Source organism: Mytilus californianus, unplaced genomic scaffold (genome assembly GCF_021869535.1).
Source record: "Mytilus californianus isolate M0D057914Y unplaced genomic scaffold, xbMytCali1.0.p SCAF_11, whole genome shotgun sequence".
Taxonomy (NCBI): domain Eukaryota; kingdom Metazoa; phylum Mollusca; class Bivalvia; order Mytilida; family Mytilidae; genus Mytilus; species Mytilus californianus.
The window spans coordinates 30,448,692-30,509,639 of record NW_026262593.1 but is presented as its reverse complement, the minus strand read 5'-3'; the positions used below and the strand labels follow the sequence as shown (position 1 = coordinate 30,509,639).

The following is a 60,948-nucleotide window of genomic DNA, read 5'->3' as shown; positions in this document are numbered from 1 at the left end:
CAACGGACTCTTAACCTTTGATGCAGAAATCTAATACCACAAACAGTGAATTTAAAAAACGAAGACGTCGCCCATCTTCTCAACCATCCCCCCCCCCCCCAAAAAAAAAAACAAAATTTACAAACAGATAAAAAACAAAAAACGTTTCATACAGAATCTGCGGCTATATTCCATACATTATCACACTCTTCTTCTGATGAAAATTTATTTGATACAAGCATGAGTAATCCCACAATTTCTTATTGGTGACTTACATAATCTTATTGATGAAAAACAAAAACCTGTTCTACGCGAGTTAAAAGAGTTTAAAATCAAATATGCCGACCTTGAACAAAAAATGGAAAGTTCTGAAGTCAGTAACAATTAAAAGGCAGAAATAAAATTTCTGAAAAACAAATGCGATGACATAGAGCAGCATAGCAGGAAACAAATGGTCCGTGTAACAGGAGTCCCTTTGTCTTATGGAGTAAACACTGACTATAAAATACTAAAAATCGCAAGCCAAATGAATATCCAAATGTCGCTGAGTGACATAGTAATAAGTCACCGCACTGGAAAGCAACAATATGATCATCCGCGCCCAATCATCATACGTTTAGCCAGTCACGGGGTTAAGGAATCTTTACTTCGCATGAGCAAATACAACAAAAATAAACCGTAACTTGCTAATATTTCCATCAATCAAGAATTAACAAGGCTGAGAAGTAAACTGGCATACTATGCAAGATTTCTTGTACGAAACAAGAAGCTTAAATCAACATTGGTGGTCGACGGCAAAATATACATTATAGACACCAAAGATGACAAACGCATAATTCGAAATAATGATGATTTCAGTGAAATGTTAAATGAGCTTGGAATTGAACCCCAACTGAATGGTCCGAACAGCCAGATGAAGCCACAGGTGACACTAGAGAACGCATAGCAACAAACGATGATGGTGCCTTGTCTGTCATTAACGGGGATGTTGGAAGCGATGGACGCTAATAAAATTAACCATGTTCAGCTTGACTTTGTTTCATTTTCTTTGTTTTTTGTTTTTTTTGCTAATTATGTTTTTGCTACATTATAATTTTGTATTAATCATTGTATATTTACCTTATTGAATTTAGAATTTATGTGTATATACAATGTGTGTGGATGTGTGGGTGAGCAGTCCTGTGTAAAATGGCGAATGGGGATACATACAAACAATTTCAAAATCAAATCAATTTTTTCCCATTTTATACTAAGTGGTGCCGTGATTCTTTGAGAACGAGTTGTGTGTGCATGTAGAGGTGAATGGGTGTTTTTTTTTATTTGTTTTTTTTTCTTCTTTTTTTGGGGTGTATATTTGTTTGAGATGGTCTTTTCTAAATGATAATTACTTAATAAATTCAGTCATAATAATGAACAAAGGGTTACTCTTCCATTTGATACTTCCAATTGAAATTAAAATGTGCACTAATATTTCTTTATCGTGCATTATGATTTGTGTGCAATTTCTTTTCCTGTCCTGGGTAAAACTCCCAAAGAAAATGCTAAAACTTGTATATTATATAATTACATTTTTGTTACTTACTATTTATTTAATTGTTTCCTTTTTGTTGTCCCGGTGTCGAAGGTGCATTCTTTATAATATTAACATAAACAGAATCATATAAGAATTTTATAACAAGATCAAGTATTTAGTTTTTCATCTTTATTACAAAATTAATATACAAATGATAATCCCGATCTATACAATATCGAAAATTAATTAATTCTTACAACTATAATACTAGTAGTATAATGATTTCAACTGAATGATTATTTGTCAAATGAATCGACATTTATATACAAAACACTATTGCAGCAACCGTATGTATATCCATTTTGATTGATATGACAACAAATGATTGAAGGCTGTTCATAAAAAGAGATCAACTAGAGAAAAGAAATAATTATATTCCTCGCCCATATTTACCTAATCAACAAACAAAATGTATGCATGCATCAATTTGAAAATAGTAAATGGTTTCAACTGTTAATAGAATCATGGTGATACTTTTACGACGAAAAGACGAAAAAATCACAATGCAAATCATTAAGTCTTTTCAATCGTAGACATTCCCAAAATAGTAAAATATTTACACCATTAATGCAGCATCTGATGGATAAAAAATACATGTATGCTAAATGAACACAAACAAGGGATTTAAGAAAATAGAGAGTGCAGCAATTGCGTGTTTCTCATCGTTATATATATCTAAAATTACTTAGCGAAAAGTGTGTTATATTAGGTAGAATGAAATTGTAGGAGGCTTATTCCATTGGAACTGTCGGTAATTCTATTATGTTTGCACTACTGAGACTGTATATTTCCCTTCTTAATTCTAAATCGTTTTGATTTTTTCGTTTTCTTATACTAGTATACAAAATTGCACTATTGAGTTCATAGACATTTCAGCTTTTCATACAATTTACTTGGATTTTTCAGATCAAATATGTGTGTGTCTCTATTTGTTTTATAAAACGACCACACTATTACTCCATTGAATATATTTTAATGATTGAGTAAACAATTTTTTCTACTGCATATCTTCATAAGTACAATAAATATAAATATTACCTGATTGTTAAAAAATGTTTTATATACACTGTAGCACTTATATAAAAAATTCAAAACTATCTATTTTGAAAGACAAAACAATTGAAATGTAGTTCTTCATGCCATACTAATAGTAACTATAGAAAGAGTAGACTAAGTCCCACTGCAAGACCAATTGATAAAATCCAGGAGCTCGGACTACTTGCTCCACCGTATGAACTTCTTAAAGCTTGAAGAAAAGCCTGACGTCTACAAACATTATTGTGTAGTATGTCATCGATTTCTGTGATGTTATGACATATCCCTGGCAACATGGCGCACTGAAATTCATTCTTCAGCCCTACGGTAACTTCATGGCAACTCTCCTTCCATGCAGTAGTGTCGCACTCCATATGCTGAACACGAATTCTATAAAAAAAAATTAAAAATAAATCAATAGAGAAAAATGTAGATTACATGATGGTTTTTTTCTAAATGTCAGCCATTAGTCATAGCAGATAGTGGTTTTCCGCTTTCAATATGGCAAATGACGAGCTCTGAAAGTTAACGTTAGTGCAGACTGGTTGACCTACCATCTATAAGAGCAAAAGCTCGTGCAAGCTATAGTAACAAAATTGTTGCTCCATTTTCTTCTATAGATAGATCAGCTTTTGAAAAGGTTAGTTTATCATTCTGTAAATACACATTTGGTGTTAGAAAATGCACAGCAAATTTGGTAATTCGTTTTGAAGTTACCAATAGCTAACTTTATTATTAAAGTCCAGTCTATATTATATTTGGCTAGGCTACATACTAAAGATATTAATCCTCTATTAAAGGAATCGTTTGAAATCTGTAAGATGTTAGATGCACAAAATGTATATTCCTGGTATACACATGCCAAATGTATTATCCCTAAAGAGATAGATGACCCCAAAAATTTGCCTTCATGCAAAACTATAAAGGAAGTCAAATCTCTAAAACATGTTATCAAAGTAGGAATTTCTATAATAAATATAAAAACCTCTATAAAACAAATATTGAAAACCTATGTGAACAAAATAAACTTTTTCTCTACAAAGATCTCAAAACAGATACTGTGACAGAATTTTACTTGTCACATTCAAACTTTGAATTTCGTAAACTTATTACTAAATTTAGAATATGTGATCATAATCTGGAACTTGAATTGGGTAGATATAAAAAAAAATACCACGAAATCTTAGATCATGTGATGTTTGCTCTATTAAAGATATAGATGATGAATTTCATTTCTTTTTTCATTGCAAAATAAATAAAAATCTAAGAAACAATTACTTCTCTGAAATTGTTTCTCAAAATATTGACTTTATGAGTTGCACCAACACAAAAAACTACAAATATACTAAACCCAACAAATTTTCAACTAGGTTCCTTTTTAAAGCAGTCAGTGGAACTAAGGTAGCAATACACAGTTAGGAGTTTGGTTTCGCATTTTGGCCCCGGTGGATTTTTCAAATATGAAAGTTATTGTGTAATAAAATTTATTTTTAGACAGCTGAGTACTAATTTAGCCTTCAAAGGTGGTTTATAAGAACATCAAGATTATTTTTTACATGTTTTATGGGCTATTTTCTGTTTGACTCTCCGTATTTTCATAGCTAGACCGGTCATCGGTCCAGAAATTAATGTAATGTTTACAAACACTTTTTTTCTACACGAAGTTTTTGACGCAATTTTACAAAAAAATGAGATGAAAGACATATAATTTTCATTGGATTTATTGAAAGATATATGTAAACAGTTTCAGAAAAGGTATTACTTGAAGTGATTGAAATTCGACTTTTGGTCAAATTTTGGGGAAATATGTGACATCTTTTCCCCCTTTTTTGTTATATTTTATAACAAAAAAATGCAGATTGTTGCCATGGATACACCAAAAAGAAATTATATTTTACCATTTTATATACTGGATTTGAAATCTATGGAAGATTCTGATTACATACATATGCACATATATGACACAAACAGTAAGCTTAATATTGCAAGAAGGCAATGAAAAGGGGATGGTAAAATTTATGAGGGAAAATTTTAATATTTTTTCCTAACTGTTTATTGCTACCTTATGGCATACTTACCAAGCTCAGAATTGTATAATTTAAGACTTTTCATACCACAAATCTATTGATATTTAGATTCTAAATCAACTTCTGAAGGGATTAAGTGTTTAAGAATGACAATACATGTCAATTTTATTGTTTACAGTCCTTAGCAACCAAAATTAGACATTTTGGGACAAGGCTTATAATTGTACTCTATTTGCTTAACCCTTGCTTCTGGAGGATTGCGCAGTATGTAGTAGCCTAAGTATTGAATGTTTTGTATTTTTTCTTGCGAATATATCAAATTATTATTTTTATCAAGATTTCATGTTACATTTTGACATATATTAAATGTATAGTTGATTCAGCTGTAAGAAATTGATTCCCCATTACCAAGTACTTTAATCAAGTCTTTGGTATACATTAAACATAAAGATTAACATTTTCATGCTTGAAATTGTTAAATTTTGTACAATTTTGCATCATCAGAGGTCTTATAAAGATTTTCAACATTAAAAAACTGACAAAAGAGGTATAGTTTTTAAGATTTTGCCAAAAATTGAGGTAGAAACAAGATTTTACTCTTTGACTTGGCACCTTTCTTTAAATCAGTTTTTGTCGCGTTTCAGTGTCAACTGCTAACCTTCATAAAATATTCATTACTGAACCAATTTTCAAAAATAAAAGGCCATTTTACTCCTTTTAGCTAGCAGAACACAGAAAATTAGTTAAAAGGGAGAATTGGAAAAAAATATTTACTATTAAGGTAGCAATACACAGTTAGGAGTTTGGTTTCGCATTTTGGCCCCGGTGGATTTTTCAAATATGAAAGTTATTGTGTAATAAAATTTATTTTTAGACAGCTGAGTACTAATTTAGCCTTCAAAGGTGGTTTATAAGAACATCAAGATTATTTTTTACATGTTTTATGGGCTATTTTCTGTTTGACTCTCCGTATTTTCATAGCTAGACCGGTCATCGGTCCAGAAATTAATGTAATGTTTACAAACACTTTTTTTCTACACGAAGTTTTTGACGCAATTTTACAAAAAAATGAGATGAAAGACATATAATTTTCATTGGATTTATTGAAAGATATATGTAAACAGTTTCAGAAAAGGTATTACTTGAAGTGATTGAAATTCGACTTTTGGTCAAATTTTGGGGAAATATGTGACATCTTTTCCCCCTTTTTTGTTATATTTTATAACAAAAAAATGCAGATTGTTGCCATGGATACACCAAAAAGAAATTATATTTTACCATTTTATATACTGGATTTGAAATCTATGGAAGATTCTGATTACATACATATGCACATATATGACACAAACAGTAAGCTTAATATTGCAAGAAGGCAATGAAAAGGGGATGGTAAAATTTATGAGGGAAAATTTTAATATTTTTTCCTAACTGTTTATTGCTACCTTATGGCATACTTACCAAGCTCAGAATTGTATAATTTAAGACTTTTCATACCACAAATCTATTGATATTTAGATTCTAAATCAACTTCTGAAGGGATTAAGTGTTTAAGAATGACAATACATGTCAATTTTATTGTTTACAGTCCTTAGCAACCAAAATTAGACATTTTGGGACAAGGCTTATAATTGTACTCTATTTGCTTAACCCTTGCTTCTGGAGGATTGCGCAGTATGTAGTAGCCTAAGTATTGAATGTTTTGTATTTTTTCTTGCGAATATATCAAATTATTATTTTTATCAAGATTTCATGTTACATTTTGACATATATTAAATGTATAGTTGATTCAGCTGTAAGAAATTGATTCCCCATTACCAAGTACTTTAATCAAGTCTTTGGTATACATTAAACATAAAGATTAACATTTTCATGCTTGAAATTGTTAAATTTTGTACAATTTTGCATCATCAGAGGTCTTATAAAGATTTTCAACATTAAAAAACTGACAAAAGAGGTATAGTTTTTAAGATTTTGCCAAAAATTGAGGTAGAAACAAGATTTTACTCTTTGACTTGGCACCTTTCTTTAAATCAGTTTTTGTCGCGTTTCAGTGTCAACTGCTAACCTTCATAAAATATTCATTACTGAACCAATTTTCAAAAATAAAAGGCCATTTTACTCCTTTTAGCTAGCAGAACACAGAAAATTAGTTAAAAGGGAGAATTGGAAAAAAATATTTACTATTAAGGTAGCAATACACAGTTAGGAGTTTGGTTTCGCATTTTGGCCCCGGTGGATTTTTCAAATATGAAAGTTATTGTGTAATAAAATTTATTTTTAGACAGCTGAGTACTAATTTAGCCTTCAAAGGTGGTTTATAAGAACATCAAGATTATTTTTTACATGTTTTATGGGCTATTTTCTGTTTGACCCTCCGTATTTTCATAGCTAGACCGGTCATCGGTCCAGAAATTAATGTAATGTTTACAAACACTTTTTTTCTACACGAAGTTTTTGACGCAATTTTACAAAAAAATGAGATGAAAGACATATAATTTTCATTGGATTTATTGAAAGATATATGTAAACAGTTTCAGAAAAGGTATTACTTGAAGTGATTGAAATTCGACTTTTGGTCAAATTTTGGGGAAATATGTGACATCTTTTCCCCCTTTTTTGTTATATTTTATAACAAAAAAATGCAGATTGTTGCCATGGATACACCAAAAAGAAATTATATTTTACCATTTTATATACTGGATTTGAAATCTATGGAAGATTCTGATTACATACATATGCACATATATGACACAAACAGTAAGCTTAATATTGCAAGAAGGCAATGAAAAGGGGATGGTAAAATTTATGAGGGAAAATTTTAATATTTTTTCCTAACTGTTTATTGCTACCTTATGGCATACTTACCAAGCTCAGAATTGTATAATTTAAGACTTTTCATACCACAAATCTATTGATATTTAGATTCTAAATCAACTTCTGAAGGGATTAAGTGTTTAAGAATGACAATACATGTCAATTTTATTGATTACAGTCCTTAGCAACCAAAATTAGACATTTTGGGACAAGGCTTATAATTGTACTCTATTTGCTTAACCCTTGCTTCTGGAGGATTGCGCAGTATGTAGTAGCCTAAGTATTGAATGTTTTGTATTTTTTCTTGCGAATATATCAAATTATTATTTTTATCAAGATTTCATGTTACATTTTGACATATATTAAATGTATAGTTGATTCAGCTGTAAGAAATTGATTCCCCATTACCAAGTACTTTAATCAAGTCTTTGGTATACATTAAACATAAAGATTAACATTTTCATGCTTGAAATTGTTAAATTTTGTACAATTTTGCATCATCAGAGGTCTTATAAAGATTTTCAACATTAAAAAACTGACAAAAGAGGTATAGTTTTTAAGATTTTGCCAAAAATTGAGGTAGAAACAAGATTTTACTCTTTGACTTGGCACCTTTCTTTAAATCAGTTTTTGTCGCGTTTCAGTGTCAACTGCTAACCTTCATAAAATATTCATTACTGAACCAATTTTCAAAAATAAAGGCCATTTTACTCCTTTTAGCTAGCAGAACACAGAAAATTAGTTAAAAGGGATAATTGGAAAAAAATATTTACTATTAAGGTAGCAATACACAGTTAGGAGTTTGGTTTCGCATTTTGGCCCCGGTGGATTTTTCAAATATGAAAGTTATTGTGTAATAAAATTTATTTTTAGACAGCTGAGTACTAATTTAGCCTTCAAAGGTGGTTTATAAGAACATCAAGATTATTTTTTACATGTTTTATGGGCTATTTTCTGTTTGACTCTCCGTATTTTCATAGCTAGACCGGTCATCGGTCCAGAAATTAATGTAATGTTTACAAACACTTTTTTTCTACACGAAGTTTTTGACGCAATTTTACAAAAAAATGAGATGAAAGACATATAATTTTCATTGGATTTATTGAAAGATATATGTAAACAGTTTCAGAAAAGGTATTACTTGAAGTGATTGAAATTCGACTTTTGGTCAAATTTTGGGGAAATATGTGACATCTTTTCCCCCTTTTTTGTTATATTTTATAACAAAAAAATGCAGATTGTTGCCATGGATACACCAAAAAGAAATTATATTTTACCATTTTATATACTGGATTTGAAATCTATGGAAGATTCTGATTACATACATATGCACATATATGACACAAACAGTAAGCTTAATATTGCAAGAAGGCAATGAAAAGGGGATGGTAAAATTTATGAGGGAAAATTTTAATATTTTTTCCTAACTGTTTATTGCTACCTTATGGCATACTTACCAAGCTCAGAATTGTATAATTTAAGACTTTTCATACCACAAATCTATTGATATTTAGATTCTAAATCAACTTCTGAAGGGATTAAGTGTTTAAGAATGACAATACATGTCAATTTTATTGTTTACAGTCCTTAGCAACCAAAATTAGACATTTTGGGACAAGGCTTATAATTGTACTCTATTTGCTTAACCCTTGCTTCTGGAGGATTGCGCAGTATGTAGTAGCCTAAGTATTGAATGTTTTGTATTTTTTCTTGCGAATATATCAAATTATTATTTTTATCAAGATTTCATGTTACATTTTGACATATATTAAATGTATAGTTGATTCAGCTGTAAGAAATTGATTCCCCATTACCAAGTACTTTAATCAAGTCTTTGGTATACATTAAACATAAAGATTAACATTTTCATGCTTGAAATTGTTAAATTTTGTACAATTTTGCATCATCAGAGGTCTTATAAAGATTTTCAACATTAAAAAACTGACAAAAGAGGTATAGTTTTTAAGATTTTGCCAAAAATTGAGGTAGAAACAAGATTTTACTCTTTGACTTGGCACCTTTCTTTAAATCAGTTTTTGTCGCGTTTCAGTGTCAACTGCTAACCTTCATAAAATATTCATTACTGAACCAATTTTCAAAAATAAAAGGCCATTTTACTCCTTTTAGCTAGCAGAACACAGAAAATTAGTTAAAAGGGAGAATTGGAAAAAAATATTTACTATTAAGGTAGCAATACACAGTTAGGAGTTTGGTTTCGCATTTTGGCCCCGGTGGATTTTTCAAATATGAAAGTTATTGTGTAATAAAATTTATTTTTAGACAGCTGAGTACTAATTTAGCCTTCAAAGGTGGTTTATAAGAACATCAAGATTATTTTTTACATGTTTTATGGGCTATTTTCTGTTTGACTCTCCGTATTTTCATAGCTAGACCGGTCATCGGTCCAGAAATTAATGTAATGTTTACAAACACTTTTTTTCTACACGAAGTTTTTGACGCAATTTTACAAAAAAATGAGATGAAAGACATATAATTTTCATTGGATTTATTGAAAGATATATGTAAACAGTTTCAGAAAAGGTATTACTTGAAGTGATTGAAATTCGACTTTTGGTCAAATTTTGGGGAAATATGTGACATCTTTTCCCCCTTTTTTGTTATATTTTATAACAAAAAAATGCAGATTGTTGCCATGGATACACCAAAAAGAAATTATATTTTACCATTTTATATACTGGATTTGAAATCTATGGAAGATTCTGATTACATACATATGCACATATATGACACAAACAGTAAGCTTAATATTGCAAGAAGGCAATGAAAAGGGGATGGTAAAATTTATGAGGGAAAATTTTAATATTTTTTCCTAACTGTTTATTGCTACCTTATGGCATACTTACCAAGCTCAGAATTGTATAATTTAAGACTTTTCATACCACAAATCTATTGATATTTAGATTCTAAATCAACTTCTGAAGGGATTAAGTGTTTAAGAATGACAATACATGTCAATTTTATTGTTTACAGTCCTTAGCAACCAAAATTAGACATTTTGGGACAAGGCTTATAATTGTACTCTATTTGCTTAACCCTTGCTTCTGGAGGATTGCGCAGTATGTAGTAGCCTAAGTATTGAATGTTTTGTATTTTTTCTTGCGAATATATCAAATTATTATTTTTATCAAGATTTCATGTTACATTTTGACATATATTAAATGTATAGTTGATTCAGCTGTAAGAAATTGATTCCCCATTACCAAGTACTTTAATCAAGTCTTTGGTATACATTAAACATAAAGATTAACATTTTCATGCTTGAAATTGTTAAATTTTGTACAATTTTGCATCATCAGAGGTCTTATAAAGATTTTCAACATTAAAAAACTGACAAAAGAGGTATAGTTTTTAAGATTTTGCCAAAAATTGAGGTAGAAACAAGATTTTACTCTTTGACTTGGCACCTTTCTTTAAATCAGTTTTTGTCGCGTTTCAGTGTCAACTGCTAACCTTCATAAAATATTCATTACTGAACCAATTTTCAAAAATAAAGGCCATTTTACTCCTTTTAGCTAGCAGAACACAGAAAATTAGTTAAAAGGGATAATTGGAAAAAAATATTTACTATTAAGGTAGCAATACACAGTTAGGAGTTTGGTTTCGCATTTTGGCCCCGGTGGATTTTTCAAATATGAAAGTTATTGTGTAATAAAATTTATTTTTAGACAGCTGAGTACTAATTTAGCCTTCAAAGGTGGTTTATAAGAACATCAAGATTATTTTTTACATGTTTTATGGGCTATTTTCTGTTTGACTCTCCGTATTTTCATAGCTAGACCGGTCATCGGTCCAGAAATTAATGTAATGTTTACAAACACTTTTTTTCTACACGAAGTTTTTGACGCAATTTTACAAAAAAATGAGATGAAAGACATATAATTTTCATTGGATTTATTGAAAGATATATGTAAACAGTTTCAGAAAAGGTATTACTTGAAGTGATTGAAATTCGACTTTTGGTCAAATTTTGGGGAAATATGTGACATCTTTTCCCCCTTTTTTGTTATATTTTATAACAAAAAAATGCAGATTGTTGCCATGGATACACCAAAAAGAAATTATATTTTACCATTTTATATACTGGATTTGAAATCTATGGAAGATTCTGATTACATACATATGCACATATATGACACAAACAGTAAGCTTAATATTGCAAGAAGGCAATGAAAAGGGGATGGTAAAATTTATGAGGGAAAATTTTAATATTTTTTCCTAACTGTTTATTGCTACCTTATGGCATACTTACCAAGCTCAGAATTGTATAATTTAAGACTTTTCATACCACAAATCTATTGATATTTAGATTCTAAATCAACTTCTGAAGGGATTAAGTGTTTAAGAATGACAATACATGTCAATTTTATTGTTTACAGTCCTTAGCAACCAAAATTAGACATTTTGGGACAAGGCTTATAATTGTACTCTATTTGCTTAACCCTTGCTTCTGGAGGATTGCGCAGTATGTAGTAGCCTAAGTATTGAATGTTTTGTATTTTTTCTTGCGAATATATCAAATTATTATTTTTATCAAGATTTCATGTTACATTTTGACATATATTAAATGTATAGTTGATTCAGCTGTAAGAAATTGATTCCCCATTACCAAGTACTTTAATCAAGTCTTTGGTATACATTAAACATAAAGATTAACATTTTCATGCTTGAAATTGTTAAATTTTGTACAATTTTGCATCATCAGAGGTCTTATAAAGATTTTCAACATTAAAAAACTGACAAAAGAGGTATAGTTTTTAAGATTTTGCCAAAAATTGAGGTAGAAACAAGATTTTACTCTTTGACTTGGCACCTTTCTTTAAATCAGTTTTTGTCGCGTTTCAGTGTCAACTGCTAACCTTCATAAAATATTCATTACTGAACCAATTTTCAAAAATAAAAGGCCATTTTACTCCTTTTAGCTAGCAGAACACAGAAAATTAGTTAAAAGGGAGAATTGGAAAAAAATATTTACTATTAAGGTAGCAATACACAGTTAGGAGTTTGGTTTCGCATTTTGGCCCCGGTGGATTTTTCAAATATGAAAGTTATTGTGTAATAAAATTTATTTTTAGACAGCTGAGTACTAATTTAGCCTTCAAAGGTGGTTTATAAGAACATCAAGATTATTTTTTACATGTTTTATGGGCTATTTTCTGTTTGACTCTCCGTATTTTCATAGCTAGACCGGTCATCGGTCCAGAAATTAATGTAATGTTTACAAACACTTTTTTTCTACACGAAGTTTTTGACGCAATTTTACAAAAAAATGAGATGAAAGACATATAATTTTCATTGGATTTATTGAAAGATATATGTAAACAGTTTCAGAAAAGGTATTACTTGAAGTGATTGAAATTCGACTTTTGGTCAAATTTTGGGGAAATATGTGACATCTTTTCCCCCTTTTTTGTTATATTTTATAACAAAAAAATGCAGATTGTTGCCATGGATACACCAAAAAGAAATTATATTTTACCATTTTATATACTGGATTTGAAATCTATGGAAGATTCTGATTACATACATATGCACATATATGACACAAACAGTAAGCTTAATATTGCAAGAAGGCAATGAAAAGGGGATGGTAAAATTTATGAGGGAAAATTTTAATATTTTTTCCTAACTGTTTATTGCTACCTTATGGCATACTTACCAAGCTCAGAATTGTATAATTTAAGACTTTTCATACCACAAATCTATTGATATTTAGATTCTAAATCAACTTCTGAAGGGATTAAGTGTTTAAGAATGACAATACATGTCAATTTTATTGTTTACAGTCCTTAGCAACCAAAATTAGACATTTTGGGACAAGGCTTATAATTGTACTCTATTTGCTTAACCCTTGCTTCTGGAGGATTGCGCAGTATGTAGTAGCCTAAGTATTGAATGTTTTGTATTTTTTCTTGCGAATATATCAAATTATTATTTTTATCAAGATTTCATGTTACATTTTGACATATATTAAATGTATAGTTGATTCAGCTGTAAGAAATTGATTCCCCATTACCAAGTACTTTAATCAAGTCTTTGGTATACATTAAACATAAAGATTAACATTTTCATGCTTGAAATTGTTAAATTTTGTACAATTTTGCATCATCAGAGGTCTTATAAAGATTTTCAACATTAAAAAACTGACAAAAGAGGTATAGTTTTTAAGATTTTGCCAAAAATTGAGGTAGAAACAAGATTTTACTCTTTGACTTGGCACCTTTCTTTAAATCAGTTTTTGTCGCGTTTCAGTGTCAACTGCTAACCTTCATAAAATATTCATTACTGAACCAATTTTCAAAAATAAAAGGCCATTTTACTCCTTTTAGCTAGCAGAACACAGAAAATTAGTTAAAAGGGAGAATTGGAAAAAAATATTTACTATTAAGGTAGCAATACACAGTTAGGAGTTTGGTTTCGCATTTTGGCCCCGGTGGATTTTTCAAATATGAAAGTTATTGTGTAATAAAATTTATTTTTAGACAGCTGAGTACTAATTTAGCCTTCAAAGGTGGTTTATAAGAACATCAAGATTATTTTTTACATGTTTTATGGGCTATTTTCTGTTTGACTCTCCGTATTTTCATAGCTAGACCGGTCATCGGTCCAGAAATTAATGTAATGTTTACAAACACTTTTTTTCTACACGAAGTTTTTGACGCAATTTTACAAAAAAATGAGATGGAAGACATATAATTTTCATTGGATTTATTGAAAGATATATGTAAACAGTTTCAGAAAAGGTATTACTTGAAGTGATTGAAATTCGACTTTTGGTCAAATTTTGGGGAAATATGTGACATCTTTTCCCCCCTTTTTGTTATATTTTATAACAAAAAAATGCAGATTGTTGCCATGGATACACCAAAAAGAAATTATATTTTACCATTTTATATACTGGATTTGAAATCTATGGAAGATTCTGATTACATACATATGCACATATATGACACAAACAGTAAGCTTAATATTGCAAGAAGGCAATGAAAAGGGGATGGTAAAATTTATGTGGGAAAATTTTAATATTTTTTCCTAACTGTTTATTGCTACCTAAGGACAGGGGACCCTTGGTTTACCGATGGTTAAAAGTTTTGTGTATAATATATTGTAATTTGTATTTTGTTTTGTCACTATATTATATACTTTACAACAATTGATACATACATTATATATATATGTATGTATTGATACATACATTATATATCACTGAAGAGACATTAATTGTCGAAATCCGGATATGGTGTACAAAAAATATTTGCACCTTTGTTTCCGGTATACCATCTTCGCCGCAAGTTTATTGTTTTCTGTTTGGTATTAAATTTAAAGTTAAGATCCATTTATTACACCTTGTGATCCGTTTATTTGGCAATCGCCAATGGCAGTCAGCAGGATTTAAGAACATTTGTTGTTCGACCTGTTAGTCAAATGCGTTTTGTTAAAATATACTTTTTCACTTTTTTGATCTTTTGGAAAATGTTGTTTGTGCTGTATTTAGACCCCTCTAACAAGAAATTTGTTTTGCATGCACACGTATAAAAATTGCGGTTTTTATCCAACGCAATCATAGGTTTGAACGTTGTTTTCAATTTAGACTTGATATATATATATATTTCTCTAATTCTTCGTCAATTTATCCCTTTCTGCACCCATTGTATAAAAAAAATTTAATCAACGTGTCGTTCGTTTGATCTCAGTTCTTCATTGGTTAAAATCCGATTATGACGTCGAATTTTCTTGCTTTCCTCTGAATTTCCTATTGTGACGGCATGAAAAAAGGCGACCATGCCTGATGACGTCACATAGAAAGAACACATCTTTTTGCAGATCATTCGAAAAGAAGGAATACATTTGCCTGCGTTTTGTTTGAAAATCATTAGAGAAACAGATTCCACCACCAAATCTCGTGTAATACGATATTTATCCACTCTCGACAGTTAAATTTTAAATATTTAAAACGCTCGGCGAGCCTCGCGTTTTAAATATGAAAATTTAACTGTCTCGAGTGGATAAATATCGTATCACACTCGATGCAGTGGTAGAATCTATATTTCTCTAATTCTTCGTCAATTTATCCCTTTCTGCACCCATTGTATAAAAAAAATTTAATCAACGTGTGGTTCGTTTGATCTCAGTTCTTCATTGGTTAAAATCCGATTATGACGTCGAATTTTCTTGCTTTCCTCTGAATTTCCTATTGTGACGGCATGAAAAAAGGCGACCATGCCTGATGACGTCACATAGAAAGAACACATCTCTTTGCAGATCATTCGAAAAGAAGGAATACATTTGCCTGCGTATTGTTTGAAAATCATTAGAGAAACAGATTCCACCACCAAATCTCGTGTAATACGATATTTATCCACTCTCGACAGTTAAATTTTAAATATTTAAAACGCTCGGCGAGCCTCGCGTTTTAAATATGAAAATTTAACTGTCTCGAGTGGATAAATATCGTATCACACTCGATGCAGTGGTAGAATCTATATATATATATAGTGTCTAAAAATAGCATATATATGTAACACTCAGAAACGTGTCCTTCCCCCCAAACGTGTCCGATTCCCCTAAACGTGTCCACATGACGTCACTGAACTGCAAAACAAGTCTTAATGTAAAAGGGCGCCAAAGCGTGTCATTTGTATAAACGCCCAAACGTATCATTTTTTAATAAACACCCAAACGTGCCCAATCCCCCAAACATGTCCATATCAACCTCCATTTTTTTTTCTTTTACTGGAACTATCATTCGTGTCCATATTATAAATACATAGGTTATTTGGTTATTGCTTTTTCATTAACGTATACTCATTTGACTATTTCATTAAAAAATTGGAATAATTTTTTTAGAATAAAATCCCAACTAGTGTTAATACCGAATAACCGTAAAATTTAGGCCTAATCCTAAATTCCCGGTATGATAATAAAACCTATCTACAGTTTTTATTGTTAACATGATGTCGTTCAAATAATGAATGAAATATTTGGCACTGGACGTTATGTCTCTTGTTTGCCTGTCCTAATTCAGGAGCCTACATGCAATTGAGTGGTTGGCGTTTGTTGCTGTTTATTATATTTTTTTGTCGTCTATTGTTTTGTGCATCTTCTAATTTTTATCTCTTGTGTACATTCAGAAAGAACGATTATTTTATGCAAAACTGTGATCTCTTAAAAGTTCGTTAGTTTCAACAGTTGGTCATCGGATTCACAGTATGAACATTTTGAAAGTAAGATTGACCCGGCAGAAATTGAAGTAAATTATTTCGAATACACGACATGTACAACATTTAGTTTAAACCGTGGTAGAATAATTCTATTGAACATATATCATACAGTTAACATGAATCACCATGATAAAACAGTTTGATGGACTGCGATTGCGGACTTTCAGGATTTCTCTCATCCTGTCAATAAATAACTCGCCAAATATTTAGAGACCCATTTTAAAAATTCTTTGATTGAAAAATACGGGTGTCAATGGGTTTGGAGGGTGTTAAATTTGAAGACATAAAATTTAAAAGTAGCCATCTGGTATCTTCCGCCATCTCGGATTGTAAAATACTAGAAAACAATCGGTCTAGATCTTTAATGAAATAATATGTATTTTAAACGAGGAATGCAATTCATTTATAAGACTTTTCATCTAACTGAAGATAATTGTAGTTATTTGTTTTATTGTATTATTCCGACTATTTAAAAAAAAATTGCAAAACCTGCAGCTTAATAATTATCTCCGTGACCTCACTTTTTATTAGGCTATAGTTTTGAAAACCACACGAGTCTTCATTTAATCAAAGTAAGAATACATTGTATCTTTTTTTTATTATTTAAATCCCTCCTCTACATTACTTGAATAGTTATGAATAGCCTTTTGTCCTGTTTGCTTCTGTCACATTTTTCATGAGACGGCCATTATTTTACGATGTTGTCTACAGTTTACAGTTATGACGTCATATTTTAGCATTACGTCAAAAACATATGACGACAGCAATGGCAAGTCTGTCCCCTGCAATAAACAGAAATCTTCCTGCATTGAAACCCCGTGTCGAGCCTCAATGTATTGTCTTTACCCATCTGTGACGTAATGTGTATTGTTACAAAACAGACGACATAGGCAACCGTTGCTAAGCCTAAATAAAGACCGTTGGCATTTGAAAGGAGTACAGAAAGCCTAAATATAGGCTTTACGCCAAGTAAGGGTTAGTAATGCTCGAAACCTAAAATTTATTAAAAAATCTGATAACAAGTTTATCAGATCTATGAAGAGCTTTTAAAATACAAGAACTGTTGAAAAAAGGAAAGTCAATTCTGCTGAAAGCCCACCGTGCAATATTCGGATTAATATAAAAAGGCATCATCGGAGTTTATTAGTACAAAATAATTCACTTAAGTAAACGATTAATTCAACTGTACTAAAATTATTTGTATGTTTGCTCTAAATATGTATGAAATACTTGCAACTGGACAATAAGCAATTTCATTCAAAAGTTAATTCAAATGTTACAGATTAAATTTGCAATTATGATAATCATTAACAACCGGCGTTGAACAAACTAATGCTAATAAATGACCACTTCATCAACTGTGTCCCCCATCATGGAATTGCCGTAAACGTTTTTGACATTATTGAGGGCATACATGTATTAGCGCTAAAAGACGTGAGACGTTCTGGCGTTTAACAGTGGACACGTTTTGGCGAATATCAATTGTCGGACACGTTTGGGGGTTATGAAATCGGACACGTTTGGGCAACGTTGAATATTACGGACACGTTTGGGGGAATAGACACGTTTGGGGGAATCGGACACGTTTGGGGGGAAGGACACGTTTGGGAGTGTTACATATATAATAGGTTTGAACCTTGTTTTCAATTTAGACTTGTTTATATTTTTTCGTTTGGGCTTGTACTATATTTGCCTTCGGGTTTATATCAGCTGAATGCCATTGGCGATTGCCAAATAAACGGATCACAAGATGTAACAAAATAGATCTTATTATTAATTTATTACCAAACAGAAAACAATAAACTTGCGGAAAAGATGGTATACCGCAAACATGAGGTGCAAAAATTTGTACACCATATCCAGATTTCGACAATTTTAATGTCTCTTCAGTGGTGTTAGGAATCGAAACGGTATTTGGAAGGCCATTTAATTTACCTCAATTTAGGACAGACTCTTGAATTTTGAAAGAGTCAAAATAGGATGAACGGATCATATAAACCCGAAGGCAAATATAATACAAGCCCAAACGAAAAAATATAAACAAGTCTAAATTGAAAACAACGTTCAAACTATGATTGCGTTGGATAAAAACCGCAATTTTTATACGTGTGCATGCAAAACAAATTTCTTGGTAGAGGGGTCTAAATACAGCACAAACAACATTTCCCAAAAGACCAAATGAGTGAAAAAGTATATTTTAACAAAACGCATTTGACTAGCAGGTCGAACAACTGATGTTCTTTAACCGTGCTGAATGCCATTGGCGATTGCCAAATAAACGGATCACAAGATGTAACAAAATAGATCTTATTATTATATATATATATATATATATATATATATGAGTATATGTTGGGTTTAATTCAGTTTGTCACAGACATGTTTTAATTTTTTTATATGACAATAAAGATTATTTAATAACTACACGCATATGAAAAAATAAAATTTAGTTTCTTTTATATCGTTATATTTTTTTCTAAATCTAAAGGAACACAGAAAAATACTATTTCAATATCATGGGAAGGAAAAGATGTGTTGTATCAATTCATGGCACAAAAAAAAAGTTGTTACACGCTAATGACAAAAAAAAAAGAAAAAATACTAGTAAACAATATTGACGACTTCAAGTCTAAACCTCCTGCTTGCACCTGTGCTAGTTCCTATTCATATATAATCCGGCTGGCCATGTTATTACCGGTGACCTCAACATTACCAATAACACTTCCCTGCGAAATGTGTTATCCAAAGGTCCGAAATATCATACGCCCACATCCATCAATTGGAAGTACAGCTTCAAAATACTGATGGATTCAGTCGAGGATTATGCCAGGCAATGGGTTAAACGCAAGAAAGAAGACGTAGATACTCATTCAGAATGGATAAAAGCTGTGAGGTCGTTGATACAAATCAGAATTAAGAAACGTAATAGGTCTATCAATACCCATGCTACATCAATCTTTAAAGACCCAAATATTGCAAAACCTACCGCCATGACAAATATGTTGTTGTCCCCGCAGATAAAGCCCCATACAACTTCGTTTTTATGTGCTAATCACATTACATAAACTTCTTGATAAATGAATTGGGTATTGACAATTCACTTGGAAACTCATCATATACCCCCACGACACTTACTAAAGAGGAAGTCCTGGATAATCATAGGTCTGTTCTATGTTCCTTTGGAATTTCAACCAAAGATGAAGAACTGGATCTTGCATAACTGTATTTGATACCTAAACTACATAAGTGTCCTTACACACAACTGTTTATTGCTGGGTCTTCCAAGTGCTCCACGAAAACTCTTTCTTAATTATATACATCAATTTTATCAGCAATCAAAACCGGGCTTCAAAATTATTGTGAGACTACCTATTCTAGAGGTGGCGTGAATCAGATGTGGATACTAAAAAATACTAAAGATCTTTTAGAGTACATACAATCTAAGACTGTTTCATCTTGCAATAGTATTAAAACATTTGACTTTTCTACACTTTACACAAGTATTCCCCATTCCAAACCAAAAGACAAATTGAAAGAGTTGGTATTGCTTTGTTTCATAAAAAAGGATAACCAACGTAGATACAAGTATCTTGTCTTAGGGAGGGATAAATTCTACCTTGTAAAAAATCACTTTGATTCAAACAAAAAATTCCTTGAAACTGACATTATCAAGACGCTTGATTTCTAGATTGACAACATATTTGTTACGTTTAGGGGACGTTTTTTTCAACAAACTATCGGCATTCCCATGGGAACTAGCTGTGCCCCTCTTCTTGCCGACTTGGTTGACCGTTATGGAATATCTGTTTCACAGATGATAGCGAATATGTTCCTAATGTCGTAAAAACAATCCCGTCCCCTTTTCACGAATGTGACCTACCGAATAAGACTTGTTACCGGGTTGGTACTAACATGAGCAACACGACGGGTGCCACATGTGGGGTAGGATCTGCTTACCCTTCTGCAGCATCTGAGATCACCCCAAGTTTTTTTTTTTTTTTTTTTTTTCGTCCTTTCGGTTAGGAGTTGATATTTTTTAACAATCTTGCTTATCATAAAATGTGCTTGTTGTTTACTGCAATGTTATTTACCTGCAAAACTCTTTAAAGAAATCGTCTTTACCCATGGACTTCCACATTTGTCTAGCCTCGAGATCTAATGTCTGTGATGACATTACATCAATACAGTTATGTACAGTTTCGCTCGGGGTCTGGAAGCAATTTAATCCATCAACATACACTACAAAATATTAGAAAATGTGTTTACTCTATACATTTTGTGTTTTCCTTTAAAATAACATATGGATTTCAGAGTCAATATAATTTTTATGCTTATTTGAAATGTTTGATTAAGGCAAATAAATGCTGTATTAAGACAATACCGTCCAAAATTCAGAATAACCTTGATTTAATGTTAAAAGAGTTACGATAATGTCAAGAAAACAAGATAATTTTCAGAAAAAGGCAAACATTAAATTATATATAAACATGTACGTAGTAAACAGTTGTAAATAGTGGTCACTTAGAGGTAACAAGAGAAATATGTAGAAAAACGTTTTCATTAGGCAGGCAATAAAATTGAGAATGGAAATGGGGAATGTGTCAAAGAGACAACAACCCGACCATAGAGCAGACAACAGCCGAAGGCCACCAATGGGTCTTCAATGCAGCGAGAAACTCTCGCACCCGTAGGCGTCCTTCAGCTGACCCCTAAACAAATATGTATACTAGTTCAGTGATAATGGACGTCATATACTAAACTCCAAATTATACACAAGAAACTAAAATAAAAATGATACAAGACTAACATAGGCCAGAGGCTCCTGACTTGGGACAGGCGCAAAAATGCGGCGGGGTTAAACATGTTTTTTGAGATCTCAACTCTTCCCCTATACCTCTAGCCAATGTAGAAAAAACAAACGCACAACAGTACGCACAATAAAACTCAGTTTAAAAGAAGTCCGAGTCCGATGTCAGAATAGGAAACAAAAGAAAATAAACAAAATGACAATAATACATAAATAACAACAGACTACTAGCAGTTACTGACATGCCAGCTCCAGACCTCAATTAAACTGATTGAAAGATTATGTCTTCATCATATGAATATCAAGCACAATCCCTCCTGTTAGGGGTTTAGTATTATACCATCATAAAATATATGAGAAGAACATAACCCGTGTCATGCCAACAACTGGTTTTAGAATAAATATGTTTAATTCCGATGCAAAGACCCTATAAGTGAATCAATATTAAAGCCAAAATATGCAATCTTTAATGACCTGACAACAGTATCGTAACTATATCCCTTCTTAATAAGTCTGTTTAAAGGTTTTGTTAGCTTTTGAGGTGAATACTGACATACACGTAAGAGATGCATATTTAGAAAATGTCATGCAATTTGAGTAGTAAAAGGCAGCATTAAGGAATATAAGAATATAAAATATACATAAAAAGCATTAACTTTGGTGGATAATTGTCTCATTGGCAACCATACCACATCTCCTTATTTTTATATTAGATATACAATTGTAAATTAGACACCTCAAATTGGAGAGAAAATGACAAGAGATTAAGAAAAGCTCAACAGACAAATAAAAAAAAATTTGGAAAATTGTTTTTGAAAAGAAAAATTCTTTAAAAATGGAAATAAAGCGGAAGAGCTCCGAATGGATAGAAAGGTCTTGTGACTTTATAATCTAAGTTGGTTGCTCTGGGACAGTCAAACGGGGTTGTTCTGTTGAATTTGTGTATGGTATCATGATAGTAAAATGTAGGGAAGACTAAACTTACCTTTTTTATTGTCGCAGAGAACATCTATACTTTTTTCAATTGCTGTCTGATCATGTCCTGACATCATTAAATACTCCTCTGCTTGGGGACAATTCTTCATGACTAATCTCATGCAATCGTATAATTGTTTTCTTGATCTGCGAAAAAAAGAATCACTTGAAACTGTTTTCATTGAAATCACTAAATTTTTAAAGTTTTTAAACAAAAATAAATTATGATTAAACAATTTTCAATCAACGTCAAAAAATTTACTGGTACGTTAATACATTTGTGTTAATGATCCCATAGAAAAGAAGAATAAAATAAAAAAAAAAAAAATAGAAATAACACAATAATACTGGCATGGTTGACAAAAGCGGTAAAACAGGATAACTATTTACGCGACAATTGTAAAAATATGTCTCTTATAATAGAAACGAAAGGATATGGGGTATTCATCCAAGACACAAAGTCAGTACACCCGCAGCAAAAAAAAGCTTATGATGGGAAATGCATATTATTGAATATATACGTACCCACAAAACTTTTGTGCAGCATCCATATCTTTGCCAATGACTGCTCCCTCCACATCTTTGTCGTCTGAGATAAACATGTCGGGACTAAATCCAACTTTGGTATAACATCTTTGCATTTCTCTGTTCACCAGAGGTACACATATTGGTGACGGGGGTAACAGTCCTGGAATAACACAGACAATGTCGAAAATAAGATTTCAAGTTTAAAAGAAATTAAGAATAATATATAATGGTACATACATACATTTAAATATCTGCAAGCTGCGGAACCGTAGCTCTTATGCTCATTTGATAATTTTTGACAATTTGCAGACTATACATCTATGTCCACAAATTGTCAAAAATTATCAAAATGAGCATAAGAGCCGCAGCTATATGTACTAGCTCTATGATCCGCAATTTGTAAAATAAATATCATAAAAACCATAACAGCTATGATTCCGCAGCTACGTTGTATACATGCTATATAGAGTATAACTAATATCAAACTTTCAAAATAGAAAACTATCGTATATATTATATTTTTATCAAAAAGAAAAATAATTGCTTATCACAATAAATGCAAGCTACATCTACTTGACGATTTATATATTTCTTTTACTTTCCGGAGCCCAAAGATCCCCCCCCCCCCCATTTTTAGTGGGCTTCGTGTTGCATAGCCTTCAAGTTGGTTTTCTATGTTGTGTTTTGTATACTGTTGTTTGTCTTTTGGTCTTTTTTTTTAAGTTGCCATGGCGTTGTCAATGTATTTTCGACCAATGAGTTTGAATGTCCCTTTGGTATCGTTTGCTTCTCTTCCTTTTTGGCAATAAATGAGGTTAATTTGAAACAAACCTGCTTCACATACGTCCTGGACGATTCGAAGACCTTTCAGTGCCATTTCTTGTCCAAAATTATAATCATGAACATCAAGGCATGGCGGTTTGTCTCGTTTTCCAATTATGGCTGGGATAGCACAATCCAAAATGGCTTGCCTAGTTCTGAAAAGAAGAGATGCTTTGTGTGTCAATTTCACAGTGTGTAACTGTATCTGAGTAAAGATTAAAGGCTTTGTATGTATGATACTGCATGCACAGTTTTGAACCTTATTGATGTTTAATTATAAAGAATAACGACATAATATGTAGTTCATTTTTTCACAATCTGAAATCATGCCTAATATTTTAAAATGGATTTACCAAAACGTTGTGATTGGTCAATCATTTATGGAACTATGAACTTCTAATCAATGACGAAACGTTTTCATTTAGGCGTACACACAATGAAATCCGCAATCCTATTGAATTTAAAATTGGCTTAAAATAAAGATACGCCACCTCTAGCGAAATTTTCAAAAGTGTCCGTGTACCAAGTCAGGAATTTAGTCAAAATATAATCATCTACACAGTCAATAAAATGCAGTGACGGATCCAGAGGGGGGCGTAGAGGGCGTACGCCTCCATTTGCTTGCACTTTTTTTTTTTTTTTTTTTTTTGTAAAATGATTAATCAGACTAGACTTCGCGAACTTTGCCATTTCCCGTGTATTTAATTTTTATGCGACAATTCTTTACTTATAGAGATATTTTTCGCTCGTATTTACTGTAATATATAGGCTGAGGATGACAAGCATGACGCCTTCAAAGCGACAAAGTATTGAGCAAGAACGTATTGACTTCTATTTCACAATTCCACCCAACAGAAAGTAATACTCTATTACACTCTCATGAAAAAAGAAGTTCCACAGCAATAGTATTTACCTACGAAAACATGTGTAACCCCACACGCCCCAGCCCATTAATAATATTGCTGAATAGTGATCCCCAGTCAGTAAGCTATAGATATAGATTTAAAGTCTAAGGTACGGACCATTTGATTTGAGGGGGCAGTCTGAGATATTTTAGAGAAAAAATTGTAACCCTGATTTTTACCTTAAACAAAAATTCTGGCCGTATCTGGATTGAAAACAATAATCTTGTCCACTTTTTTGCTATTAGAAAAAAATATTTTCAACAAAATTATTTAGCATGAAATGAACATGATGAATAAAAAACGGGCGTAATTTTTTTTTGGGGGGTTGCATGTAAATCCCATATGTCTATATGTCTCCATGTGTCGACCGTCATTCACAACTTCATTGTCATTTCCGACTCATTCGTAGCCTTTGGTTGATTTGGAACCCCTCACTTCCCTGGTTGGTTGAAACATTTCAACCAAACATTTGGATAAAAATTGCTTGTTTGTCTTTCTTCGTGTCGGTCGTATTGTAAATTTCATTGAATAGCCGTATATCTTGTTTACAACAAGAAATCTGTGAGGTTATGCTAACTAACCATACAACAAACGAGAATTTTCCATGCCCATTTTTTACTGACAAATCCCACATCAAATATATTAATCAGTACATAGCTTTGGATCCATCCAATCATTTCATATTAGACAATTAATGGAGAGAATACGGCACCAAAAATGTCCAACCCCTACACTTTAACTATAAAATGCATTTTACACTTATTTTATGTTATTTAGCCAAAAAAAGGTCCAAAATATTTTTCGCCTCGCTCCGCTCGGCAAACTTTAATACTACGCCCCTCCTTTCAAAAATCCTGGATCCGCCCCTGCATGTCTTTCAGACAGCTTTGATGATTTTTATCCAAATAATTAGTGTTATATGAGCATAAATGAACGAATGTTCCGCATTAAAGACACACCTAAAAATATATGGTACGACTTCAATGCTAACGACCACAAATATCAAATTGGAAAGCACAAAAAAAAATCGAATGGGTCTTAACATAACACACATAAACCCGTCTTTTATCAACTTTGCATGCTGGAGTTGTGACATTTTTATATTTACTAGTACTGTTTAATGATCTAGAATTTATAGTCAAAATGAACTATTTCAATCAATACTGAAGCACTGTCTATTGGGTGGATGGTAGGTACTCTTGGGGAATGATAACGACCAAGCGGTAGTAAAATCTTAGATGTTTCCTCTCACACAACACGTGCATCTTGAATAACGTTCATCGGGCTTGGTTAAAACCACATAACGTTTCAAAGCAATTTTTCAGAATCCTACTACGACTAGGGGGTGATTAACGACCTTTACAACACAGTTCGACATAATCAACAAAGGACACAAAGACTTGTACTCCTGTAAACCACAGACTACACAAAAAAAAACCCAAAGCAATACAACTCTAATAAAAACATTGGGCGATATCGCGTGTTCCGGAGAAGTGTGCATTCCCTGCTAAATGATAAGTATGTCATTCTTTGTATGCGTCGCCCATCGTAATTTCTGGGTCTAAATCAAATCATAAATTTTAAGGTACCTGTTCAGGATAATTAATGGATGAATATATTGCTGGTCATCTAGAAAAACAAACTTAATTACATACTTGCAGAGTTGTTCTTTGAGACTATCCATGGAACTCGATGGCTTGGTTTCAGAAAAACTACCATTGCGTAACGTGTGGAAAAAAGAGTCCATAGTGTAGCCATTTTTAGAGAAACAATCAGTTTGAATTTGCAACATTTCTTGTGTACATGCAGATGGTAAAAATTGTCTTGGTTGTCGTACGACAAAAACACTACTATTATTCCCGGATTTAATGGCCTGCATTATTTTATTCATGACACCCTTGCCCTTCCTCATTACACCTCGCATAAACTGTGTCATATTACTTCTGCTATTTCCAAATCTGTTATTTAGATTTTGAGGATTTCTACCAGGACTTTGTTGATTGTCAAAGCCTGTCTCGCCACTATTTACTGCGCTAACACCATTTAATCTCATTGGTCTCGGCATTCTGCCTCCTTGTGGCATTGGACTGTTTAGTCGTATTGGAATTTTATCTCCTGTAAAGGCTCCCGTTGGTTGTGGGTTATCTTGTCCATTCGGTGAACCAACAAACTGCCAATTACCATTAGCATCCGGGATGGCATTCATTGATCCTCCTTGTCGTTGTTGTAAACCAGTTTGGCCATTACTAACACTTATCAACAGGGTTGTTGCTGCAAAGATATTATATGGCAGTTTTAATGATAAATTATCCCTGATTTTTTTGTGTAACTAAATTAAGCTTTCGGATGTTACAAAGTTTCTAAAATTTTAAGATGTTATTAATATTTCATATTTTTCAAATTGACCCCTCAAAACATTTGGGAATTTTGTATGGGAATTGTAACATAGTTGCATAATTATACACGTTACAGAATTAATTATAAAACAATTGATATGAATCACATCAGTAAAACCTTATACAATTTGTGTCTTTTAAAACTTTATGTTTAATGTATATATATTACACTAAAAAGCAATTTAAGTCATCTGAAAATGATTGCTGCAATTATTTTTTTTTTCTAATCAAAGTGTATTATTGTACTTCTAAATTGTGAGAAAAAAACCTATAAAACAGCTAATATTAAATACCAAGATGATATGAATGCCAATGAGACAACTCTTCACCAGAGACTAACTGACATAGAAGTTAACAACTATAGGTCACATTACGACCTTCAGCAATGAGCAAAACCAAAACCGCATAATCAGCAATAAAAGACCCCGAAATGGCAAACACAATTCAAAAGAGAAAAATAATGGTCATATTTATGTACAAAACAATGAACGAAAAACAAATATGACATACAGCAAGAAACGACAACCACTGAATTACAGGCTCCAGACTTGGGACAGGCACCTGCAGAATATGGTGGGGTTGAACTAGTTTGCTGGCACCAAACCCTTCCCCCTACCTGGGACAGAGGTTTAACAGTACAACACAAGAGCAGTTTGTAGTATGTTATATGTTGCTACTTTGGAATGACGTTTTGAGTTTAACAGTTTTAGTGTCATATGGAACATCGAATTTAATCTGACTTGTTGTTCACGAAGAATTTAACGAATTCACATTAAAAATTCATGTAAGATTTGTTCAATCAAGTTCTTTACATATTCATTTGACAAATTGATAAACATGTATTTTTAATCAATTCATTCAATACTTGCGCTTGATTCATAACATTTAGGAAGTTGTAATTATATTTCTGGAGGCGAGGCCATTGTATGGAATCTCCGTTTACGAAAACATGTTTAACTATGTACGTGTATGTTCTTCTTATATCGTTCCGAAAACTACATGTATACTTGCATTGTCACAATCATAGTAATTTAAACTCAAAACATAATTTATAAAAGGTATACGCGAAAGTAAATGTTACAGTACAAAATCAAGGAGATGTTTAATGATTGCTTCATTAACTGAAATAACGTCCTACTAATGACCAAAAAATAGAGACTATGCGGTATGACTTTGCTCATTGTTGAAGGCCGTACGATGACATATAGTTGTTAATTTCTGTGCCATTTGGTCTCTTGTGAATAGTTGTCTCATTGGCAATCATACCACATCTTCTTTTTTATATAAAGTATCAATAATTGAATGATTTTGAAATCAGTAGATATATGTATGCTAATTTGCATTCAAAATCGAGTGAAAACGTTACAAGTTACAAATGTTCGATTTTATCCGTTACTAAAGGGAATATACATTTAAAACTTTGTGAATGTATTTTATGTTATAATGGACATGTTTAGATGATAAGTAAAAAATCGCGAATTATTCCTCTAAGTATTTTCCACGGTAATGTTTATCCAAATAAAAAGACTTCAATGATAAAAAAGTGGGAGAAAATGACAAAGGGCAATACAAAATCCAGACAATATAAATACCAAAAGAAAAAAAGAAGAACAGACAAACATCAAAACAATACAAAGAAAAACTTACGACTGAGCAAATGAGTCCCTTCAAATTACAAATGGTACTTCGATGCTTTGGATTTTAAGAAGAACAATGGTTAACTAATATTTATGGATAAGGATTTTCTTTATTCCACATTTTCATTAATGTTCTAGTTCGATTTCTATTTTGTTATTTCGATGCATGATGTATACATGCATTTGAATAAAAGGAGAAAGTACTATTCATAATGATCAAGACGGTAAAAAATAAACAAGCGAACAATGACGATTATATAAATACCCGACCATATAAAAACAATGTACAACGAAATGAGTATTTTGACGAGCGACTCTGTCGAGTCTTTCAAAGCAGTTGTCTCAACTTATAACTACAGTCATTAAACTGGTCATGCTTTAACATTATTATGATTTTTTAAATCTTTTGTTAAAACAGATTTCTTTACTTTGAATACGGTTCAACTTTGTCAGGCCAGTCACTACAAGTTAAGAATAATATCGAATTGTAAAATAAATTCTGCTTCTCTTTTGAATGTGTTTTGAGTGACAAATATTCAAAGATATTTTCTATTTTATGGTTTATCTTATTTTTTTTAAATTCAACCTCACACATCGTCGTATCAAAATTAGAAAGCTGAGGGCTCAAGATACTTTAACTTTGTGACATAAATCACTAACTGTCGTGTACAGATGTCTTGAAACAAACGATGATATTTGTGGTGTATCAAACCTAGGTTGATCTGCTTTTTTCCCTTTTTGTTTTAATATTATTATCTTACCTATAAAAGAAAATACTTTGAATCCATAACCAAACATTTTTTTTTCTTACAAAATTTTTGAATAGTTGATCCTTTCTCAGTAAATCCAAGGCATTAATGTCCTCAAATCGCCAACAGTATTAGCGAATGAAATCATCAATGTTTGACATTGATCGATTACAAGGAACTTTGGGGTGGAATTGTCAATATCATACGTAAATGAATTTGTATTAACTATTTACTTTGTATTAAAATGTAGGCTTTATTTTTATGCAATTTCTATAAATGATATGCAAAAGAATTTTTTTTAAAATGAATAAAGGCATTATCGAAGAATATAATATAATTTGATTACTTAATTCAATGTGCATCTTGCGAGAGAAATAAAACAGAATTAAAACCCCGATTGTAATATAACTTCCACCTTAGTTGTGTTGGAAAATGATTTGAGAGTTAACTATTTTCTGTATTATGTTTTAAGAAATCCAACCAGATAAGTTGCATGATCAAGTCATTTGTTTGAGCAAATCATCGGTTTACAGTGTTAAAATACTTGCAATAATCCTTTTTTTTAGTGAATAAGCACCAATTCTGTTTCAAGGGATTAAAAACAGCAGGGAGAGTCTTTTCCCCAAGATATTTAATAAGATAATAGAATCCATCTACTTCGTGTATCTCCTTTACTTTTTCTTATTGTTTGTCATATATAGTTTTAAGAGAATACCCGTTGATCTTTTATAATGAGTGTGTCATGGTGACAGTTTGATTAAAAAAAAATATCATATCTAATTGAAGCCGTCTAATGCAAAGAATAAAGTACGTCGGATATAGATAAAAATAAGAAAAAAGTAGTAGAATATTAAAGTAAAATTATTGAATTATAGTTTTTTTTCTTTAATTGACTAATAGCATTGAGAGAATCTGATGTCATTTTTTTCGGTAATTCGCCCAAGAGCCACTTCATTACATGTCAAAGGAAGTCACTGAACATCTTCCTTGTCAATTGATTGGTCAAAAAAGGTTATGAGCAATATTTATAAAATGACCGAAAATTGGTCCGAAAGGTCAACAAGGATTCATCAACAAATATATATATACAAAATGTCTTTGTATGTTAAACCTGGTACATAATATATAATTGACTTATATTCAGTTATCCTCTTCCCAGGTTAAGCAAGAAAATGCAAAAGTAAATGTTCGATGTATTATAATATTTGGAAGGCATCGACCCGTTTGTGTGTTTAACGTCAAACAGAGCAACTGTATGATCTAAGCCGAGTTTAAACTGGAAGGTACTTCACATAATATGAACATTAAACGAAATGTAATGACAAAAGATAGAATGAATTTATCTATTCTTACAAATACAAAAAAACAGCATTTTTATGTTTTTTTTTTTTTAATATCTCGAAAATATCGAACACATGCAATTACCAAACAATATAAAAATAAGAAGATGTAGTATAATTGCCATCGAGACAACTCTCCACCACTGGGGCCAGTATCATGAAGCAATCTTAGTGCTGAAGATCATCTTAAGATCATCTTATTTGCTAAGAGTTTCTCTTGAAGTCATATTAGAATGATTGACAGTCCTTAAAATTCATGTTGCACTCGCAACCCTAAGAGTACTCTTTATCCTTTTCGGAACGATCTCTTAGTTTTAATCTTAACGACTGGTTATCTCGAACGTTGTAATCAACTTAAGATCGTCTTTGATTACTCTTAGCAAATTTTAAGTGTATCAGCATTCTTTTTTTACTGAAAACTTAACAGAAATTTTTAAGAGTGGCCAGGGGCACCCCTATCTCTCTCTTAGGTGATAAAATGCAATGTTCTTGCTTGTGCATTCAAGAGAGCAAATTTGGATATCCATAAGGATTTCAGAGATCGATCAAATCCATTGGATTCCTAGACGACTGTAGAAATATCCGTGATTACAGAATCGGAAAATTTCCGAGTACATGTAACAGCATTTTTTTCATCTGAATAACTGTCAGCATTGTTTCCGATTCGTCATTGTTAAAATTGGCTTTTCTTATAAAAATAAGATGTGGTATGATTGCCAATGAGACAACTATCTTACAAAGTTCAAATGAATTGGATGTAAGCATTTATAGGCAATCGTACAATCTAATTAAAATATAGAACTCGGATTTCGTTAAACTACGTATAAAATTGAACAATTCAATTGAGAAAACCAACGACCTAATCTATAACAAAACAATTGAAGAAAAACGAATATGACAGACATAGACCAACGTCAACCCACTGAACTACAGGCTTTTGACTTGTGACAGGCACATGAAGAATGTGGCGGGGTTAAACATGTTTTAGAGCGCTCATACCCCCCTAACCTGGGACGGTGGATTTACAGCATAAAAACAAACTCTGAAAAACAGTTGAAAAGGCTTAACTCATAAAATCGATACAAAGTAGAAAAACCGCTATCAAATACACAAACCGGACGAAGCAGAGTATTTATACATCCCTAACAACAAAAAAGACACAAACTACAGATCTGAGGGTACTCGCAGTTACTGACAGCTAGTTCAAAGCCAATAACAAATAATGAAAATGTCATGTATCAAAGACTAAAGTATCAGTCAGTACACATACAACATCCAAAAGATTTAGTGTAAGGACGTTATTAACAGTCAGAGAAACACATGACCTTTTGCAATGCCAAAATATAGGTATAAACAGATTCTAGTACCGTGAATAGAACCGTGAATGTGCATATGTGTATAACAATAATATTTATTATGGTTTTTAATTTAATAGTTATACCAATAAAAACAATATCAAAGGTCAAATTACATTGTTGAATTGGTAACCTTTCAGAATAATTAAATTTAGTTAAAGGAGTGATGAATCCTGATGAGTTTACCGGGATCGTATCTAAATGTTCAGGCTCTGTAAACAAGATGATAGGAATACCCTTTACCGTCAGATGTCAAACGGTCATTTTTGCCACAGGTCTCAAATAATCATCCGTTACCGTTTTTATTTTTGGAAAGAATTTATCGTGATTCGTCAAAATCAGTCGATTTTTTTATCGTCATAAAGAAAATGTACATTTTATCGTTATGCATCAAAACATTGTTTACCGTTATTCTTCATGAAGGTACACCCCATTTCAACCCTCAAACAACATCACTGTAACAATTAGGATGTGCTATTCTGTTTGAAATAATTTTTCTACAGGTACAGTCAAACTAGCAAACCAAATATGTGCAACTATGGAAAAATTAAGTAAATGGTTTTTAGTAATTTGTGTTAACGAAATCCTTGACTTAATAATTTACCAGTAATACATAGATTACGTTCATTGAAATCTAAAAACGTCACTACAGACCGTGGGACATAGCGAACGAGTTGTGATATATAAAAACAGCAAGACGGTGCCAAAGGAATATCACCGTCAAAAGATGAAAAATTAACAATAGGGAAAGAAAAATCGTCCCTTCTTTTCCTCGGATCGCTTAGAACACCATTTTCTTCCCTTTTGTTTTTTTATTCAGTGTTTGAAAATATGTCTCTACTGATATAAAAATAAGGAGATATGGTATGATTGCCAATGAGACAACTATTCACCAAAGTTCAAATGAAGTGGATATAAACAATTATACACGCAATCGTATGGGCTTCAACAATGAGAAAAACCAATACCGTGTAATCAACTGTCAAAGGCATATACATGAAAAATATGAAACGGCCTAATTTATAACAAAACAATTTACGTTGACAAAACCCAAACTGTTTAGTAAGGTGCAAAGCCGGGTAATCATTTTGTTTTCCGTGATTAGACTCATTTTACCTTAAAAATAAACACATTTTGCAAACGGAGGATAAGGAGATATGGAATGCTTGCCAATGAGACAAACTGTTTAGCAAAGTGCAAAGGCAATCATTTTGTTTTCATTAGACTCATTTACCTTCAAAATAAACACATTTTGCAAACGGACATATTTTAACTAAACTCGTTTTCTAAGAGAAATTATTCCTGATCCTGAATTTTCTAGTTAAATTCTGAATTCCGATTTTTTTGTCATGAATTTTATCCCTAGTCGGAACGTTGTTGGTTAATATTATATAAAGTAGGATGTTGGGGTTTGGTCAAATTATTTTTACTGGTATTTGTCAGATTGCGGAAACCAGTAATAAACTGGGTTTAATCCTTCATTTTCCTATGTATCGTATAGAGTAGCTAATCGGGTACCAGGTAAATCCACGTCGGCAAAATGGAAGGTTACAAAAAAGTCGCCGGTCTCTTGGTGATTGCAGTTATTTCCAGCTCTTTAGTATTTGCTGGAAAGAAAACACTTGTACTGGTTGACAACTGGTCATTACGCGAAACACATTCTATATTCTTCAGAACACTGCGAGGTTAGAAATTAATTACTCGTTGAAAATGAAATTCTATAATTTTTGTGTGACGGGATTGCTTCCCTTTGTAAATGTGGTAGATACTTAGTCTGAGCCGTAAGCGGTTGAGCTAAGGAAATACTTCTTTTGCTCCGTCGGTATACGAGCTTCTTTGTAACACAGAGGTCCCGGGTTAGAGTCCCGGTGGAGATGAAGATGATTTTGTAAGAAGAATCGTGCTCTCCGGTTACATTTCGTCATTTGCTTGAAAAACGAGAGATTTATATCCCATGACTAGTCCAAATAATTATGACGTCTTGGAAGGCTATTTTAAATTTTTGCTTTGTGACCTTCCTGTGACGTCATAATGCTGAAGCCACCATTTTCGGTTGTACTTTGAGAGCACATTTTGCTCTCAACTTTGAGACCCAATTTAGCTATAAAATTTTCATTGAAGGCTAACAATTTTTGCATATATAAAATCTCTTACCTTTTATGTGTTTGTTTGTGCAAAATATTTCCAATAAATCCCTACAGTAATAATAAAATAAGTTACAATTTCATCTGAGGCGGACGATTATCTAGTGTTTTTTTAAAACGTTTATCTGATTTCTCATGTTCTTTTTAGGAGAGTACAAAATATAAATTTCTGCACCAAACTCGGTAAAATTTGACAGACCCGGAACCTTTGTTTTATATTACCCGGAAATTCAGGTCCATCAAATTTTACCAAGTTTTGTTCATAAATATATTTTATACTCCTAAAAGGAGAAATCAGCATCATAAGGAGAAATCAGCTAAACGTTTTAATAAAGCAGTAAATTCCCTCTCAAAGTCCAACTGAAAATATGAGTTCGGCGTTATGACGTCTATGTAGGCCTCAAAGAAAAAAATATATAATAGCCTTTCAAGACGTCATAATTATTTGGACTAATCCCATGACCCGTAATTTGACGATATTGTCACTCCCTCACTATACACATATGCAAGTTTGACAAGTATTCATCGAGGGCCAACCCAAACAGTGATATTGTATTGCAATCTTCAATCTTCAATATTTGTCTTGATGACAGGGTAATCTCTTATGTAAATTATCATCTCTTGTAAAATTATAATCAGTTCAGTTCAGTTTCTTGTATATTCCTCCATTAATTGTGGAGCACTACCCATAGGGTAAAATTGTAGCAACTATATACACCTTAAAACATAAGGAAACATTCAATTTTGTACAGATTAAAGATATAATTACTAATGTAGTTTCTCCTTTGTACTTAAATATTGTAGGTGGCGCTTTTAAAAAATAATAATTAAGAACAAATTTTACTAAAAAAAAACTAAAAATTAAAAACATTGTATAATCAGGTAATTGAATTGGTATAAAGAAAAAAATGAAAAAGAATGTGTATTGAATTATCCACTAAAACGGTTCGTTTCCTGTATGTACTCGGCTAATACTTGAATGATATTTTCTGCATTTGACAGATTGATTGCTAATAAATTGCCTAAATCTGTTAGAATTTGAACTGTTATGAAGTAAATTTGATGAAATAATTTGTCTCTGGCATCAGAATATAGATAGTGTTGTACATCTTCTTTTTGTTTGCAGTGTTCACATATCACCCTGTGTTTGTCCATCTACATGAGGCTATTTTTGCCTCGGCCATAGTTGTATCGGCCACTGCATTGAATGATGTTCTTAACATAAGCATATGCATTATCAAGGATTTGTATCGCAAGTCTTACTATCCAAATTTTTGATAACCGAGAATAGAAAATAAACAATGTCATTCCTGGATAAAAAAGTAGACCCTTGCGAAAAATGAAATCAATTATTAAATTGTTGAAAAACATGAGTAACCTTTTTTTTACTAAGGACTGACTTATAAGTGTACTAGATTCAAGTTTTTACACATCTATGATCCTGTAACTTATTTATAGCAATGACCAAACAATGAAATATGGTCTGAATGGTGAATGTCAGTGAAGTCCTGTCTATATATTATGGTCCCAGGTTAAGTCCCATATAGTGACTAGTATATTTAATAATTCAGACATACATGATATGATAACTAATTATCAAATAATCAGAGGGATGGTTATGATGAGGACTTTATCATCCTTACATTTTAAATAACAATCATATCTTGTTCAGTATATTTAGACTTGTTTATAAAAACTATGTATATAAATTATATTTTTAGTATTCTTTGGGCATAATGTGTGCTTGGGTTAATTACATCATGTACAGTGTATGTGCAAAATTAAAATTATTTAATTTTACACATTTATAGTAGTTAATCTCTTGCTTAAATACTAAACATGCTCAATGTATTATCTTGTTATCTATCACCTTTTATTCCATCCATGTTGTAAGACATATCTTTTCTTATTTGTATTTATACATATTGCAATCTATTATAAATTGTGAATATTGGGTAAATGACGAAAACTGGTGCCATCAGAATTTCATCTATTAAGCTTTCTGATTATATATATATATATATGTATATAAGGATAGAAATAAAACAAAAAATTCTTTTTTTTTTCAGAGAAAGGATATGATTTGACCTTCAAGACAGCTGATGATGCTTCCCTGGCTTTGGTGAAATATGGAGAATTCTTGTATGACAATCTCATCTTGTTTTCACCATCAGTTGAAGGTATACATATTTAACCAAATCATAAACTTTACACATGTGCAAATGTATACATGAAAGAATTGAAAGAAAGAACAATTGCATAGTGTCTTGAGCTAAATGTTGTTCTTCCCTTTTAAAACTACTATGAACCAAACAAACAAACAAACAAAAATGTAATCATAGAACAGACATAATAAACAATCAAAACACAGCTACAGAGATAAACAATATAAAAGTCTTTACTGCAAATTTGGGCCCCAGAAGAGGCAGTGTTGTACATCGGCCATATCAAAATAAAAGTGTATAAACAAGTAAAAACCATAGAAATGAAACTAAAAACAACATACATGTACATCATCCTTTTTTTTTTGTTTTTTGTTTAATATATCAGCCAAAACCTATAAAAATTTTGTAAATGTTCTTTTAGTCTGTGCACCCTCAAAATCTGTTCACTATATTGACAAAAGAGCACTCCTTCTGTAGATGTCCAATCTTGTAAAAGGCAGAGTACATTGTAGTTGGTCATGTTGGTAAATGACCAATCAAAAGTGTTGTATAGACTACCTTATAAGAAAGATTTTGAAAAATGATTTTCTTTACTTTAGAATTTGGAGGTTCTGTAAATGTAGAGGCTATCACCAGTTTTATAGATGGAGGGGGTAATGTTCTTGTTGCTGCTAGTTCTCAAGTTGGTAAGTATTTTAAGTATTTGAAGTATTATAAACTTCATGTATATTCACTAAGAGTATAATTTAAGGATAGAATTTGTCAATATCCATTTCTCTTTATATGTCACCACTTCAAGGAAGGAAAACATATTGTTTTATCATTGTTTAACCTGCATTTGTATAACTTTGAAGTTACAAATTAAGCGGAATACCTAATATCTTTGATATAAACAGAGTTACTAATTTAGAAAATAATGTTGGTGTTTGGGGTTTACGACATAATAGAAAAGAGTGCTCATAGTATTTTGACGTCACACCATCTGATATAGATACCTAACTTCAGAAAATTAAAACTCATACTGGTCAGACATTGAAAACTTACAATATGTCTGAATGATAATAAACATTGCCAGCTTGATTGTTTGATTCTCATCTAACCATAATAATATTTCATACATAACATGATATGCACCTGGATAATAGAAAAGGAGGAATCCTTTGCATTTTTGTCTTTTTCGTTGGTTCTTAAGGGAAACATGGACAAAGTTAATCCTTAGTATTTTCAAATAGCATATTGGGATTTGAAATGTCACTGTTTCCCTAAAATTAATGCACCACATTAAGTATACTTTTATAATGCAATCCATTCAGATAGCATCATGATACCATAAGGCCCTTAGGAGGACATGGACCAAACCTACAAGTTCCAATTTTAAGTATACACAAATACAATGGCATTCTCACAACCTATTATGAAAGTGCTTTTTTTCTTTTGAATTATTTTTGGGACCACTTCAAACAAAATGTGGGCTCAAACAAATCTACTAAAGGGACTAGGATTCTTGAAGTTGCATCTCTTCATAAATAAATTATAATTTAAATTATATATTTTTACACAATTTTATGTCGCTTTGTTGCTATATTAATACGATTTTGTTTAGGGGACACCATCAGAGAATTGGCTACAGAATGTGGTGTAGAATTAGATGAGGAGAAGACAGCTGTGATTGATCACCTTAATTATGACATGGCTGATCAAGGAAAAGTAGGTCATGCAAAAATCTTATAAAAAGAATGCCATCAGCCTTTTTCATGCGCTTTGGATCTAATGCCTGCTGTTCTTTTATATTTGGTTGCATGTTTGAAAATAAATGTAGTTATGCTCGGGAACGCATTATCTTTCAGTCTTGACTTCAGTATTGTAAGCTTTATGAACGTAAAAATTATTCTGAATGTCACAAAAATATATAATCACTAGTTGCTAGATGAACTGGGTTTGTAACAGTAACATCAAAAATTCACATTTTCAAATGTTAGAATACAAATGAGTTATTATCCTATAAATTGAACTTACCTTTAAATCTCTGAAAATTTCAATTTTTTCATAAGAGACTTACAGTCAGGGGTACAACTTGTACAAGTAATTTTTATACGACCGCATGGTCGTATATTGGTTTGACGTTGGCGGCGGCGGCGTCGTCCGAAGACACTTTAGTTTTCGCACTCTAACTTTAGTTTAAGTGAATGGATCTCAATGAAATTTTACTTTAAGGCTCAATACCACAAAAGGAAGGTGGGGATTGATTTTGGGGGTTATGGTACCAACAGTTAAGGAATTAGGGGCCAAAAATAAGCATTTTTGTAACTTCCAGACATAACTTGTGTGTAAGTGTATGGATCTCTCTGACATTGTACCACAAGGTTCCATGTCACAAAGGGAATGCTGGGATTGATTTTGAGGGTAATTGCCTCCAAATTTTAGGAATTAGGGGCCAAAAAGGGGCAAAAAACAAGTATTTTTCTAGTTTCATGACAATAACTTGTGTGTTAGTGTATGGATCTCTCTGACATTGTATCACAAGGTTCCATATCACAAAGGGAATGCTGGGATTGATTTTGGGGGTAATTGCCTCCAAATTTTAGGAATTAGGGGCCAAAAAGGGGCAAAAAACAAGCATTTTTCTAGTTTCATGACAATAACTTGTGTGTAAGAGTATGGATCTTTATGAAATTGCACTACAAGGTTCCATATCAGAAAGGGAAAGCTGGAATTGAGTTTGGAGGAAAGTGACCAAAAAGCTTAGGAAGAAGGGGCCACAAAGGGGCCAAAAATAAGCATTTTTCTAGTTTCCAGACAATAACTTGTGTTCAAGTGTATGGATCTCTCTGAAATTGTACTGCAAGGTACCATACCACAAAGGGAAGGCTAGGATTGAGTTTGGGGGTAATTCCCTCAAAATTTTAGGAATTAGGGGCCATAAAAGGGCAAAAAAACAAGCATTTTTCTAGTTTCAGGACAATAACTTGTGTGTAAGTGTATGGATCTTTATGAAATTGTACAGCAAGGTTCCGTATCACAAAGGGAAAGCTGGGTTTGAGTTTGGGGGTAATTGCCCTTAACGTTTAGGAATTTGGGGCCAAAAAACAAGCATTTTTCTAGTTTCCAGACAATAACTTGTGTTCAAGTGTATGGATCTCTCTGAAATTGTACTGCAAGGTACCATACCACAAAGGGAAGGCTGGGATTGAGTTTGGGGGTGATGAATCATAAGGGGGTTCAAAAAATTTGGGGGGGGGAATTTTTTTTCTTTAGAATTTTCCATTTTAAATTGGTTATTTCTGATTTATATATAAAAGCAAATAATAATGATATGGTTTGAATAGGTAAATTTAAATTTTTTAAGTTCTTAGACCACTTTCATTCTGTGTCAGAAACCTATGCTGTGTCAAATATTTAATTACAATCCAAATTCAGTGCTGTATCAAGCTTGAATGTTGTGTCCATACTTGCCCCAACTGTTCAGGGTTCGACCTCTGCGGTCGTATCAAGCTGCGCCCCAGCGGAGCATTTTATTATTTACTTGAAGAAGTAAATATTAATATACTTATATAAGTAAATTTGTAAGATACCTATACAAGTGTATTTTATTTACTTGTATAGGTAAATTATTTTAATGGCTAAGTTATGTCCCTTAGACATTCAGATTTTTTACTTGTACAAGTAAAAAAGTCATACTATCTTCTTTTCTTGAAATTCTCAAGACTTCTTTGCTCTAATAGAATTTTTTTATTGTCTGGTCTTTGCAGATGTCTTTACTGATCACTTAAGTGTAATTTCATGGACAATTAAAATGTCAATTGTCTGTTATCTTCTCATTTACAAGCCTCCAGGTGGCAATTTTTGAAGGCCTTGCACAATTACTTGAGATCTTTGCCCAATTAGTTTCTCTGTTGGATTAATGAGATGAAACATTGAACTCTAATAAAAAATTATGAGCTTACACGAGAAAAATTGTTTACGGCATGTTTTTACATCCCAAAACTTGAGAATTTTAGGGAGTGTAAAAAAAAATACTTATACAAGTAAATTTTTTGAGAAAATTAAAGGGAGATTATATTCAAACCTTATAAGAAAATTATGAATATAACAAATTTACTTATACAAGTATTTTATTATTTTCTTCTTCAAGTAAATGAAAAAAAAACTTGTATAAGTTGTACCCCTGACTGACTTAATCAAATGTTGAATAGTATGTTAACAGGGGATGCAACTCTTTTATTTTTTTCAGCACACCTTGATAGTTGCTGAACCAAAGAACTTGTTGGATGCACCAATGGTGGTTGGAAGCAAAATTTCCTCACCTTTCCTGTTCAGGGGAGTTGGGTAGGTATTAATTTATAAAACTTGCTATGTAAGGTATGACAATTAAAGAATATTTTGATGATAATGAATTTATATATGTACATAAAATAAGAAGATGGAGTGATTGTCTATGAGATAACTATCCACCAGAGTCCAAATGAGGCCTGGGCATGATGAAATGTGAAACATGCTTTTTTCAGTGAAATTTTGACACACTATCGATCTTTTCAAAGTACAAAATAGTTCTAAGGGTAAACGTAACTGATACACAAAAGCAATTGTGTAAGATTAAAACACTATGTGTTGACATTTGGAAGACATTCAGTTGCTGTTATAATGATGGGTACCACACATCTTCTATTCACATGAACCCAGTTATAATGATGAAATCGTTTACTGAGAATAGTTAACTAATAATGTGGTTAAGGTTTACCTTCATGATAATATAGGGTTGATACATAGGTGTCACTAGTCAGTATGTCTTTTATTTGGTTACAAGCCAAAACATATTGTATCTTGACCTAGTGGGGTTGCTTAACTATATATATTTCCTTTCCTGGATGTTGACCTTTTGCAACTTTTCAATGTTCAAATTTTATTTGTTGGTGAAAAATGTTTTGCCTAAGAGTTGAAGCTAAATTTGGGTCAGTTGGGGAAACCCTTCACACACTTCTGTTTTTAGCCATAAAAGCAGAGCAACATTGATTTCTGAGAGATTAAATTAGTATTTTAAATACTTCATGTCTTGTTTCATTGTAGAATGGTAGCTGACCAGGAGAATCCTTTAGTAATGAATGTACTACATGCCTCCTCTACAGCCTACTCTTTCAATCCTGATACTAAGATAGATGATGTAAGTAAACAGTACTGTAGAGGAATTCATGTATAGGATGTTCCTCACGAAGGTCAAATAGATAGGATTTCACTGAACTGCAATCAGTTCAAATAACACATTGAAATAAAAGTACAATATACTCCTGTTTATAGAAACAGGAGGTAGACTTACTCAATTGTTTATACGACCGCAAAAAAATTTTGTGGTCGTATATTGGTATGACGTTGGCGTCGTCGTCGCCGGCGTCGTCGTCCGAATACATATTGGTTTTCGCACTCTAACTTTAGTTTAAGTGAATGGATCTTTTTGAAATTTGACCATAAGGTTAAATACCACAAAAGGCAGGTTGGGATTGATTTTGGGGGTTATGGTACCAACAGTTAAGGAATTAGGGGCCAAAAAGGGGCCAAAAATGAGCATTTTCTAGTTTCCAGACAATAACTGTGGAACGGTGTATGGATCTCTCTGAAATTATACTACAAGTTTCCATACCACAAAGGGATGGTTAGGATTTGCTTTGGGGGGTTATGGCTCAAACGGTTTAGGAATTAGGGGCAAAAAAGGGGGAAAAACAAGGTTGTCCTGGTTAATGGACAAATACTTTAGTACAAAACATAATTTAAAGCAGTGTAAGGGAGATAAATCAAATACATCATTGAAATTATCTCCCTTACACTGCTTTTAAATTATGTATAAAGTAATGGTTAATGAACAATAAAGATAATCTAAAACAGTGTAAGGGAGGTAATCCAAATACAACGTTTTGGTTACTTCCCTTACACTGCTTTTAAATTATGTTTAAAGAAATGCATATTTATAAAGGAAGACCAGTAAAAATATCTGCAAATGTTTTCATCTTTTTTTTTTACAAAAAAATCCATATGAAAGATTTGACACTATATTTTTATTAATTCTATTATAAAATAGATTAAGTTAGCACTATGGTAAATTTAAATGGGTAATTATGGTTGCCAACTCCATTGGAAATTTGAATTGAGATTATGACCATATCTTGAGGGAAAGAATTTTTTTGGGGGAAAAAGGGGGGGGGGGGATAAAAAGAAATTGTGGGGGCCAATTTTTTCTCATTTCAGATTTCAGAAATTAAAAAGAATTATTCTTCAAATATTATTTTTTTTTCAAATTTCAAATATTGAAAAATTTCAAGAAGTAATCTTTAATTGTACAGTATGGCGCATTAGATTTGTAAAATCTTTGATCACATTTATTTATTTGTTATGCCGAATCTAACAGTGTATTTAGATTTTTAATTTTGGGTCCAGTTTTCAAATTGGTCTACATTAATGTCCAAAGGGTCCAAAATTAAACTTTGTTTGATTTTAGCAAAAATTGAATATATGAGGTTCTTTGATATGCTGAATCTAAACATGTATTTAGATTTTTGATTTTTGGCCCAGTTTTCAAGTTGGTCCAAATTGGGGTCCAAAATTAAACTTTGTTTGATTTCAACAAAAATTGAATATATGGGGTTCTTTGATATGCTGAATCTAACCATGTATTTAGATTTTTTATTTGTGGACCCCGTTATCTAATTGGTTCATATTGAGGTCAAAAGGGTCCAAAATTAAACTTTGTTTGATTTCATCTAAAATTGAATTATTGGGGTTCTTTGATATTCCAAATCTAACCGTGTATTTAGGTTTTTAATTTTGGGTCCTGTTTTTTAAATTGGTCTACATTGAGGTCCAAAGGGTCAAAAATTAAACTTAGTTTGATTTTGACAAAAATTGAATTCTTGGGGTTCTTTGATTTGCTGAATCTAAACATGTGTTTAGATTTTTGATTATGGGCCCAGTTTTCAAGTTGGTCCAAGATAGGGTCCAGTATTTAAACTTTGTTTGATTTCAACAAAAATTGAATATATGGGGTTCTTTGATATGCTGAATCTAAACATGTATTTAGATTTTTGATTATGGGCCCAGTTTTCAAGTTGGTCCAAATTGGGGTCCAAAATTAAACTTTGATTGATTTCAACAAAAATTGAATATATGAGGTTCTTTGATATGCTGAATCTAACCATGTATTTAGATTTTTTATTTGTAGGCCCCGCTATCAAATTGGTTCATATTGAGGTCAAAAGGGTCCAAAATTAAACTTTGTTTGATTTCATCGAAAATTGAATTATTTGGGTTCTTTGATATGCCAAATCTAACCGTGTTTTTAGATTTTTAATTTGGGTCCCGTTTTTTAAATTGGTCTTCATTGAGGTCCAAAGGGTCCAAAATTAAACTTAGTTTGATTTTAACAAAAATTGAATTCTTGGGGTTCTTTGATATGCTGAATCTAAACATGTGTTTAGATTTTTGATTATGGGCCCAGTTTTCAAGTTGGTCCAAGTTGGGGTCCAAAATTAAACTTTTTTTGATTTCAACAAAAATTGAATATATGGGGTTCTTTGATATGCTGAATCTAACCATGAATTTAGATTTTTTATTTGTGGGCCCTGCTATCAAATTGGTTCATATTGAGGTCAAAAGGGTCCAAAATTAAACTTTGTTTGATTTCATCAAAAATTGAATTATTGGGGTTCTTTGATATTCCAAATCTAACTGTGTATTTAGATTTTTTATTTTAAGTCCCGTTTTTTAAATTGGTCTACATTAAGGTCCAAAGGGTCCAAAATTAAACTTAGTTTGATTTTAGCAAAAATTGAATTCTTGGGGTTCTTTGATATGCTGAATCTAAACATGTGTTTGGATTTTTGATTATGGGCCCAGTTTTCAAGTTTGTCCAAGTTGGGGTCCAAAATTAAACTTTGTTTGATTTTAACAAAAATTGAATATATGGGGTTCTTTGATATGCTGAATCTAACCATGTATTTTGATTTTGGACATTGGACCATAATAGGTAAATTAAAAAAATTCAAGTTCTTAGACCACATTCTTTCTGTGTCAGAAACCTATGCTGTGTCAAATATTTAATAACAATCCAAATTCAGAGCTGTATCAAGCTTGAATGTTGTGTCCATACTTGCCCCAACTGTTCAGGGTTCGACCTCTGCGGTCGTATCAAGCTGCGCCCCAGCGAAGCATTTTATTATCCATTTGTAAAATTCAAGAAATACAGTTTCCAGCTGTCTGAAACTGGATCTGGTTTTGACTACTAAACTTTGGACAATTTATACTGGAACTCCAGCTAGAATTTGATGAAACATATTAATGGGATTTTTTATGTGCATAATACTTGATATACAGCTTAAAAAACTCACAAAGATATTCCCATAATAGAAACATCTTAAAAATTTCTAATTAATCCAGATTTCAGTTTAATACCACAGTGATACGAATACAAGAAGTAGATAATGTTATTTTTTGCTTTGCAGTATTTCTGGATTACAAAATTGATTTGAAATTAGAAAACAACTTAACATATGTGTTCATTTATTTGACAGTATCCCCATGCAGTTGGAAAGAACACCCTCCTTGTTGCAGCATTACAGGCCAGAAACAATGCCCGAGTGGTGTTTGTTGGATCCCTTGAATTCTTCAGTGATGAGTTATTTACATCTCCAGTACAGAATGCCATTGGCAAACAGAAGTAAGACTAGTTTCAAAACACGTTACATCTACTGTTTCCTTTTTCTAGTTAAATGAATGGTTCAGAATAAGGTAAAAGTCTTTTTTTTGTTTATGGTTCTATTGCATGCATTTTTTGGCAATTTACAGCTTACCTGTTTCAAAGAATGACAATCACGAAAATATCCATCAAACTTGAATCCATGTGATGTTTTGGAATTTACAAAATTTGAATCTGTTCAATATTTAACATGGTCAATGTGTATAGTTTTAAATATATGTAACCGAAATATTCTGTACTTGGACATTGGTCAAAATATTTGTGGTTGTGGCAGTCTAGTACTGTGATAAAAATCTGGGTCATTTACAGACCTCTAAAAAGAATGATATGATAATAAGTTTAATTGTTTATCCATGGTTAGAAATTCACAACAGCATGTATTCTCGTTAAATTTATGAACCATTATCATGGAATAATCTTGAATTTCTGTTAAATAACTGGTCAAATCTGCTGGATTTCTTGAAATTTTTTAAATATTTTAATAATTAAAATGAAATTTACATAAAAAGATGATTTATTTTGTTAAATATGTCATGGATTATATTTTGTTCTTTTTAGATTTGATAAATCTGGTAATGAACAGTTGGCATTTAACCTGGCTGACTGGGTTTTTAGAGAGAAAGGAGTTCTTAGAGTCGGAGCTGTAAAACACTTGAAGAAAGGGGAGAGTGCTCCACCTCAGTATTACACAGTCTTTGAAGAAGTGGTAAGTTTGAGTTGTTTTACCTGAAAGAAGTTATTGAAAATTTAAAAAGAGAGAATTAAGTCATTCAGTATTTTATTCCAACCAATATATTCTCATGGAGTGTGTCCAGTTTTTAAACAGTTAACTGTACATGAAAATATGATAGTGTGAGAGGGGAATGTATCAGATGGACATATTATTGTTACTTTGAAGAGTGAATATGTAAAGCAAACTTATTGTGTACAAATTTTTCTTGAAGGTTTTATACAAAAATACAACATCTTTCATGTGTTAAAGTCTTAAGATTACAACTTAGTTTTATTTATAAAAAAGAAGATGTGGTATGATTGCCAATGAGACAACTCTCCACAAAAGACCAAATGACACAGAAATTAACAGCTATAGGTCACTGTACGGCCTTCAACAATGAGCAAAGCCCATATCACATAGTCAGATATAAAAGGCCCCGAAATCACAAATGTAAAACAATTCAAACGAGCAAACTAACAGCCTAATTAATGTACTAAAAAATGAACGAAAAACAAATATGTAACACAGCAACAAACGACAACCACTGTATTACAGGCTCCTGACTTGGGACAGGCACATGGTTTATTAATTAAAAAGGGTTAAACAGAACTAGACATTTCTGATAAGATCGATGAATTGTACTATGTTCATGTGACTAAGTTGTATTGGTTCAGATGTACATTTGCATATGAAATGGTAACAACATTGGACAAGGTATACATCATGTAGCTAATATAAAATTAAATAACATATTTTCAATTTTTTACAATAGATTTTTTTTTATTTCAGTCTTATTCAGTTGTGATTGATGAATTGAAAGGAGGAAAATGGGTTCCATTCACTGCCAATGATGTACAACTGGAATTTGTCAGAATTGACCCATTTGTAAGAACCACTCTGCAACCCAAAAGTAAGTATATTCAAGGTTTTTACGTCCCATCTTTTATAGATAGGTTTCAACTGACACAATATGAGCAAGAGTTATTTCCCCTTTTGTTTTGGTTAAAGCTAGTTTATGTTCACATCAACTTGAAACTAAGAAAGGGGGCTGTTTGACACATTTGTATGTTTGCCAATTTAGGGATTTGACCAAAATTTCTCAGAGTTCACTGAACATGTAAAAAGTGATAGTGTAAGCGGGACTGAGTGTCCTATTGACACATAATCTTGTCAAATATTTGAGGTGATTAAAAAAATATAGATGTATATTTTTATGTAATGAGAACTTTAGCTGAAATTAAGCCTAGACAATCATGAAATAAAATAGATTGAGGTATGCATAGAGTAAGTTTTAAATTTTACAATTGATCATGTTGACTGTGGAATGGGAAAGGAAGAGTAAAGAAGCATGGAGATTCCCAGATAGATTTCTTCTTGAAATAGAAATATATCTGGAGAAGACATATGGAAATAGTGTCATTTATTCATTATTTTTGTTATATAACAAAATCTTATTCTTTTCTCAGATGGAAAATTTTCAACTATCTTTAAGTTACCGGATGTGTATGGTGTGTACCAGTTCAGAGTGGACTACAACAGGATAGGTTACACACATCTGTTTAGTACAACTCAGGTGAGAGGTTAATTTAGTGTCAATGATAATTATAGGTTTCATAATGAGTGAGAATGGGATATCGCTTGATATCAACTCGAGTTATTTAATTTCAATATAATATATTAATATTTAAATTAAATAACGAGAGTTGGTATCAAGTGATATCCGATTTTCACAAGTTGTTAAACCTATTTCTCTTATGGTCAACACACTCAATGTGTAGAATTAAAAATTCTGTGAATGTTGATCTAGTCTTTTGCACATTCCAGTATGACATATGTCTTTTTCCAGTGTCAAACTTTAACATCAGACATTTTAAAGACTTTTTGTACGCTTCAGAATGTAATGAAATTTGCCAAAAAGAAGATTGTCAGGTGAAATGTGTGAGTGTTTTGTATATTATTGAAGAAATCACAATGTCCGTTGCCATGAACAAAATGTACATCGTCTTAACCTTTGAAAGTCACCATTGACCTAAGGAATAACCAATGGAAATGCCGTAATATCATCTTGTGATGCTGGATAAGCCAATCAAATTAACCCAGATTTTCGTATCACTTTTTAGTATCACACTCCGTGCAGTGTGATACGAGAAATATATATTCATGCGAGAAATAGATAACAGGCTACAACCATAAGAGAAAATCACTTATGGAAGTCTGTTTTGTCAAAGAATTCTTGGAATATTACACAAAGCCATATTCACACACATGAAAAATAATTTCTCATCAATTTTTTACAAGTTCTTGGATATATTTATCTTATAAGGAAAAAAAATGCATACAATTGTGTTTTGAAGAATGAATAGAAGAAAAAAAAATAAAAATAAAAAAAATAGATATTTGAATCAATGGAAAACAATTAGAAAATAAAAATTAAACATTATACGTATTATTTTATGTAAGAACTAGACCATGTAATCTTTATATTTTTCTAGTGGTATAAATATCACAAGTACTTATAGAAATTGACATTAAAACATTAATGATATACCTATGATTGTAGTTATGAATGAAAAATCTTTTTATTATTACTTTTATTTTTCTTCATCCCTTTTATGTCTTTGGAAGGTTTATAATAGAAATTTCTGAGAACCTGAGCATGATTAATAAGCTTGTTAAGTGTTAAACTGGTCAGGTTTCATACCTAATTTTATCCAGCTGGTTATTCCAAACACTAACCATTTAAAGGTGGTACAATCCTGTCAAAAAATATATATTATACTGTTTTTGCATACACAAGTCTTAATTCCAGCTAATATTAAGTTCTTTTTTATTACAGGTATCTGTGAGACCATTAGAACATACACAGTATGAGAGATTTATCTATTCAGCATTCCCATACTATGCTAGTGCCTTCTCTATGATGGCTGGAGTAGTCCTGTTTAGTATAGTCTTCTTACATTTTAAAGACGAACCAAAAGAAAAGAAGGAATAACGAACAGTTTTAGTAGTTCACCAAATTTTTAGGTTTATACTTTTATCAGATACAGTTTATGTTTACTTATGTTCAAGTATATTTCACATCTATGTAGAACATATTGTTTTACTGCATAAGAATATGTCACATTTACTTTTTATGTTTATTTCTTTAATTTTTTTGGAACATTTGACTTTTGACATTAAGATAAGAAGACTTTTGTACACATTTATTGAAATAAAATTTCCACTAAAATAATTTATATTATGTATTAGTGTTATATGCCAGACTAGAGTGGATGTAGCAATTTCATTACCCATTTTTGGCATCTTGGGTCAAAGTTGAAGATTCTTGACTACCAGTATTCTATTAGGTATTTACTTCCTTTATTTAGGCATGTCTGAATCTTCGACTTTGATATATATGACGCAACAAAGTTTTCATCCTGTCTTGTCTTCAGTTTGTTGTTGCTGTGCTATTGCCTTAAGTTTCTGACAAACTCTCCGATTAGTTTGATAATCAGATAAATCAGAAATGAAGGACAATTTTTGCAATAGGGGAACTTGTTAAAAAATCCCATATTAATTTCCTGAAAGGTTTCCATTTTCAATGTTTTACTCAAGTTTGCAAAATAAATGGGATAGAAATAAATATACATTGAAGAATGCAATCCAAAACAACTTCCGACTGTTTTTTTCTTTGATAGGTGTTAAGTTAAGGTTAAATTTTTGTTTTAATTACGTTAAGAGGAGTCTTAGTTTTGCTTTCTGTGTATCAACAATGATGTGGGTTAAGTTTTTGTGATTGGTATAAATAAGGAGATGTTGCAATGAGAAAACAATCCAATTGTTATGCTGATAATTATGATTCCATGTTTGTTGAGTCTTGTAAAATGTGAGAATCTACCCCCCTAAGTTTTGAATCTTGTTACTTAACAGTTCAAGATTTATTGTTCACATAAAATTCAAATTTGTTTATACAAAACCAACTATTACTTAAATTGATTAATAAAGTTCAACTTGTTCATTTGAAAGGAAAAGGTTTGGTTATATGTATTTGTGATGAAAATCCCATAAAATGTTGTTTGAAAACAAAGGATAATTGGTCAATATACAGATGACATGATAAGATGGAATAAGGATATAATGTAAATTTGACTACCATCACATGAAGCCAGAAATAAATAGGGATCAATGTAGTTGGAACATCAATCCTCCGAAACGTTTGGAAGAAAATAGTTTATGAATGATAGAATGTCGTGGAAAATGTTAGGCAGAAAATAGTGAAAAGTGCAAACTAACATGGAGCAAAGTTAAATATAAGAGTTGGTCTAAGAGGCAAATGATTACCTTTTTACAAGGAGAGCAGTAAAGCTAAACAATGCATTGTTTCTTCAATGAAAATTCAAATGTCAGGATTCTATAATACACAAATAATGAGATATGGTATTTCTAATGTATGGAAGCAGGTTTAGACCACATTGAAAAAAAAATTGTTGTATTAACAACATAACTATGTTGTAATAGCAACATAGATACAACTATAATTTGGCATATAATTAAGAAAAAATTGCTCTGCGATTTAGATACTTTGCTTATTGTTAAAGCTGTATGTTGACCTATACTAGTTGCTAACGTGGGGTACACAAATTGCACCTATTTTGACAGTTTTTTCACCTACACTTATTTATGATTCAGACAAAAGTTTCCATTCTGTGTTTATTTTGTAATTGAATCCTTATTTACTATACAGTTTAATCAATTTTAATTTTGAATAATAGAAAAATTGACTTGAACCGACCACCAAACGATCCATGACTCTGTTATGAGTACCCAAATTGCATTCATGTTTAAATTATCATCCTTAAAAATTGAATAACAGATGTTTTGTTTTATTTCTTCCAATATTTAGAACAAATTGATATTAGTCCATGGTTACCCTTTTTTTTTAAAGAAATGAATGCTTGTAACATTCTATTTGCTCATTTTTAAAAGATGAATTTTTGTAGAGTTTACTTTCTCCAGGGAATACTACATCTGTTGATATAAACTATGAACATTTTGTGTATAACTACATATATTTACCAATGTTAAAAGACGTGTATATATACTAACATTTATTTAAATAGAAAACTCTTGAAAAACACTTTTTCTCACAACCATAGTTATTTATCAGAATCATAGCCTAAAAGAAATCACTGCATTTGCTCTAACTTTTCTTTTACAGTACATTTTATACCCCCACCCCTGTTTCAATTTTTTAAAGAATTTGAAAATAAGACTTTAATTATTGTCAGCTTACCCTATGTGCATGTTTGCTGACATGAAATGGCTAGAACCTGTTTGAAACTATACTGATAACAAATTGAAATCATTTCAGTATACTATAGATGTAAAGTTTAGTATTTATTTATTACAACATTCAAGATTATATAAAGTATCTAACATTGCTTCTGTCTCCAGTCCACATCTTACTGTATGCCTATTTATCTTTAAAAGATCACAATTTCTGCCTCAAATGGTCAGTTAAGAATTCTTGTCACAATAATACTATCTCTTACTATATATCTAACATAATTTGGCTAAAATATGACAAGAAGTTTTTAAACAAAGCCATATTTGCAAAAACTGTATGTATGAAGTTACCAGTCTGTTATATGAATTCACTAAAAGTTTTATTGAACTGACTGTTGGAATCTGTTTTTTGCATAAATTCAAAGCAGTTATTGTTTTCTATACAGAAGACCTTTATAATAATAAAATCATAGCCTTTACAGGCTAAATTATCAGTTTAATGACCCAGGGGTTAGGGATTTGTCTGTTTTTTGCCCCTGGGGCCTCAAATTTGCAAAATAATTCTGCTGTTTCTCTGAATATGGAATATTTAGTATATTTTTAGAATAGAACATACTATTTTTAGTTTTATTGAGGTATTTTTGTTTCTCTAGCTTGTATTTTTTTATGCCGCAGTCACAAGAAACCGCATTCAAGTGTTACGGCTTACGTTTGGGTTTTCGACAGGACGAAAACACCACAACAACAATATTCATCAAGTATCTATGATTTTAATGACTATGAAGAGTAAATATAAGCAACGCTAAACACTTTTAATTACAAATGAGCATATATTATGAATTAACTTTGCATACAGGGCCTTAGGTAAACTATGCTTATTTTAAACTGAATTTATGCTAAGTCATCATAGTAAAGTCCAAGGATTTCTCAATCTTCATGAAATATTTATATAACTTTATATTTGAGTTAATTTCATTAAAACTCTGAAAATAAACTAGATTTGGTGAAATTCTACATGTTCTCTTTTTTCACCCAATATAAGGTTGCATTTCTGTAAATATCGACAATGTAATTTCCCATTGGAACTCCTTTTACGTCTAAAACTGTACCACTTTTACTATGAAGTTTTGAAAAAAATTATATCCTAGAATGGAAAGTTCATATGCACTATTTTTTTCAAAGGTCAAAATATAGGGCTGTGCGGCATATTTTCAACGTTTATATGCCCTGAACTTCTAAGAGTTTAAACTTACACTAAAATTCTGTACTACCCCTACCTTGACTTTAGGTTTTCCACAGATTTCAATTTGACCGCTATGCATATGTATATTTACTGGTAACATTCCCAAGTTATGTCTCTACGAGATGAAACATAGAGATCATATCTGGGAACCAATACGTAAACAAAATTAATTATCTATGAATATTATATATCTCCCCAAAAGAGGCGTGGTATGTGAAACAGCTGTATTTACAAAGTGCAACCTATAATGTCAAATTATGAAAACACAAATTGTTTGGTCTCAACGAGAACTTGTCAGATTTGCGCTGCTATTTTTGCTAAAGAAGTGAAATTTGGGTACTGTGTGACATTATCTTCTATGTCATATTCTATCTGGTGGAGAGTTGTCTCATTGGCAATCACACCACATCTTATATTTATAATGTGTACCAAGTTTCAATTTTATGTGACCACAACTTCATGGTAAACAAATGTTGATGTACTGGTTTCACATTATCACATTTCTATGTTAAGGGAACCATTAAATCAAAACTGTTCTGCATTAACTTTTAAAAGTTCACGTCATTATGAACATGTGTGGTAGGATTCAAGTTGATGTGACCACAACTTCAAAGGTGTCTCTTCAACAAAAACTTTAACCCAATATGAGACGGACAAACACAGACCAGAAAACATACTGCCCCTCCTGCAATGCTAGGTAGGGCATAAACATATGTAGCTTCATTGTAAATGGAAGAGATGCACCAAGAGAGAATGACCTATATACCTCTTCATGTCATGTACATGAAAGATTTCACAAATTACACTCAATTATCTGATTGATTGATTGATTGGTGTTTAACACCACTTTCAACACTATTGTGGTATTTTGTGGCGGTCAGTTTTTATTGGTGGAGGAAGCCAGAGTGCCCAGAGAGAACCACTAACCTTCAGTAGGAACTCAATTATCTGAATCTATATATATATCTCATAGCTGATCTCTATAATTTATAAAATTTTTGATTGAGATTGGTCCACTAAAGAATTTTTCAGACTATTAATGTTTTTGTAATCTGCTTATTTTTTCGTCATTTAGGATGTGTTCATGTGATAAGCAAACTTACAAAGTGATAATGAAGGCTCCTTTTGGTTCCAATTAGAGGAGTGGTTAAAGAGATGTGTATTTGAAAAAGGTTTTAATGGACAGCCAAGTGATATGCCCACCCCCCCCCCCCCCCCCCCCCCCTCCTTTTCTGCTCTGAATTATGAGTATAGTTCCACATATTTTAGATTTGACAAACAGTGATGTTGGCATACAACTTGGAATTTGTTATGCTGTCTGTAAGACACAAATGATTCCCCCGCCTGACCATATAAATTACTATGTATGATGATGTAACTGTAGGAGGAGATAGCCGGACATACCATGAACTACCTGTCATTTTCATAATATTTAAAAGAAATCAAAATCCTGTGACCATGCACACCTTCATTATGTGTATGAACATCCTACAAAATATTAAAGCTGTATCTCCAAAACTGTAGGAGGAGAAAGCTGGACAAACCATGATCTCTTTATGAAGCTTGTACCAAACAAATGACCTAAGTCCAACTACCTGTCATTTTCAGAATATTTAAAAGAAATCAAAATCCTGTGACCATGCACACCTTCATTATGTGTATGAACATCCTACAAAATATTAAAGATGTACCTTCAAAACTGTAGGAGGAGATAGCCGGACAAACAATGTATCCTAATACAGACGAAGGGACAGACGGACAAACGGACAGACAGGGGTAAATTAATATGCCCCCTGAAATTTTGTCGTGTGGGCATAAAAATCCTTGACCAACCAAATTAAATCCAATTTCAGGCTCAAATGTTGTCCTTTACCTTTCATGATACCTAAATACCTATTTTGTTTTAAATATGTAAAACGTGTTGAAGGGATCACTGCGACTTGGAGACAAAGAACAGCAATAAAAGTGATCTTCTTTTGCTTTTTGCTGTGCATGTACTGATTTTATGTCGGATTGATACTTCATATTCTTTGTTTTTCTAACATTTAGCAGCTTTGATTTCTTGACAACTACCCATTGGTGATGTTAATCCAGACCATAGTTTATTATAGACAGGACTACTTATATTTGCTGTATCGTATCTCCTTTTATTCATTTATTTAAATCATGTGTAAATAACTTCCAAATTTAACTTACTGTGACTTGACTATAGTATAGGTGTTGCCCTTTACCTATATTTTTTGATCAACCAGATTGTAAAACTGACAATACAATTTAGCTACCTAAACTGTTTTTCCTTGCTGTAACCTTACTGTTACCTTACTGTAACCTAACCTTTCAGCATGCTTTGGATATGTCATATATTTTTTCATGTATTACTGCCACTTTTTCAACATGTGAATGTAAAATTGAAAATGAAAATTATGGAGTATAGCTTGCAGGTTTTTTTTTTAAATGTACTGGTACATGTATTGGTTTATTGTGCATAAAAATATGTGGTCACTCAAGGTAATTTGTTTTATAATTCTTTTCAAGGGAATTTATGTTATATACCAGTAATAAAGAATTATTTCCTTTCAAAAATAAAATGCACGAAAAAGAAATCAGTTTATCCTACATGTTTCTTTGGTTATGGATGTGATGTTGGAATTAAGTCAACATTACAAAATTATCAGTCTAATATAAAAATGTTGCACCTGTTTAAATGGGATATTTACCATGCAAAATGCAATAAAAAGTAAATACCATGGATATATTCAAATCTAGTGAAAATATAAGTAAAATATATGCATACATTTGTTCCGATTATTTTGAAAATTTATGTAATAATCAAAATGGTCCGAGGACACTGATACCTTTGATATGTGTTGTCTACAAATAGAGTACTTAATGTGGACAGTGTACATGTATAACTTGCAAATTTTTTTTATTCCTTTTCCAGATTTATTTCTTTATATTTTATGCATGAAATATTAGGGAGTTGAAATTAAATGTTAAAAAAAATTGGGGTGATGAATTATTAGGTAAAGTAGTGATTTGGTTAAAACAGGTAAAAAATTTGCATGTCTGAAGCTGTCAGACTGAATTATAGACCCCCTTAACAAAGAACATGTTTTGAGTTAGAGCTATTAAACTTTTCTATACTTATAATATTATTATTCCCCAAATTAGTACACTACATTGTAAAAATCTTTTAGAGATAGAGCAAGAGCCATTTTTCAAAATTTGATTGTCTAAAAGAAATGCACTACGAAATAGCTGATTTGAGTCTTAAAAATGATTTTGAGTTATCTCCCATTAGAAAATAGTCGGAGATAAAAAGTTTTCAACAATTTAAAAGAAATCCATTTGGCTATGAAAGCAATAAAGAAACATAATGAAATGCAACATAAGATAAGATAACAATTAAATACCCTGCAAGAAAAACAAATTATACATTTTTCTTCTGAATGGGCAGTTCTAAACATGAAATTACATTTACATAAAAATCTCTGTTGCCGTTATAAATTAAGTGGTTTATTTTTAGCTCACCTGACCTGAAAGGTCAAGTGAGCTTTTCTCATCACTTTGCGTCCGTAAACTTTTACAAAAATCTTCTCCTCTCAAACTACTGGGCCAAATGCACCCAAACTTAAACACAATCATCATTCAAGTATATATTTATTTTAAAAAATGTGTCCGGTGACCCGGCCAACCAACCAAGATGACCGCCATGGCTAAAAATAGAACATAGGGGTAAAATGTAGATTTTGGCTTATATCTCTGAAACCAAAGCATTTAGAGCAAATCTGACATGGGGTAAAATTGTTTATCAGGTCAACATCTATCTGCCCTGAAATTTTCAGATGAATCAGACAACCCGTTGTTGGGTTGCTGCCCCTGAATTGGTAATTTTAAGGAAATTTTGCCGTTTTTGGTTATTATCTTGAATATTATTATAGATAGAGATAAACTGTAAACAGCAATAATGTTCAGCAAAGTAAGATCTACAAATAAGTCAACTTGACCAAAATGGTCAGTTGACCCCTTGAGGAGTTATTGCCCTTTATAGTCAATTTTTAACCATTTTTCGTAAATTTTTGTAATCTTTTACAAAAATCTTCTCCTCTGAAACTACTAAGACAAATTTAAACAAACTTGTCCACAATCATCATTAGGGTATCTAGTTTAAAAAATGTGTCCGATGACCCCGCCCGCAAACCAAGATGGCCGACATGGCTAAAAAATAGTACATAGGGTAAAAAGCAGTTTTTGGCTAATATCTCTAAAACCAAAGCATTGAGAGCAAATCTGACAGGATAAAATTGTTCATTAGGTCAAGATCTATCTGCCCTGAAATTTTCAGACCAATCAGGCAACACGTTGTTGGGTTGCTGCCCTTGAATTGGTAATTTTAAGAAAATTTTGCAGCTTTTGGTTATTATCTTGAATATTATTATAGATAGAGATAAACTGTAAACAACAATAATGTACAGCAAAGTAAGATCTACAAATAAGTCAACATGACCAAAATTGTCCATTGACCCCTTAATGAGTTATTGCCCTTTATAGTCAATTTTTTACAATTTTCATAAATTTTGTAAATTTTTGTAAATTTTTGCAAAATATTTTCCACTGTAACTACTGGGCCAAGTTCATTATAGATAGAGATAATAGTAAGGAGCAAGAATGTTCAGTAAAGTAAGATCTACAAACACATCACCATCACCAAAACACAATTTTGTCATGAATCCATCTGTGTCCTTTGTTTAATATGCACATAGACCAAGGTGAGCGACACAGGCTCTTTAGAGCCTCTAGTTTTTGAAGCTGTCATACTGAATTATAGACCCCCTTAACAAAGAACTGTTCATATTTTGAGTAAGGAGCTATTAAACTTTTCTATACTTATAATTATTCCCAAAATTAGTACACTACATTGTAAAAATCTTTTAGAGATAGAGCAAGAGCCATTTTTCAAAATTTGAATTTATTGTCTAAAAGAAATGCACTACGAAATAGCTGATTTGAGTCTTCAAAATGTTTTTGAGTTATCTCCCATTAGAAAAAAGTTTTGAGTTATCTCCCATTAGAAAATAGTCAAGAGATCAAGAGTTTTCAACAATTAAAAAGAAATCCATTTGGCTATGAAAGCAATAAAGAAACATAATGAAATGCAACATAAGATAAGATAACAATTAAATACCCTGCAAGAAAAACAAATTATACATTTTTCTTCTGAATGGGCAGTTCTAAACATGAAATTACATTTACATAAAAAATCTCTGTTGCCATTATAAATTTAGTGGTTTATTTTTTTTTTTGGCAAATTGAATGGCCACTAGCCTGCTGAAATATATTTATGTTGATGCAAAAACACTGTAAATTTGAATAAGGATTCTAAAAAAAACACATAGGGAAATCACTTTTTTAAATTGGCATTTTCACAAATATCAGAACATTAGAAACTGATCGGTTAAGGTATATAGCCATACTTTCTTCAGTCACACCATATTTTTTTAAACTGTTTGCATGTAATGTTAAACAAGATACAATTTGAAGCTCTGAAGCCTGCTTATCACTTACCGGTAGTTTTTGAAGTTTTTATATGACTATCTCAACAACACAACAACAGTGATATTTAATCAGGTCATGTGATGGGACAGTATCAAGGTCATCCACCAACTGGTCAATTCAAATGTCCCAATTGTAGTCAATTTTTCAATCTTGGTGATCAATAGGTATAGGTAAAGGACAACACCTATAGTCAAAGTCACAGTAAAACAAGAATGCACACATTGTTGTGCTAAGCATAACCTCACTTCTAATTCAAAATATTCTATTGGTGTGAGGGTTATGTTCACCTCTAGATATGATTCAGGTTGGTATTGTTGATTTATACTGTCTCATTAGTTTTTGTCCATCTTTTTTTTTGTATAAATCTCGATCGATCTAATGTTGAAGTTTGTATTATTTTAAAGCAATACTTATCAATAATCCTTCTCTCATCACATTTTCTACCATAATACTTTGTATATGAAAAACAACATAATCATGATAATAATAATTAAAAACAGTTAAGAAAATATATCTTTAATACAAAATATCACATATTTATTGTATAAAATGTAATGTAATTGTTACTTATCGCTATTATTTTAAATTTTCCTTTGAATTTGTTGGATCGTTTTCCATCTCAAGCTACTTGACTGATAAGGTGTTTTCTCAGTTGAATAGATTGAGAATGAAGATACATGTATCATAAGCTTATGTCATTAACATTGCCTTGGAAAATAGTGATTAACTAAAAGTTATGATCCTTTGAAAATTTCTGTCAACTTGATATTTTATTCCTAGTAATTGCAGATCATCTAACAGCTTTAGAAACGAGAGTGGGTTTCTAGGCTACAATTCATCTCAGGAGTTGGCGCCTAACCCCTTCAATGAAATTGCATCCGAGAATTACCCTCTCATTCCTGAAACCATAGATAATCTATAAATATCAGGAATAAAATATTAAATAGACAAGAAATTGTTTGGTGATAAATCATACTCATTCAATGGTATTCTGTCATTACATTACATTTTAGACTTTAAAGATATTTTCATTACAAACAGTGAAAAGAATACAAAACACTATTCAACAACATTGAGCGACAATTTTGGTATTGAAAATCCATTATATTTTACAAGATGTGGCTAGTAGTTGAAGATTCTAAATGAAGAACTCATATTTCAAGGACAGAACGTTTTTTTTAAAGAAAAGGCTAGCCAGGCATTTATACTTAAGATTAATAATCTTAACAGGATGAAAATGAGTATCTAGATATAATTGTGCAAAAATTTGAAAATTAATTTTCATGTGGCAAACCCACACAAAATAAATCATCCCTGTTCAACAGTACTGAAAATAAATATTTCATCCAAAGAAAATTATATAGTCCCCCCTTTTTTGCATTGGTGATAAAGAACATTAAAAAAGGATAAGAGAATTTCAAAAATTTATACAAGTTAGTTAAAGTTGCATAAGCAAATATGTATTTGTATACCTGCTATTTGTACAATAGTTGCAGGATAAACGAAAATATAACAAGTTTAATAAATAAACAATAAAATACATATAAAATATATACAATTTATAACAAAGTCACAATGTATATAAAGCCACTGCATGTGGTTTCATGTGAACTGGTTAGTTTTTACTACTGTGTCCACTTCATTTCAATTTATAATCAAATTAATTGAATTATTCAATATGCAGAAATTATTTTTGTCTTTGACCAGAATATGCAGATTTATGAACAAACATTTTTAGTAGTTAAATATATAATCTAGAATTTAATTTAAATGATATATCTATTAAATGATGAAAAAAAATTGTTATTTTACTGCCAAAATCAGTCATTGAATACTTTTCAAGGGAAATAGTCTGCTAGACTTATTATTATTGAATACGTGTATGTTTTCTTCATAAGTTTTAAATAACTTAGCTGTGTTTTATGCTAAATACACCTGAATGGACCTAAGGTAAAATAAAGTATAATATTCTAATAAGAGAGTGGCTGTTCCATTAACTCTTTGTTATTCTTTTTTTTTTTTTTTTTTATAGTTTTAAAAGAGGAGACTTTGATTAAGTATGTGCTGTTGTTGTCATATCAAGTTAATCTGGTATCTTAATCAGACTTGAATGATGCTCAGATGGCTGTAATAATTTTCTCATTTATTACGATTTAATGATGTCTGGATAACTTTATACAAGATTAACGAACACTATTGTTAGAGAGACCTACCAAATTTTTTAGTAATCGAACCATAAAATCTTTGAATATTTACAATATGATACAAGATAAGATTTAATATAAAATAAATAATATTGCACAATATAAATACACGATATATTTTATTGCACTAGTGACATGACATGTCAAATCAAGCATTATGACATGAAGTATAATTATATACAATATAATATTGGATTTTCTTAGTTTACAGTGTAAAAAAATATAAATGGAATGTTTCTAAGCTGAAAGTGTAAAACATAAAGTTAGATGGTTCTAAATTAATGATCTCTAAATTTGCATTTCATAAAATTTTCCAATTAAAAATTTGTGATGAAAGTAAGCATTCTTTTATATCATGATTATTGGGATTATTTTTAGAATTTCAAATATTTAGGGAATATAAAATGCTAACAATATCTTAAGAGGGATCCAAACATGCAGTTATGTTCAGCCTCTTGTGGGAAATAATCAACCAACCATATATCTACTTAGTCAAGATTATTTACATACAATATGAAATCAAAAAGTGCTTTATTCCAATTATTACCAACGAACAATTATGCAATCAAACATAATACAATATATACTGAAGAATTTAAATTGTCACCATAAATCCATTCACAAACACTTTTTTGTTACTTAAATGCCATCTTTGGCTTACACAAGATATAGAAAGGTTTGGCAAATCTGTTTTAAAAATTTTGAAAATAGCAAATTTGAAAGGTTGACATAAAT

At 31.5% G+C, this 60,948-nt stretch overlaps 2 protein-coding genes across 2 annotated transcripts; one reads left to right on the top strand and one right to left on the bottom strand.

Moving 5' to 3' along the window:
• Positions 1–1,682: 1,682 nt before the first annotated feature.
• On the bottom strand, positions 1,683–29,588 carry LOC127719868 (uncharacterized). The gene is made up of 7 exons (XM_052226212.1): positions 29,499–29,588; positions 26,360–26,975; positions 23,809–23,954; positions 22,975–23,137; positions 22,460–22,596; positions 20,759–20,906; positions 1,683–2,977 (listed from the first exon to the last, which is right to left on the bottom strand). The coding sequence occupies exons 1-7, from the start codon at positions 29,533–29,535 to the stop codon at positions 2,707–2,709; spliced, it is 1,518 nt and encodes a 505-aa protein (XP_052082172.1). The 5' UTR covers positions 29,536–29,588; the 3' UTR covers positions 1,683–2,706.
• Positions 29,589–33,682: 4,094 nt separating this feature from the next.
• LOC127719871 (dolichyl-diphosphooligosaccharide--protein glycosyltransferase 48 kDa subunit-like) lies at positions 33,683–49,174 on the top strand. Its single transcript, XM_052226217.1, has 11 exons — positions 33,683–33,866; positions 36,395–36,505; positions 37,090–37,176; positions 38,094–38,197; positions 40,722–40,816; positions 41,555–41,648; positions 45,043–45,188; positions 45,786–45,933; positions 46,732–46,852; positions 47,409–47,515; positions 48,779–49,174. The coding sequence occupies exons 1-11, from the start codon at positions 33,722–33,724 to the stop codon at positions 48,932–48,934; spliced, it is 1,314 nt and encodes a 437-aa protein (XP_052082177.1). The 5' UTR covers positions 33,683–33,721; the 3' UTR covers positions 48,935–49,174.
• The last annotated feature ends 11,774 nt before the right edge of the window (positions 49,175–60,948 follow it).

Bases quoted from the DNA above. Each gene is read 5' to 3' on its own strand.
- LOC127719871 (XM_052226217.1), top strand. From the start codon at position 33,722: ATGGAAGGTTACAAAAAAGTCGCCGGTCTCTTGGTGATTGCAGTTATT. The intron at 36,506-37,089 runs GTATACATATTT...TCTTTACTTTAG, and splicing joins GTTTTCACCATCAGTTGAAG to AATTTGGAGGTTCTGTAAAT. The intron at 46,853-47,408 runs GTAAGTATATTC...TTCTTTTCTCAG, and splicing joins AACCACTCTGCAACCCAAAA to ATGGAAAATTTTCAACTATC.
- LOC127719868 (XM_052226212.1), bottom strand. From the start codon at position 29,535: ATGTTTGGTTATGGATTCAAAGTATTTTCTTTTATAG. The intron at 23,138-23,808 runs GTTTGTTTCAAA...GTGTTATTCCAG, and splicing joins CCAGGACGTATGTGAAGCAG to GACTGTTACCCCCGTCACCA. The intron at 20,907-22,459 runs GTAAGTTTAGTC...AATATTTTGTAG, and splicing joins TCTCTGCGACAATAAAAAAG to TGTATGTTGATGGATTAAAT.